The 72,089-nt window shown below is 38.9% G+C and overlaps 1 protein-coding gene across 1 annotated transcript; it reads left to right on the top strand.

The window, feature by feature from the left end:
* Window positions 1–19,032: 19,032 nt before the first annotated feature.
* Window positions 19,033–57,717, top strand: NAMPT (nicotinamide phosphoribosyltransferase). Its single transcript, XM_010380669.2, has 11 exons — window positions 19,033–19,395; window positions 27,003–27,159; window positions 29,146–29,249; window positions 31,519–31,647; window positions 37,040–37,198; window positions 37,938–38,074; window positions 42,642–42,867; window positions 44,518–44,637; window positions 51,305–51,445; window positions 52,959–53,093; window positions 54,782–57,717. Exons 1-11 carry the CDS (start codon window positions 19,339–19,341, stop codon window positions 54,890–54,892), a joined length of 1,476 nt encoding a protein of 491 aa, XP_010378971.1. The 5' UTR covers window positions 19,033–19,338; the 3' UTR covers window positions 54,893–57,717.
* Window positions 57,718–72,089: the final 14,372 nt, after the last annotated feature.

Genomic DNA, 72,089 nt, shown 5'->3' on the forward strand with positions numbered 1-72,089 from the left:
AATACAAGGGTAAGAATGATCTTAATTTTATGCCTCAGGCAATAAATACAAAAGGACTCAAAGAAGGAAAAAAATCAATATGAATACAATTTCTAGTGATATATTTATGAACGTTTTAGGAACTCGACAAGAGGGAGGTTGGGAAAGAATATATAACTCCATGCCATGTCCTCTGCAGCACTGTCAGATTTGCTCTGAAAAGGTAAAACTTCCAATAACAGATTCTACAAGAAAAGTTGTGGGGCGGTGGCGGGGGGGCGGGGGGGTGGTCGTTGAATGGAACAAGAAAAGAATAGCAGTTTATATTAAAATGCTATCTTTTAGACTAAATTGTCATTAGATCTCTTTGTAAAATAGATCTACCACCCTCCTACCCAAAACACATAGAAAAAAATGTATTTAAAAAATAATGGATCACAAAATAAAAAGCATGTGTGATAAAAAACAGAGAGAAAGCTGAAGGTAGGAAACCATGGTCCATACTTTGTACAAGAGAAAACTATCCTGGGAATGCAAACAATTGTGGTGATACTTTAAACCAGGTGCTGGGGAACCATTTCTGTTAAGGATCACGTTGGAAGTATTTTGGGCAGAGTAGGGACTAGGCGTGAGGAAGCTGGTGAGTACATTTTAAGGCAGTGTTCATGCTTGGGGTCACACAAGTGCAGGGCCAGCCTTAAAAAGGAGTGCCTCCATATTGCACCCTGGGCACCTCTCTTTCCTCACCTAGACCCAGCCCTGTGAGTCAGGCAGTCTCTGTAGCAATTAACTCTTCCAGGGCAGGAGAAGTCTGCATGGATGCATGCGTGAACAAACATTGATGTGTTTCAACCAAACATCCTTTACAAAAACCTTTACAAAAATAGGCGGTAGAGTGGGTTTGGCCAAAGGCCATAGTGGCTGACCCCTGCTCCAAGCTCAAGATCCATAAATGCAAGGAAATGCTTGGGCAAGAATATGAAAGACTGCAATAAAAAGAATGGGACCTCAGATGAGACTTCTGCCCTTTTAGCATGGCTTCCTTGACTCTATACTAAGCAGTAGACAGTATTAACATGTTCAAAAATGTCATTTCCACCTCTCATATTTGAATTCAATTGTGACTGACTAAAAATTCTAGTTTAAAATTAATTTTCCTTCAGAACTAGAGATACTGCTTGCTGTCCTCCAGTATTTCGCATTGCTGATGCAAAGTCCATTAGCATTCTGCTTCTTATTCTTCAGTAAGTAACTTACCCTCTTTCCTCTGGCAGCTTTTAGGATTGTCTCTTGATCTCCAGATGAAAGAAAAAAATTAACAAGGGGGAATATTAACTGGGGAGCATAATAGAAAATGTCAGGATGTGCCCCAATAATATGAATGAATTAAGTTCTTCTATTGACAGGAAAAAAACTCTGTATTTTTTTTTTAAATCCAGTCATATGCTTTTTATTAGAGACGTATCTAAAACAAAATGTCCCAGAACAATTGAAATAAAGTTTTGGAAAGAAAATAGCTAAAGCAAATGCCAATAAAAATAAAATACCATGATGTTAATTTTGCTTGCAATAAAATTCAAGATGAAAAATCATTACATAAAAAAGGAATATTTTATAATAATGAAAGAAAAATCTATCAAAAAAGTAGAATAGTAAAAACACTTAATCTGACAATATGACAGCAAAAGCATAAAATTGAAAATGTTATTAATACAAAAACAAATTGGCTGGGTTGCAGGCAAGATGACTGAATAGGAACAGCTCCAGTCTGCAGCTCCCAACGAGATCAACCCAGAAGGTGGGTGATTCCTGCATTTCCAACTGAGGTACCTGGCTCATCTCATTGGGACTGGTTAGACAGTGGATGCAGCCCATGGAGGATGAGCCAAAGCAGAGTGGGGCATCACCATACCCAGGAAATGTGAGGGGTTGAGGAACTGCCTCCCCTAGCCAAGGGAAGCTGTGAGGAACTGTGCCATGGGGAACAGTGCACTCCAGCCCAGATATTATGCTTTTCCCAGGGTCTTCGCAACCTGTAGACTAGGAGATTCCCTCCAGTGCCTATGCCACCAGGGCCCTGGGTTTTAAGCACAAAACTCGACAGCCATTTGGGCAGACACCTAGCTAGCTGCAGGAGTTTGTTTGTTTGTTTGTTTGTTTGTTTGTTTGTTTGTTTTTCATACCCCAGTGGCACCTGGAATGCCAGTGAGATAGAACTGTTCACTCCCCTGGAAAGGGGGCTGAAGCCAGGGAGCCAAGTGGTCTAGCTCAGCGGATCCCACCCCCATGGAGCCCAAGCTAAGATCCACTGGCTTGAAATTCTCACTGCCATTACAGCAGTCTGAAGTCAATCTGGGACACTTGAGCTTGGTTAGGGGAGGCTAGAGTAGGTGGTTTTCCCCTCACAGTATAAACAAAGCTGCTGGGAAGTTCGAACTGGGCAGAGCCCACCACACCTTGGCAAAGCCACTGTAGCCAGACTGCCTCTCTAGATTCCACCTCTCTGGGCAGGGCATCTCTGAAAGAAAGGTAGCAGCCCCAGACAGGGACTTATAGATAAAACTCCCATCTCCCTGGGACAGATCACCTGGGGGAAGGGGCAGCTGTGGGTGCAGCTTCAGCAGACTTAAACTTTCCTGCCTGCCAGCTCTGAAGAGAGCAGCAGATCTCCCAGCACAGTGCTCAAGCTCTGCCAAGGGGCAGACTGCCTCCTGGAGTGGGTCCCTGACCCCTGTGCCTCCTGACTAGGAGACACCTCCCAGCAGGGGTTGACAAATGCCTCATAAAGGAGAGCTCTGCCTGGCATCTGGCGGGTGCCCCTCTGGGACGAAGCTTCAAGAGAAAGGAACAGGCAGCAATCTTTGCTGCTCTGCAGCCTCCCCTAGTGATACCCAGGTAAACAGTGTCTGGAGTGGACCACCAGCAAACTCCAGCAGACCTGCAGCAGAGAGGCCTGACATTAGAAGGAAAACTACCAAACAGAAAGGAATAGCATCAACATCAACAAAAAGGATGTCCACACAGAAACCCCATATGAAGGTCACCAACATCCAAGACCAAAGGTAGATGAATCCACAAAGATGAGGAAAAATCAGTGCAAAAAGGCTGAAAATTCCAAAAACTAGAACTCCTCTTCCCCTCCAAAGGATCACAACTCCTCGCCAGCAAGGGAACAAAACTGGACAGAGAATGAGTTTGACAAATTGACAGAAGTAGACTTCATAAGGTGATTAATAACAAACTCCTCCAAGCTAAAGGAGCATGTTCTAACCCAATGCAAGGAAGCTAAGAACCTTGATAAAAGGTTAGAGGAATTGCTAACTAGAATAACCAGTTTAGAGAAGAACATAAATAACCTGATGGAGCTGAAAAACACAGCATGAGAACTTCATGAAGTATGCACGAGTATCAATAGCTGAATCGATCAAGTATAAGAAAGGATATCAGAGATTGAAGATCAACTTAATGAAATAAGGCGTGAAGAAAAGATTAGAGAAAAAAGAATGAAAATGAATGAACAAAGCCTCCAAGAAATATGGTACTATGTGAAAAGACCAAACCCACATTTGATTTGTGGCCTGAAAGTGACGGGGAGAACGGAACCAAGTTGGAAAACACTGTTCCAGGTATTATCCAGGAGAACTTCCCCAACCTGGCAAGACAGGCCAACATTCAAATTCAGGAAATACAGAGACCACCACAAAGATATTCCTCGAGAAGAGCAACCCCAAGACACATAATTGTCAGGTTCACCAAGGTTGAAATAGAGGAAAAAATGTTAAGGGCAGCCAGAAAGAAAGGTTGGGTTACCCACCAAGGGAACCCCCTCAGACTAACAGATCTCTCTGCAGAAACCACACAAGCCAGAAGAGAGTGGTGGCCAATATTCAACTTGCTTAAAGCAAAGAATTTTCAACCCAGAATTTCATATCCAGCCAAACTAAGCTTCATAAGCAAAGGAGAAATAAAATCCTTTCAAGACAAACAAATGTTGACAGATTTTATCACTACCAGGCCTGCCTTACAAGAGCTCCTGAAGGAAACACTAAATATGGAAATGAACAACTGGTACCAGCCACTGCAAAAACATACCAGATTGTAAAGAACATCGACACTATGAAGAAACTGCATCAACTAATGGGCAAAATAACCAGCTAGCATCATAAGGACAGGAACAAATCCACAATAACAATATTAACCTTAAATTTAAATGGGCTAAATGCCGCAATTAAAAGACACAGACTGGAAATTGGATTAAGAGTCAAGACCCATGAGTGTGCTGTATTCAGGAGACCCATCTCACATGCAAAGACATATATAGGCTCAAAACAAAGAGGTGGAGGAATATTTACCAAAAGCAAATGGAAAGTAAAAAAAAAAAAAAAAAGCAGGGGTTGCAATCCTAGTCTCTGATGAAACAGACTTTAAACCAACACAGATCAAAAAACACAAAGAAGGACATTACATAATGGTAAAGGGATCAATGCAACAAGAAGAGCTAATTATCCTAAATATATATGCACCCAATACAGGAACACCCAGATTCATAATGCAAGTTCTTTTTTTTTGAGACAGAATTTTGCTCTTGTTGCCCAGGCTGGAGTGCAATGGCTTGATCTCTGTTGACCACAACCTCCCTGTCACGAGTTCAAGCGATTCTCCTGCCTCAGCCTCCTGTGTAGCTGCGATTACAGGCATACCTGCCACTACCCCAGCTAATTTTGTATTTTTACTAGAGACGGGGTTTCTCCACGTTGGTCAGGCTGGTCTTGAACTCCCAACCTAAGGTGATCCTCCTGCCTCGGCCTCCCAACGTGCTGGGATTACAGGTGTGAGCCACCACGCCCAGCCAGTAATGCAAGTTCTTAAAGACCTACAAAGAGACTTAGGCTCCCCGACAATAATAGTGGGAGACATTAACATCCCACTGTCAATATTAGACAGATCAACAAGACAGAAAATTAACAAGAATATCCAGGATTTGAACTCAGCTCTGGACCAAGTGGACCTAATAGACATCTACAGAACTCTCCACCCCAAATCTACATAATATACATTCTTCTCAACACCACATTGCATTTATTCTAAAATTGACCTCATAATTTGAAGTAAAACACTCCTCAACAAATACAAAAGAACAGAAATCATAACAAACAGTCTCTCAGGCCACAGTGCAACCAAATTAGAACTCAGGATTAAGAAACTTGCTCAAAATATCACCACTACATGCAAACTGAACAACCTGCTCCTGAATGACTACTGGGGAAATAACAAAATCAAGGCAGAAATAAATAAGTTCTTTGAAACCAATGAGAATAAAGACACAATGTACCAGAATCTCTGAGACACAGCTAAAGCAGTGTTTTAAGGGAAATTTATGGCACTAAATGCCCACAGGAGAAAGGGGGAAACATCTAAAATCAACACCCTAACATCACAATTAAAATAACTAAGGAAGCAAGAGCAAACAAATTAAAAACCTAGAGGAAGACAAGAAATAACTAAGATCAGAGCAGAACTAAGGGAGACAGAGATACGAAAAACCCTTCAAAACATCAATGAATCCAGGACTTGGTTTTTTGAAACGATTAACAAAATAGATACACTGCTGCCCAGACTAATAAGAAAAGAGAGAAGAATCAAATAGGCACAATAAAAAATGATAAAGGGGATATCACCACTGATCCCACAGAAATACAAACTACCATCAGAGAATACTATAAACACCTCTACACAAATAAATTACAAAACCTAGAAGAAATGGATAAATTCCTGGACACATATACCCTCCCAAGTCTAAACCAGGGAGAATTCAAATCCCTGAATAGATGAATAACAAGTTCTGAAATTGATGCAGTAATTAATAGCCTACCAACCAACCAAAGCCCAGGACCAGATGGGATCACAGCTGAATTCTACCAGAGGTACAAAGAGGAGCTGGTACCATTCCTTCCGACACTATTCCAATCAATAGAAAAAGAGGAAATCCTCCCTAACTCATTTTATGAGGCCAACATCATCCTGATACCAAAACCTGGCAGAGACACACACACAAAAAGAAAATTTCAGGCCAATATCCCTGACGAACATAGATGTGAAAATCTTCAATAAAATATGGGCAAACTGAATCCAGTAGCACGTCAAAAAGCTTATCCACAACAATCAAGTTTGCTTCATCCCTGGGATGCAAGGCTGGTTCAACATACACAAATCAATAAATGTAATCCATCACATAAACAACACCAATGACAAAAACCACATGATTATCTCAATAGATGCAGAAAAGGCATTCAACAAAATTCAACAGCCCTTCATGCTAAAAACTCTTAATAAACTGGGTATCAATGAATGTATCTCAAAATAATTGGAGCTATTTAGGACAAACCCACAGCCAATATCATACTGAATGGGCAAAAACTGGAAGCATTCCCTTTGAAAACCAGCACAAGGCAAGGATGCCCTCTCTCACCACTCCTATTCAACATAGTATTAGAAGTTCTGGCCAGAGCAATCAGGCAAGAGAATGAAATAAAGGGTATTCAAATAGGAAGAGAGGAAGTCAAATTGTCTCTGTTTGCAGATGACATGATTGTATATTTAGAAAACCCCATTGTCTCAGCCCAAAATCTCCTTAAGGTGATAAGCAACTTCAGCAAAGTCTCAGGACACAAAATCAATGTGCAAAAATCACAGGCATTCCTATACAGCAATAGTAGACAAACAGCCAAATCGTACTGGACTCCTATTCAAAATTGCTACAAAGAGAATAAAATACCTAGGAATACAACTTACAAGGGATGTGAAGGACCTCTTCAAAGAAAACTACAAACCACTGCTCAACAGTGCTAACCTTGACAGAAATATCCCTGGAATAAAGAAAGCTAGTTTTCCAGACTTACAAGGGTTAATAAACATATCTTTTGAGGACATTTAACACTCTATATTACATCTTATTCTGCACCTATCAAGCAGATTATTGATATGTAAACTGGTTTTCAGAGGATACCTTCAGTACAGATAACAGGATCTCATTGTCGAGTCAGGTTTATTTTACATTACAATTTCTTTTTTTTTTTTTTTTTTCTTTGGAGATAGAGTTTCACTCTTGCCACCAGCTGGAGTGCAATGGCGCAATCTCGGCTCACTGCAATCTCCGCCTCTCGGGTTCAAGTGATTCCCCTGCCTCAGCCTCCCGAGTAACTAGATTACAGGCATGCACCACCATGCCTGGCTAGTTTTTTGTATTTTCGTAGAGACAGGGTTTCACCATGTTGGCCAGGATGGTCTCGCTCTCCTGACCTCATGATCCACTTGCCTCAGCCTCCCAAAGTGCTGGGATTACAGGCGTGAGCCACTGCACCTGGTCTACATTACAATTTCTTAAATTTTCCCTCAAAAAGACCAATCAGTTGCTTGCCAGTTTAGTTAGCATTTCTCAGTCTTGATGAGCTTTGAGCAACCTGATAGAACTATATCTGCATGCTCTAAGGCCATGAAGATGCCCTTAATATATTTTTTTATATAAAGAACACAGTAGCTTCCCTTTTGCCTTCATTTGCAGTAGATATTTATTATCAAAATAGTAAATTATCAATAATAAATACCCAACTTATTAACATTTATTCACTCTTTGGCCATTTTCTAAAAATGTATTTATTTAATTTGCCTATGCCCAATGAATGGACAACACCGAAAAAAGAAAGAAAGAAAATTACACAAGACAAAAATTCCAAGAGCTTCTTTCATTGAAAAATCATTAGTCCCTTCCCAAAAGCTTGACTTGTGTTGACTTGGTCCCAAGGCATCCTATGACCGCAGAAACACAGGGTCAGGAAGAGAGAGGGAAATGGGAAGCCAGCACCATGCAGAATGCAGCTGGGGAAATTGAGAGCTACAGACTCTGGTCTGAAAACATATAGCCAGGAAATTCCAGCAACAAATCTGAAGAATGGAAAGGGGCACAGATTTATTCCTAATTATGGAAGCCTTTGGGATTGAGTACCCATTTAGGCATTAGGACATAGGAAGGAGAAATCCAGATAATAGTCAAAAATTCAGTAGGCAAGCAGGTATTCTCATAATTGCCTACGTTGAACACTTGATTTGATCCCCTAAATCTCTCCTTTCCCACAACTCATTTAATGGAATCACCCAGTAGTTAAAGCCAGAACCTAAAAGTCATCATTGATTGCATTCTTCCCTCTGCACAACCCTCATGAATCTCCCCTCATGGTCCCACACACATCTTATGTCTCAACAAATCCTGTTGGTGCTACTTCCAAATATCTTAGATCTGCCCATTTCTTTCTCTTTCCACATCTATCATCTTAGTCTAAGCCATCATCCTCTCTCACATAGGCTACAATGATGACTTGACTCATTTCCATGCTTTCTCCCTTACCTGGTATATTCTATGCTGCACACAGCAGCCATATTCATGCAAAGTTTGGAGCAGCCAACTTAGACCACAGCATGAAGGCCTGGAGTTCAGAATGGCACAGGAAAAAGACAGAGCATAGATTCCTGAACCGTTATGCCATTCTTGCACTGCTTATTCTCAAAGTAAATTAAATGTTACTGAAGCCACTGTATTTTTGGGTTTTGTGACAGCCAACTAAGTATAACTGCATCTTAATCCATAATTTATGAGGGGGAATGTGATCTAAGGAAGGATATGGCCTTAAAAGAAGCAAAGCCTGTCCCATCTTTCCCTGCCAGAAGGCCCTTGCAAACATAGCATCACGACCTCAAAGGAAAATACAGCCTGTGTATCATAGGCTGCTAGAAGTGACAAAGTGAGCAATGGTTCAAGGTAAGATTTCAGCAGAGCAAGGCTAAAGTATACCTGAGGGGACAGAAACTGTCCTTTAGAAGGAGGAAAACGTATTCTTGGGCAATGTATGTTTCCCTATAAGATTATTTGCCCCTAGAAGACAGAGATTTTTATCACATCAATCTCTATAGGCCCAACAGGGTCTTGAGCATAGTAAGTGCTCAAGAGATATTAATGAAATTGCATAAAGCCCTTTCCGAGATGTGCCACCACTTTGAGACCAGCCTGAGCTTGCCCTCCCTCTTTGTCAGTTGATAATTGTGAGTTTTTAAGTCTATTAATTACTCTGTGTACATTTGATGTTAAACTCCCACGCAAAATTTGTTGCATTGCTTTATTTTATGTACCAGCCAGGATAGTACCACATGGAATTAGATGCCTAATAAATGCTTTCAGATGGTAGTAATGACAAAAAGAGTTCACATTAAGTTTTTTTGTTTGTTTGTTTCTTGAGACACAATCTCGCTCTGTCGCCAGGCTGGAGTGCAGTGGCGCAATCTCGGCTCACTGCAACCTCTGCCTCCCAGGTTCAAGTGATTCTCCTGCCTCAGCCTCCCGAGTAGCTGGGACTACAGGTGCATGCTACCACACCCAGCTAATTTTTTTGGTATTTTTAGTAGAGACAGGGTTTCACCAACATTAAGTTTTGAAAATCTAGTCAGGATATGTTAAAAAGGATTTAGATTGTACCTAACAACAGTTATTGACAATATGAGAGCTGATACTGTTTTAGATTCTGTATAATGATATAATGAGCACATGATGTAAGGTTATAAAGAAATGAGATTAGGTCAATAAGTGTATTTGAGAGTAAGTCGTCTTGTTGTTACTCCTCAGAGATATCAATGATCACCCTGGAAAAAAGTACAAACATTTTTGCTAGCCCATACACATTTTTTCTGAGCCTACGTAAGGAGTAAACATGGCTTTCTGTTGCTTTAAATTAGCAAAAATTGGGTGGGGGGATGGGAGGACAGAAGAATAAAGAAGTAGGATATTAATCTACATATCCTGCTCAGGTTGATTCTGGAGTACCAGGAAAGTCACTAGGAGTTCTATTTGCATTAAGACTGCCTTAGGCTGTGGGAAGAAATTATTAAGAGGTCTTTGCGAATGGTGGAACTGTCTGGAAAGGTGAGATTATTGCTTCCTAACAAAGGAGACATGAGAGGCCAAGTGTTGGGGTAGGTTCCTTTATTTAGACATAGAATTCACTCTGAGACAGGAGACACCCAAGGCACCTGGGATCCTAGTTGGCAGTGATGTGGTAGTCATTGATGTTGCTCACACAATGGCCATTCCTAACTCCCTTCTTCCTTTCTGGCAGAGCTTTCCTCCCATCATAGAGACTAAATATGCCAGCTTTCTCCCTGTTCAGCTGCCCTTGCAGATACAGCATGGGTGTATATCCAATACTGTCCAGTAGGGCCCAAGGGAAATATGCTAGAGGCTTCTGGGAAAGTTTTTCACACCTAATAAAAAGAGAGAGAGATGTACACGAAACAAAACACCACTTTCCCTTCTTGCTTCTGTGTTTTTGTGTGAGCCATGATGCTTAGAGCTATGGTAGGCATCTTGTGACCACACACGGACAAATCTTCAGTACATTGAGGATAACAAAAGGAAAAAAATGGGAAAGAGCCAAGAATCCTGATATTTTTGAGTTACTGACCCCACCCTAGAAAAGCCTACCTCAAGACTTCCTGTCATGGAGGAAATTAAATCCCTATTCCTTCAGCCACTTTTAATGAGCTATTGTGTTACTCACAACCAAAAGTATCATATCAGAAAAGTGAGGAGGGACCTTTTTATTAAAACAGGTTGCTACCATTCAAATATCCTCTAGGTAAATTCTTGGAAAGTTGTCCTAAGTATCTGAGGTGAGAAAAGCATGAAAACCAGAATACTTTTGAAATGTGTTTAAGAGCGACAATCACTGATGGACTAAGAGCCTTACCCAGCACTACAATTTACAAAGCATGAAACTACCAGATGAGCACAGCTGTAGGAACTGTGGCTGCAGAAGGATGGCAGTCAGGCTAGAAGAGGCCACCCTGCATCAGAATAAACAGCATGAGAATGACCCCCAGATCGAAAAGCAATCAATGCATTGAAATGAGTCTCAGAGCAGCAGCCCCCAACCTTTTTGGCACGAGGGACTGGTTTTGTGGAAGGCAATTTTTCCACAGTGGGCAGGATGGGGTGGGGGTGGAGGGTTAGATGGTTTCAGGATGAAACTGTTCCACCTCAGATCATCAGGCATTAGATTCTCATAAGCTGCATGCATCCTAGACCCTCTGCATGCACAGTTCACAATAGGGGTCATGCTCCTAAGTGAATCTAATGCAGCTGATCTGACAGGAGGCGGAGCTCAGGCAGTAGTGCTTGTTTACCTACTGCTTACCTGCTAGGGTACACCTGCCACAGGGTCCCTAATAGGCCACTGATGGGTACCAATCCACAGTTCAGAGATTGGGAACCCCTGTCTTAGAGATAGTGAGAAGGCAGGGTGTATTAGTCCAGTCTCACACTGCTATAAAGAACTACTTGAGACTGATGATTTATAAATAAAAGCTTTAATTGGCTCATGGTTCTGTAGATTGTACAGGAAATACAGCTGTGGAGGCCTCAGGAGACTTAGCATCATGGCAGAAGTCAAAAGGGAAGTAGGCAGGTCTTATGTGACTGGAGCAGGAGGGAGAGAGAAGAGAGGAGGCACTGCACACTTTTAAACAACCAGATCTTGTGAGAATTCACTCACTATCACGAGAACAGCAAGGGGAAAATCCACCCCCATGATCCAATCACCTCCCACCAGGCCCCTCCTCCGACACTGGGGATTACAATTCAACATGAAATTTGGGCAGAGACACAAATCCAAACTGTATCAGAGGGGCTGGGATAATTTGGAAGGGAAAGAGAGGACTTTAAGTCCTAAACCATTGTGTTTGTTAAACAAATTGTTCCACAAAGTTGTTACGACCTGGGGAAACAAAAGAAAATCTAGAGTGATGATTATGTGTCTATAGCATCATAGGTGCAGTTGAGCAGAAGAGAACATTTAAAAACCCTTGGCAAGAGCCAGGGGCTTTAATTACGTTGGGTTGTTTTAATTAAACAGTATGTACACACATGCTGTCAGTTTTTAGGATAGTGCCATGTTCATTCTTACTGAGTTTAAATAAATTTGAAGAGCAGATCAATTTCCTTACATGCAACTTATAGTGTAACGTATCTGTGGAGAATCCAGTCCATGTGTCTAACTCCAAAATTCCGAATTTCAGAGCAGGCCACAGGCATCCTTCTTTGCATGAGGAGCCCCCCGACATTCTATGAATAATAGAGAAAAGTATTTTGGGACTGATACGTGGCCCCAGGACAGTCTAATATGATTAACATCCCAGACAAATATGGGATACACAAAGTCCCCTACCCTCTGATTGACAGATGTTATAGATGAACCATCTGGAAAGAAAGAGGTGCATGGCCTAGGCCTAGGCCTAGGACTCCACATTGTGTGTGTAAATTTTGAGGTAGGTAACAGTGATTTCTCCTGGAACCTACAGCCAAGCTCTATGCTGTACTATCGTGAAGTAATAGTAGGTTCAGCTTTCCTTTGGAGATAATGCTCTCTTACCCTGGTTTCAGAGGAAAAAAATGGGAATAATGGTTAGAAGAGGCAAAGACAACAAGCTATTTTTTTTCCTGGTGTTACTAGTCAATATCTGCAAAATATAACCATTGGGTCTGCTAGCTTGCATTGCAGGACTTTTCCTTAGTTCAGCAAAGACGGCATTCTTTGTCTAGCAGCCATGAAAATTCAGGCTATCAGACCATTTGAATGGTGAGTAAGACAGGGTTTTATTGGGTGAAAAGGAAGAAAAGTGGGAAACCTGGACTCTCGCAAGGTCAGAGTCTCCCCACTGCAAAGGATGTAAACTTCCCAAGGCTCCACCTCAGTGAGTAGGCTGGTTGGAGTTTCTCCAGGGACGCCCCCTCACCTGGCTATTTCACTTGTGTGGCCAAAGTGTCAGTGCCACAGCCACATAGACTAAGAAAATAGGTAAGAAAAGAAAGTACAGATGGGAGGTGGAAACCTCTTTTTTGGAAAAATAAAAGTTGTGATAACTGGAAAAGGAAGTGGTGTCTAAGAAGAGTTTGATTATTCATTTGGCTTTGCTAAGATGGGAGATATTCAAATATGTCTATGTGCTAAGGAGAAGTCAACAGAAAGGGAGTGCTTGAAAGTTCAGAAGAGAGAAGTGACAACTGAGTTAAGGGACCCAACGAGACTGGTGGGGGTTGGGGAGATTAACCTGGGGCAAAAGGAGGAACACTTCACTTCCTAAGTCAGGAGAAGAAAGAAAACAGTGTGTGTGGAGCCCTGTACCTGTCAAGGTTAACCAGGTCATACTGTGGCAACAATCCCACAATCTCTGTGGCTTACAACAGAAAAGATTTCTTTCTCCCTCATACCCATGTCCAGAACTGGTTGGCTCTGACTTGATTCCATGTTGTCCACATTTCAGGATTTAAGTGAGAGTATCGGCTCCTATCCGGAATACTGCAGTCTTGACAGCAGAAGGAAAAGAGAGAATGCCAAACCATGCACAAGCTCTTAAAGCTGCTGCTGGGAAGGGAAACACACCATCTCAGTACACATTTCATGTGGGAGCAACTCCCACGTTCATGTCTGAGTTCACCAGAACAGGGACATAGAGAGGGCCTATGAATATGGAGAACAACCCAGTAGATAGGGGCTTTGATGTGGGCAAACAATATAATCTACTACTGGGCCATCCTGTTTTTGCTGGTGAAAAAGTTGCTCCTTCATTCATTCAATAAATATTGAGTAAGCTCCTACTTTGTGCCTGGTGCTACACTTTTCTCATAGACCTCTAGATAAGACAGACCTTTGGTCTTGTAGATATTACAGTTTAGAGAATTTCCACCTGATGGCCTTGGTTTTTCTTACTGGCATAGGGGACTACATCATCTGCTGAGAGAAAGTTGTTTGAAGGTAAGGAGTTTGAGGAGAGAGGTAAATATTTCAAATCACCACTAAACAAAAAGAGAAGGAAAGCTGAATGGGGGAAATAAATGGATTGCCTGTCAGCATTACATGTGTCACTATGGTTGGCAACCTCATGGCTATGTTCCCTATCAGTGCTCAGTCTCCCGGATACTCTAAGAGCAAAAAAGGTAAGGATGTGGGGGGCCGGAGGGCTAGGAGGCACAGGAGCCAGAGATGATGTTGACAATATGAAGGAATAGGGTCTGGCTAGGCAATAAGAAAGGAAGGAAAGTCATGTGGGCAAATGCTGAGCAAGAGACAAAGGTCTTGGGAGCTAAGTTGAGGTGTATTGGGAGGGGAGTGAATGACCTAGAAAGGCAGGATGAACTGATCAAGAAATGCACTGCTGCAGTTTAAGGTTTCACAGGTGGGGCAGTTCTTGATCTAGAAGAGTCCAGGGTGTGGAAACTGGGTAGGGACTGGTTTATGATTATTCAGGTCTTAATTGCTCCTGAGACACTGTGCCTGTAGTCATGTGTTATGTCCATGTGCAGCTTTATATTGATTGACTCAAATGCTGAGTTTCCTGGGAATAATGAATTAACTACCTATACTGTTGTGTCTCCCCCTCCCCACTCCAGACCCCAGTCATTTCACACTTGCTTGGAAAAAAGAGCTGATGAAAATATAACGTTTCTTTTTAAAGTCCTCCAGTGCTTCTTTGTATGGTACTGTCTGTATACTAGGTGTTCATACATTCGTCTTGAATTGAGTCATATTGAGATTGTTCCCTTTTCTGCTTCCTACTCAATAGCAGGATTTTTCAGACTCCTTTTGGCATCTGAAAACATTCAGCAACTTCAAGAACTATCCTTCCTTGGAGGAGGGCAAAAATGGCGCTCATCCCCTATCATGTAAAGCAACATGGTAACAACAGAAGATGAGAATGGAAACAGAGGAAACAAAATGGGAGAAGAGGGGAAAATATTTAAAATGATTACAAGAAAATCAGTCTCTTTTTAGTTCAGTTTTATTAAGATCTAATGTATATGCTATTCACCAATTTTAAGCTCAGAATTCAATGACTTTTGACAAATGCATACAGTTGTATAACCACATATATCATTCTCATCACCCCAAAAATTTCCTCAGACCTCTTTGCAGTCATTCTGCTTCTCATAATCCCAGTCTCAGACAACCACTGATCTGCTCTCTTTCATTATACCTTTGCCCTTTCCAGAACTTCAGAAAAATGGAATCAGACAATATATAGCCTTTCATGTTCAGCTTCCTCAAGAAAACCAGTCTTATATGGAGGATGTGAAAACAGCATATAGGCTAGGGAAGTGTAAGGAAAAGAAATAGTAAAGTTCACCAGTCTGAGTGCCCACCTCCTTCAGCTTCATCCTAAGTAATAATACCCCTCCCACAAAAAATCAGGTTTTATGTGCTAGTTACATGTTTAAATTCTCATTAGAGGCTAGAGGCAGTGGCTCATGCCTGTAATCCCAGCGTTTTGGGAGGCCAAGGTGAGCGGACCACTTGAGGTCCAGAGTTCAAGACCAGCCTGGTCAACATGCTGAAACCCCTTCTCTACTAAAAGTATAAAAGTTAGCCAAGCATAGTGGTGCGTGCCTGTAGTCCCAGCTACTCAAGAGGCTGAGGCACAAGAATTGCTTGAACCTGGAAAGTAGAGGTTGCTGTGAGCCGAGATCATGCCACAGCACTCCAGCTTGGGTGATAAAGTGAGACTCCATCTCAAAAAGCAAACAAAACAAAACTCATTTAAGATAAATACATAATTATTAAAGACAAAAACATGTATCTTAGTACCACTGATAGGTATTTTATGTACATCAGTGATAAGCAGACCTCATTTAAGAAAACACTGATTTCAAAGCTCTTGACATGTCTATATACTTCAAACGGTCTTATTCTCTCAGTCACTGATTTGGGCTAGCGAATCTTACATAAGTGGCCATTAGCAAAATTTGTAAGTCATGATGACATCTGAATCCCCACATGTAGCATCATAATGTGCACATTTACCTTACTTTTAAAGGTGAATTTAAACCTTTCATTTTTGCTTTTCTTTATTTCCCATTGAATTTGGTTGGAATTAGAAAAATGTATACTTGAATTTAACGGAAAACAAAAACAAAACTAATAGAGACGGGAAAATCGAGACTTGCCATGCAGCAAACATAGATTCCGATAGACGTCCTGTGTGAGATTTGAAGACAGTTTCACATCAGATAGGTGATCGACTCAGCATTGCTGGTTAGGAGAGTGCATGTTGTTTTGAGAGTCGTGTTGTTGTGACCTATGAAAAACAGTTTCTCAGGTCCTTTACATGCTACAACCTCCCCGGGCTCGGGCAATCCTCCCACCTCAGCCTCCTTTCAGAGAAGCTGAGACTAAAGGCACACGCCACCACGCCCAGCTAATTTTTGTATTTTTTGTGGAGACGGGTTTTCACTATGTTGCCCAGGCTGGTCTCGAAATCCTGGGCTCAAGCAATTGGCCTGTCTCAGTCTCCCAAAGTGCTGGGATTACAGGCGTGAGCCACCACATCCAATCTTAAATGCTAGCTGTTAAATTGTCTTTCAGGAGAGGCCATTTCAAAATGAAATCTTGGCTCTGTTTTCAGTGATAATTTCATAGTTCTAAACCCCAATTAATTCTGAATTGGTCCAGCTTAAGCATGTAGTTACATAGAGAATGTGCCTATTTCTATCTCAGGCAAATGATGATTGTCCTATTGGTAACATGACTTCATTGTCATTTTTTTCCTCTGTAGACTACTGTGAGGAATCATATTACTAATACGTGTGCAGGCCTCACTCCTTAATTTAACAAGCAATGTCAATACAATAATATTTTTTATTTCCACAGATATAAGATATTTTATTAGTAGTAGTAGTAGTAGTAGTATTTTTTGAGACAGAGTCTCACTCTGTCACCCCAGGCTGGAATGCAGTCGTGCGATCTTGGCTCACTTAAAGCTGCACCTCCCGAGTTCACGCCATTCTCTGGCCTCAGCCTCCCGAGTAGCTGGGACTACAGGCGCCCACCACCACACCCAGCTGATTTTTTGTATTTTTAGTAGATACTGGGTTTCACCATGTTAGCCAGGATGGTCTCAATCTCCTGACCTCGTGATCCACCCGCCTCCGCCTCCCAAAGTGCTGGGATTACAGGCGTGAGCCACCGTGCCCAGCCAAGACCTTTTTATTTTAAAACTGCAAATTCAACTCAAAGATTGCAAGATCAAATTTTGCATCTTGAAAAAAATACTACTATAAACAAAGCCCACATTATAATCAAAAATCCTACTTTCTTTTCTCTATAAAGCAGCATAGAACAGTGGTCATTTATAGATACATGAATTCCAGGAAGCTAAACAAATAAGAATTTGTACTATAAGTAAAGTAGGTTATATAAATTTTAAATGAAGGAAGAAACACCAAATTAAGGACGAAAATGATCTTTTTCCTTCTTTGAATTGTACTCCTTCAAGTAATATAAAAAGACCTCCCAAAATCATATATTAAAAAATAATTTGTTTAGGCTGGGCGCGGTGGCTCAAATCTGTAATCTCAGCACTTTGGGAGGCTGAGGCAGGAGGATCATGAGGTCAGGAAATCAAGACCATCCTGGCTAACAGGGTGAAATCCCATCTCTACCAAAAATACAAAACATTGATCGGGTGTGGTGGCGGGCGCCTGTAAACCTAGCTACTCGGGAAGCTGAAGCAGGAGCATGGTGTGAACCCGGGAGGCAGAGCTTGCAGTGAGCTGAGATCGCGCCACTGCACTCCAGCCTGAGCGAGAGAGCGAGACTCTGTCTCAAAATAATAATTTGTTTAAATGCGTGTACAAATAATTTTCCCCAGTAAAACACAGGGAAGATCAACCAATAAATAAATAAGCCCTCTTGTTTCAAACCTCGTTGCTGAAAATAATTCTAAGTGTATTCGTATTTACTACATTGGTGAGTGCCTGGGGATACCTTCCACTTCCATGATCTTTGCCCTGCATTGTATCTACGTGTAGATGGACGTGATTGTCAAAAATAGATACTGACTTCAAGACACAGTGTAGACTGAAGTGTCTTTATTAGAAGCCTCAGCGGTGCCTCCCGTTCCGAGATGAATTTCAATTCACAAGTTCCACTACCACAATCACCATCACTGCCCCCAGATAGAATGAGACTTCTAATAACTTGAAAGACAAGTCTACAAAGATCCTGTAATCGTTTTCACTGTATCACTTTTTCCTGGCTACTTGTATCCGATAAAAACCTCATTTTATTTTTAAGCTATTAAACATGCGGACAAAGGGAATCTTCGTTTTATGCAAAAACGCAACCATGCATGAGAACTGCGCAAGTCTTTCTTGGAATGGTCTGTATTTGGGTGAAGTCATCCGACGTCATTACACTTCTTTATTTGGGGGTTGCCAACTCGTTTTCCAGGATTTAAAGACTATAACGATGATAAAAGTCAGTTTCGCACCCTGTCAAAGGCTTGGCCGGTTGCCTTTTCCTTCCCGGCAATACTCGGTTCAATTAGGTCTTGTCCCCTCATTGTCTGTGAGGACTGAATTCCATCCCCGCTATTCAACGCAGGCTCTTTGCTCGGGGAAAGTCAAACCATCCCTCAAAGGATCAAAGAGCTCAGCCATAGACAGAGCCGCCGGAGGAAAGCGGAGTCGCTGCGTCAGATGAAAGGGGCCCCTCAGCCTCACTCCTCACCGCAGCTCCTAGGATCTTAAAGACAGGGTCAGGAGGATCAGGAGGGACAAGAGGGATGGAGGCGAAAGGCTGGATCCTTAATCCAGGCTGGAGACAAAGGTGAGTAACTGCGCGTGGTGGACGGGGAGATGGGGAGTAGGAGGCTCCTGGCTCTCCAGCCGGGTGGTGTGACTTCAGGAGGACTCAGAAAACCTGCCAGGACTGGGTAAGACCGAAGGTCCCAGGAGGGGCGGGCGAACCGGCTCCTCTGGGAGGGCCGAGGCTGGGAACGCCCCCTCCAGGCCCCGCCCTCCCGCGCCCGGGCCGGGAACTCGAACTCAGGCGAGCGCCCGGGTCACGCGCCGGGTCGGCCCCGCTACCTCCAGCTTCCCGGGGCTGGCGTCTCGGAGGAAGAGCGCGTGCCTCACGTCCTCCTCCCCGCCCCGCCCCCTGCGCACTGCGCACGCGCGGCCGCGCCCCGCCCTTTCTCGGCCCCGCGAGGGTGATGGGGTGAGGGCGGGGGAACCGAGGTGGCGAGGCCTCCAGAGCTCCCAGACTGTGAGCACGCGAGCAGCTGCCGCCGTCACCCGCGCCGCGTCACGGCTCCCGGGCCCGCCCTCCACTGACCCCTCCCCTCTCTCCGTTTCCCCCTCCTCTCCCCCTCCTCCTCCGACCGAGCGGTGACTTAAGCAACGGAGCGCGGTGAAGCCCATTTTTCTCCTTCCTCGCAGCCGCGCCGGGGAGTTCGCGGCGCGCGGCCCCTGCCCTCCGGCCCGAGATGAATGCTGCGGCAGAAGCCGAGTTCAACATCCTCCTGGCCACCGACTCCTACAAGGTAAAGCTCGGGGCGGGGGCAGGTGACGAGGAGCGGGGCGCGCTGGAGGCGAGCGCGCGGCTCGGGGGCGGGGGCGGCTGGGACTGGGGCTAGGGTCGCGGCGCGGGGAGGCCCGGGTGAGGCGCGGGCGGCGGCGGCTGGGGCAGGTGAGGAGGCGCTGCAGTGGGCAGGAGGTGGCTGGAGGAGGATGCAGGGCTGGGCGGTGGAGGCGGGGCCTGGGGACGCGCGGCGGCGGGGGCGCGGCGGGGGGCTGAGGCGGGCCCCAGCGGACTCCCGAGCTCCGGTGCTCCGGGCTTGGGCGTCGCCGGCGAGTGCACGCCCTCCCCTGAAGCGCGGCCTCTTGGCCTGGAGCTGGGACCAGTTAGGTAACGGCCCCGGGGACCCGCAGTGGAGAGTGAGCGGGGCTTTCCCCGCCGAGCCGGCCCGGCGCCCTCGCCCCTGGCTGGGCAGGTAAGTCTTCCAGGGGGCGAGGTGGGAGAAGTCCTGGCACGGGCGCCGGAGCAGCTGCGGTCCTCTGTCTGCTGCTCCGGCGCGACGGACGCTCGCCTGGCCCCAGTAGCGGTGCTGGATTCCCCTATCCCACTCCGCCGGGCTCGGTTTCAAACTCCTTCGCACCTAGTGATTGCTCGTGCTCCTTATCCCTGGGTGTAGAGGCCGATCTTCTCTTAACTGCTTTAGAGTCACTTCTCTTAACTGCTTTAGGGTCACTAGGATTTCTGTGAAAAGGAAAGTGAAACACGAGGATTTAAAGGAACTGTAGTTTTAACCCTAGACAACTTGTGGAGAGGGAATGGCACAACGTTGCGTTCACATGCCCCTTGAACACTTTGCGTGGGTAGCTGCCACATTCAGTAGATAGGAAGCACGCGGTAGTAAAGGGAAGAGGTAAAGTAAATTTTACTTGAGCAACAGTGGTTTTGGAATACAGTGGTGAAACATAGTACTCTCATGTTTTTGTTTTGATTCTTTTTTTTTCCCTTTGTTTTTAGCCCTCCTTCGATATTCCGAGAAAGTATTTTAGAGAATTCCATTTTACTTAAATTTTGTCTGTTTCTTTCCAATCAGCTTAAAATGCTGTTTATATATTTAGATTGTTGAAATAGAGCCAAGATCCATCAACAAGTTGTCTTTTAGATGCAAGTTTAAAGTATTGCAAAATCCGAACACTATCAAGTATGATCCTTGATAACATTGTCAAGTATACGTGATAATACCCTAACTATGGTCCTTTACTTGGTCCTAAAACCTCTTGTTGTGTTGTCTTGGTTCAATCATAGTGTTTTCAAAATTTTAAATAGTGATTTTAGAATAGCCTCATTCGTAGTTTTGTAGAATTTTTTTCTTAACTAAATCTAAAATAATTGTCAGATTTTTTTTTTACATGTTAGCCAAATGTAAAGGGAGGGAGGTTAATTAGTCTAAATTTTAAAAACAAAGAGTGCAACTTCCTTTCGTTTGCAGTTCCTCTAACCATTATACATAAGGAATGTAAAATTAACATCAGTTTTCTGGGGTGCTTTTAGTTAGAATAGTGAATTACCTTAAAGGTTTCTAATCTAGTGAGCCATACTTAATTGTACTATTAGAATTTGCACCTATTTAATAAAGTTTACTTTTGAAGTAAACTTTCACGTTAGGCTGGTATGTTTTATCTCCTTTATTATATGAAACTTCAGAATATTTTCATCTTAGGTTTTTCATTTTTTTCCCCAAAAATCACCTCTAGAGGATTCAATCAAGTTGATACGTTTTATACCAGTGGCTTACCGCAGTATGCTGAAATAGATTGTGTATTCCACAGTCACATTTAAGTCTTAAGTTGCATTTCCCTTATGTTTTTAGGGGTCCTTATAACCTGTTTTACATGTTTGTCTTTTTATCTAGCAAAAAGAACAAAAATGATAATCTTGAGGTTAGGAGTAATGAAACTTACTTAGAAATTACATGAGAATGTTACATATCCTTATCAGTGTTTACAAACTATTGGCCAAAGTTGGGAGCTCTAGTAGTTTTAAATGTGTTGATGAAGAGAGTGAAATATTGTTGATTTCTTCTAAAACTGAAGGAAGAATAATTGATTGCCTAAGCACTACAAAAGTTATTTTGCAAGTAGATGGTATGGTAGCCAAGCACACAACAATGGAATTTTGTTTTGTCTTGTATCCTGTCAAGAGAGTCCAGAACAATTTGGACCGAAGGAGCATTTGAAGTATATACATTCACTTCTGTAACCTCGTACTTTATTGTATATAGGAAGAAATTAAAGACACAGACAAATGTGGTTCCTCTGTTTTCATCCTGGTTCTTGTTAGAAATAAGGAGGACACAGTTTAAACCACATTACCCATTAGTTATGAAATGTGCTGTCCTGTGTAGGTTGCTTCTCAAAGGGTCATCTGTAAGCTGGTTATCTAGAATTCAGCATAGTTTTAACCATTCATTTAAAAAATATTGGTCACCTACTGGGTGTTATAAAAGAAGACAAAAATAAGTAGTATTTTGAAATCCAGGATTGGAGGGAAGTTGATTTCATAGAAGTTTCAAAGAGATGTGCGATTTATATTTGGTGATTAGGAATTCAAGGCACCTTTTTTTCAAAAAAAGAAAATTTTGCTTCCTCCAACGGCCGAATAACAAATTTTTGTTGCTTGTCCTTCACTGCTTCTGAGCGGTATTGTCACGGTGGCTCCCGAGGCAACCTGAGCCTCATGAGTGGGGTACTGTTGCAGCCTGTACTTCAGAGACTATGCTTTCATAAAGATATATGTGACATTGTCCATTTATTTCAATTTTTCCATTGTTTTATGTTATAAATTATAGGAAAAACTTGAGCAACATAAATAAAATATATATAAATCATGAATATACTTCATAGGGAGATTAATTTAGGTCATTAATAATTAAGCGGTGTTCTCATTGTGAGGTAATCAAATCTGGTTTAAAGGTGTGGCAAAAGAGATACAAGTCATTAGAAACTCAATGCAAGAGGTTTTAAGGGAAGAGGCAATATGATTATAGGTGGTTTTGCAATTTCTCTCCTTCCCCAAAATAATGTAACCCAAAATCCTTAAGTCATATTTATGAGTGAGTATTGCTTCAAAGCCAAATAGCAGTGAATTATTTTTGGGGGCAACAGATTTCCAGGGCTTAAGAAATCTTAAATAATACTGAAAAGAAGACTCGGTTGCAGTTTTTGCTGTTTGTAGCACATTGGCTTTGAAGCAGCAGTAAGTCTTAGCCAGTGTTGGGCAGTGTATCCTCTTCTGATTGCCCTTAGATATTATATACCTAACATAACTTGCCCTGTGACCTTGGGTATGTTATCCCATGTGATCTTACATATACAGCTCATTTTTTAAATATTGGCTTGTCATTTTTTTGGCAGTTAAAAGTATAACTGAAAAAGTAAGGTAGTAGTATTTGCATTTGATCATGTGATCCCATTGTGGGAGGAAAGATCTTCAAATCAACCCTAAGACATCAAATCAGCCCTATGGAACATCTAGAGAAGCATCTAGAGAAAACTAGGCTTTCTTCTCCCAAAAGGATTCTGTTCAACTAAAATATATGTGTCATATTTCATACTTTTTTTTTTTTAAACTGTCATACTTGGAACAAGGATATTTAGCCTTGGGAATACAATTTTTTGATACACTTGGTTAGCCAGCACTCCTTAATGGAAAAAGCTGTCTATTATTTGACTTAGGGCTAGACCCTTTTTGTTCTAGACATTAAAATAATACCAGTTACTGTTATTTAGTATGTAATAATTTTTAGAAGTTTATCCTTTCATGAAGTAAATTAATCACACAACTAGAGAGTTATGTTAAAATAACTACATTTTTCTGTGTGTGCCTGTTCTTTTTTTTTTTTTTTTTTTTTTTTTGAGATGGAGTCTCACTCTGTTGCCCAGGCTGGAGTGCAGTGGTGCAATCTCAGCTGACTACAACCTCCACCTCCCGGGTTCAAGCAATTCTCCTGCCTCAGCCTCCTGAGTAGCTGGGACTACAAGCACGTGCCACCACACCTGGCTAGTTTTTGTATTTTTAGTAGAGATGGGGTTTCACCGTGTTAGCCAGGATGGTCTCGATCTCCCGACCTCGTGATCCACCTGTCTTGGCCTCCCAAAGTGCTGGGATTACAGGCATGAGCCACCGTGCCCGGCCAGTTCTTTACCACATATGTATTGATGTTCAGGTGGTCTTTTAGCAGCAGGAGGGCCATGCCAGTTTAGGAAGCATTTTCACTGGTAAGGTTTGCTGGGATCTTATTAGGTATTTTGTTTTGTTTACATCTACTGAATAATTTTGTATTTATAGCAGAACCATTTTCTTTAGTAATAGAAGTCAAGTCAGTGCTAAAAAGTTAACATGATTTAAGAGCTTTCTTTTTGTGTTTACTTTAGAATACTATGAAACTTTTTGTTGGTATTACTTAACATTTAAAATTCAGCACTTCATTTCCCTACCATTTGACAGCCTTCTCCATCTCCATAAATGGCACTATTATTAATGCAATTGCTCAAACCAAAAATGTAGGAGGTATTAATTCTTCCCCCTCATTATCTTCCACATCCAATTTACCAGCCTAGTTCCCCTTTACCTCCAAAAACACTGGGCGAATTCTCCTGTCTAACCTAATAGCCCCTAACTCCTGCACTCTTTAGTCACCCTCTAATCCATTCTTATCCACCCCACCACCAGGCTGATCCTTTTAAAAGGTGAATCATGTCATATTCACCCCAGCTTAAAGCATAATGGCTTGCCATTGCACTTGGCATAAAATCCAGGCTCCTTGGGGTAGCCTGTAAGCCTTACATGATCTCTTTTCTGCCTAACTCTGACCTTATTGGGTACTTACTGTCCCCACCCCGCCACCATACTTTTAAGTACCTACCACACTGGCCTGCCTTCTGTTCTGTCCCTTATGCCAAAGCATTTCCTGTACCCTTGTCATTTAGGTCTTGCTCATATGTCACCTTCTCAAAGAAGTCTTCTTGGTCCCCTCTAGCCCATCATTCTCTTACATTTTCATAGTATCTATCTTGATCTGAAATTACTTAGTTTATGTATTTTTTTCTTCCTTCTTCAGCACTTATTAGTCCTGTGAAAATAGAGACCATGTCAGTCTATTTTCTTTCTCATCCTCAGTGTCTGAAGTAGGTACAGAGTATGTATTTGTGAATGAAGTATTTATAAAATAACAGTTGATTTGAATTTATGCTATATTATTCCATGTTCTGGTGAAGATTCAAAATGGCCTGTGTAGGAGAAAGTGCAATGAAGAGGACAGTAAACTAGCAAAACTAGAATCATTATAAATCCTTTTGAGTATATTGTTAGAAATATTTTCTTAAAAAGCTCTGCTTTAAAAACTTTCCCATTAAACAACATGTACATATGCCTCTATAAGTAGACCTAAACATGCTCTGTATTCTTTTGTAAACTTGTTGGGTGTTAGTAGATGGTTAATAAATGGTGTTTCTTGGCTAATTATCTGCAAGTTTGCCTAGATAACAGATTTGTTGGCTGTATTCTAAAACAATACTCTTAAGGTTCTCCAAAGATTTTTAGAGTTCATACTTTGTTTCTAATGAAGCAGTTTAGACAGTTTTGTATTTTGAATATTTGTTTTCAGAGAAAGCATTCTAAGTAAAGGTAGGTTGTAAAGTACTATAATTAGAGAACATAGCGGAAGCTTTAAAATTGTAAATATTTAATTATTGTCCAGAATTGGAGCTGTATTTGTATAAAGGAAAATTTTTAGTATACTTTTAGACCGAGATATGGAGTTAAATAGCTTAGAGACATTTCCATTTAGATTTGACTCTTCGTCTTCTCAGAAAAAGAAAATAACTTGCCTTCTAGTAATTTTAAATCTGATATAGAATGCACCATTAAGTATCTGAACAGTAAAGGTCAAACTATTGAGAAATAAAACTATGAATCAGACTTAGAAACTTGTGCTATAAGATCCACACCTTTTTTCAAGTTTTACTTCATCATGTGTGCTTTTCTTCTACCTCACTACTTAAAGTAGTCCCACTAAAGAAGTTGGAGTTATTTACATTGTAAACTGGATATTTTAATTTTTAGATAACATGTTGGGTGTGTTTTTAGGTAGAGGTGTCTTTTTCTTCAGTTTCATAAGTAGTTGAAGTAGTGGTCCTATTTATTACTACAGAGTCATTCGTAAATATTTGTTTTTGCATTTTAGTGAATTGACATTAATTTCATTGCTGTAGATTCTGTATTAGCTATCTTGCTTAGCTACTTCTTAAATTTTATTAAAGTGGGATCAGCCCCTGGATTCTAACCTTAATAAGCCCTGACATATACTTCTAGGTTTTGATGAGACTTCCCTATACCTTTAAGTATATCGCTATCTGTTGTACCTGAGGAAAACAGAAAGCTCCAGGTCTCCTGCTTGTCTTAAACTCTCAGATCACCTGTTACTATAAAGATTTACCTCCAAGGTTGTCTTGTGTGCTGCATTAGGGGCTATTTTTGTAGAGTTGCAAGTGTGCTACCATTCGCAAGGAAACAGCACATTCATTCAGAAACATCAATGGGAGTATATTCATCTTAGGATTCTTGTACTAAGCTATGAAGATTCTTGAGGATAGAGCCAACTTTTACTGAGATTGAGGCTGTGCACCCAAAGACAGCATTGACTTTCCTAAACTTGAGATCAAAGCTAAACAGGAAAAATGGTTTATGTTCACAGTGATCACTCATGAAAAATGGTCTGCAAAGATTTATTCCACCATTGCCATGATTCACCCTGTACCTTAAGGCACTATTATTCCTAGTCTTGAAACTGGGAAAATACACATTATTCTTCCACTTTATTTTTTATTGGTAAAATGTTTTAATATGGTTAAAACATGGAAATAAATTCAAAGTATAATGAACACTCACTTTTTGCTTTTTCTTAAAACAAAAGCAGATAAATTTTTTACATAGTGGCTCTTACCCAAGTTCGTGGAAAAGAATTTTGTGCTTAAGGAAGACCTCTTCATATTTTAAACTGATAAGGATTTGATGTTTCATTGTATAAGAATTTATTTTCCAATTAGGTGGGTGATTTGAGAAAAAGAGATTACAAAACAGGATTTTTTTTCCTTTGCTGCCGCTGCTGTTGCTGTCATCCAGGTTTTCATAGTGTCACTATGTACAAGTGAGGTAGTCATGATAAGTCATTGACTTTTGGAACATTTCAGCATTGAGATATTAATAGTACCAAATTCTGCTGTCTTTCAGTTCATTGTTTGGCCCTTTAGGCAGCTGCTTCTCTCTCTCTTCGCCTGGATGAAGGGACTATTCCCCAAAACCAAATGAAATACTTTTCCAACCTAGAGGTCTTGTAGTAGGTTTAATGTGCTTGTATGTAAAATTTAATGCTCTCCTGTGGTTTTAAGATACTGAACTATGAAAATATCTTAGTAAGATACTTGTTTTTTGTTTGGTATAGCCAGGAAAAGAAACTGGTTAATAGCAAACAAGAAGTATAGTTTCTCTGGTTTTGGAGTAACTTCAAGCCTTTTCTGTTGTGATTTATAGTCTGCTCATCAGTGTTTTCTAACAGAAGTGTTTTTCTTTACATAGGTTACTCACTATAAACAATATCCACCCAACACAAGCAAAGTTTATTCCTACTTTGAATGCCGTGAAAAGAAGACAGAAAACTCCAAATTAAGGAAGGTGAAATACGAGGAAACAGTATTTTATGGGTTGCAGTACATTCTTAATAAGTACTTAAAAGGTACTACTTTTCCTAGTATATTTTAAACACTGCTTATTACTCTAACAAATCTGTTAATTTGGATGCATTAAATCTTATAATTTGGTGTGTTTGTGTTTGATGTTCTAAGTATGAGAAAAGTTTTCTGAAATAAAAGGTTTTTTGTTTTTTTGGAAACTGAGTTTTGCCCTTGTTGCCCAGGCTGGAGTGCAGTGGCACAGTCTCAGCTCACTGCAACCTCTGCCTCCTGGATTCAAGCAATTCTCCTGCCTCAGCCTCCCGAGTAGCTGGGATTACAGGCATGCCCCACCACACCCAGCTACTTTTGTATTTTTAGTAGAGATGGGGTTTCTCCATGTTGGTTAGGCTGGTCTTGATCTCCCGACCTCAGGTGATCCACCCGCCTCCACCTCCCAAAGTGCTGTGATTACAGGCGTGAGCCACGGCGCCTAGCCGAAATAAAAGTTTTGAAATTAGTTTAGAAAAGTCAGTAATTTTTGGAGGCTAATCTGGTTTCTTATACTTTAGTCATTAATTCAAAGTAGAGGATTTGTTACTGAACTGGAAACTCCTTTTGAATTATGGTAGCAATCATAATTAGAATGTTTTTATATTACCCAGTTTTTTTTAAAGACCTATTTTTAAAAACTACCTGTGTCTCTGGACTTAGTTGCAAATGCATATTAAAACAAAAATCCCCCAAACAATTTCTGTGCTTTCTTATTTGAAAGGCCATTTCTAATCCATTTTTGTAATGGTGTTTCTAGGGGGAAAACAGTTCCCAAACGCATTATACATGTTGGAAAAGTTTATCTTTAACCTTTTGAATTAAACATAATTTCAGAATTGAATACAGAGTAAGCTGAATTTTAGGCAAATAACTCTTTTCTGTAATCTTGACTCTTTTAAGGTTAGGCAGTTCAGATAGTCTTATACTACTGAAAACCTAGCTAGATATCAGAAGTAATCATTAGCGGCAAGAATACCAAAGTTAATACCAAAGTTTTTTTGTTTTGTTTTTTTTAGACAGGGTCTCACTCAGTCACCCAGGCTGGAGTGCGGTGGCGCAGTCTTGGCTGTCTACAGCCTCCATCTCCCAGGCTCCAGCGATCCTCCCTGCTCAGCCTCTCAAGTAACTGGGACCACAGGCTTACACCACCATGCCTGGCTACTTTTTGTATTTTTTGTAGAGACAGGGTTTCGCCATGTGGGCCAGGCTTGTCTCAAACTTTTGAGCTCTCAAGTGATCTGCCTGCCTTGGCCTCCCAAAATGCTGGGATTACAGACATGAACCACCACGCCTGGCCCCAAGATGTTTTAAATGAATTTACTAGTTATCTTGTATTAAGTTACCAGAGACTGATAGCACACTTTAATTTAGCCATACAACTTAAGAACTTTGTAAAATATTATTCATTATTAATTATAACTAAAATGTATTGATTACCTATTCTAGGCCAGCATTATTGTAAGTGGTTCATATGTCTTAACTCATTTTGTTCTCGCAACCATCATATAAGTGGGTACTCGACTTTTATCCTCATTTACAGATAAGAAAAGTTAATTAAAAGTGTGTTGTTTGTGGGGGCAGACCTTTAGTAATTGTGGAAATTACTGGCTTATCAACCCTGAAGGTGTCACATTCTTTATGAACGAAGTGAGGAGGTTCATTTGGATGTAAGAAGCTTTTGAGTCATCTCAGAGTTGAAAAGTAACAAAATTAATCGAGAGAAAAAATTAATATAATTTTTAAAAGCTAATGCAAGTAATAGTTTTTTCTATTACACATCTGCTTTTACAATAAATTAACATTTATACTTTGAGTGATTAGAAGTACAAACTCCTTTTCTGACTCTGCTATTGACTCTGAGTGAGTCATTTAACCTCTTAGTTATATTTTTAATCCATAGAATGGGTGAAATAGCCAAAGTTATTAATTCTATGACAGTTCAGCAACTCACAGAATGCACCTTTAGAAATGTAAACAGGACATGTATATTCTTTTAGGTAAAGTAGTAACCAAAGAGAAAATCCAAGAAGCCAAAGAGGTCTACAAAGAACATTTCCAAGATGATGTCTTTAATGAAAAGGGATGGAACTACATTCTTGAGGTAAAAGATGGTTTCATGTTTTGGTCTGTTTTGGTTTTTCTTTTAGTTCAAAACTTCTTGCAAAAGAATTTGTTTTTGTAAAAAAAAAAAAAAAAAGAATTTGTTTTTGTTTTGTTTTGAGACAAAGTCTCACTCTGTCACCCAGGCTGGAGTGCAGCGTGGCACAATCTTGGCTCACTGCAACCTCTGCTTCCTAGGTTCAAGCTATTCTCCTGCCGTAGCCTCCTGAGTAGCTGGGACTACAGGCACACACCACCACGCCCGGCTAATTTTTGTATTTTAATAGAGATGGGGTTTTACCATGTTGGCCAGGCTGGTCTCGAACTCCTGACTTCAAGTAATCTGCCCACCTTGGCCTCCCAAAGTGCTGGGATTACAGGTGTGAGCCACTATCCCCAGCCAGAATTTGCATAGGAGATTAGAGTATCATTACAGTTCTTTTTTTGTTTGTGATCTGAATATAATGACTATTTTAGACATCATCCTTTTGAAAAGTTAAGGTTGACATGTTATCCCTCTCCCCACATCCCCCATGTTACATCATTAGCATATAGAATCTACAGCAAGTCTAATTAATAAAAATGAATTATAACTTAAATAACATTTTTGAGAAAGAATTCATTCTTGAAAATACACTATAGGTAGGAAAGGGCATGGTTATTTGGCAATTTCAAAATGTAGGTCTGTTTTCTTGACTGAAAATAGATGCTGTGAGTCTATCACTACACACAGTTCTGGGAAGTTTCTCACTGAATAGTGAGAATGGCTTGGTGCTGATCCACAAAGTTGATTTTTAGTAGTCTTGACTGTATTATATTTATATCTAGTATGTTTGAATTCATTGCTTAGATATCAAGGCACTCAAAGACATGGTAATATAAGAGCTGAATATCCCGTGGTGGTTTCCTTTTATTACAGTGATCAGTTGGGAATGGAATCTATTGGTGTATCTTGATGTTGAGTGTTACTTTAAGTCTCACAAACGAAAGTTTCTTACATTGAACAGACTGTCAAACACGGAATAATTAGAAATACTTTAACTTTCATGCCTATATGACAATACTGAGCTATACTATTTGGTACTTATGGGTCTTGAAAAAGTCAGGTAAGCATTCTGCGCTGCACTTTTCCCGAATCTTAAATAAGGTCAGTAGAATCTGTGAGCTATCACCTGCACTTGCTCCATTTCTCTTCTGTGAGGTTTGTTGTAAGCATAAGTACAGTAATAAGTTTACGTGCTGTGCTTATTACTATACTGTCCAGTGGCCAGGGCAGTAAGTCGTTTGATTATATGATCAGAAAATCTTGGGGAACTAAAAGTTCTGTAGAGATAATCTGGTCTAACCCATTTTACAAACAGAATCTGAGACCTAGAGATGGCAAGTGACTTGCCCAAGGTCTCCCCAGTGCTTTTGAGTCCAAACTAGGACCTGTAGGGCAATGTTCTTTTTGCTATACACGTGCCTCCAGTGCTTCTTTTAAACAGATTTTTCTTTTATTTAATTACCTTGTCCCAAATCACATAAATAAATTATCAGGATTTCTGAAGCAGCTTGCCTTCCTAGTGAATAGTTAGGCATAGCTTTTAGCTTTAAAAGGGAGGTACAGTGTCACATAACAAATAATCTTCAGCCTAATTTTTAATTTTGGAGGCAGTTATTGCATTAAGGGGAAGTCAGTTAAGTCAGACTTGAGTGTTAATTGCCAAGATTCTGCGTTTGGTCTGTCTCATAGTTTCATATCCACCACCAGAATAAAGAGGGAACCTATTTTGTTTCTTCTGCAGGGATTTCCCTAGCTCTCCTCTCTTGTTTTGTTTTCTTTTGTTCTTTAATAGTCGTCCTTTATCTTTCAGTCTGCAGCCTTTATTTTGTGAAAATGATGAATGTAAAATAAAGATAGTGTTCTTGGAATACTTTTAGAATATGTTGGAATAAACTCATCCTTTTTCGTTTTCTGAAAGAGCAGGGAAAAAGCAACAGTTTGTTTTGATCAGTTTGGAATTTTCTGCCACTTATAGTGATAAATGTTCTTAGCAGAAACACATGGCATCATTAAACTTAAAAAATTAATATCAGTACCTATGTTAATAATTTTAACTAGTTTTTAGAAGGTTAAGGACATTCTGACTAGATTACGGTAACATCTACAATTGCAATTTCAATGACAGTAAATTTAGATTCTATAAAATGTAAAGAACCTTTAGTAAAACAGCAGGTAATTGAGTGTCATCTGTTGAATAAATAAATTTATCATTTTCTCCTGCCAGAAATATGATGGGCATCTTCCAATAGAAGTAAAAGCTGTTCCTGAGGGCTCTGTCATTCCCAGAGGAAATGTTCTCTTTACAGTGGAAAACACAGATCCAGAGTGTTACTGGCTTACAAATTGGATTGAGGTAAATTGCTTTTTTGTTTTTTTAATTCTTATTTAACATTAATTGAATAAAGACCATTGAACTGAGATTACAGTTTAGAATTTGTTACTAATAAAGCTATATATATAATCTCCTATAATTTACTTAACCTTTCCAGGCTTCAATTTCCTCATCTGTAAAATGACAGACTAATCTTTAAGGTTTCTTCTAGTAGAATAGAATGTTCTGAGATTTTGTTTAAATCAAATTATTGAGAGTGATTGTTTTCAAAACTTAGTTGGCTTAAAACTTATCCTTTCATCTAATTCATTGCCATTTTAAATGTGTATTATCTTAGAGCAAACTTATAACAACATTTCTAGTAACTTACAACATTCAATGAATGATAAATGTTCAAGTTAGACTAAAGGAAGTTTGTTCCAACTTTTAGTAACTACTTTCTTCATTTTTCTCTAATCAGTTTAGGTCCTGGGATCTACCATCTGTTACTTTTCAGTTTCTCATCTAAATATAATCAAGAGTTGCTATTCATATTGTTTAATTTCTCAGGAAGGGTACATTTTGGGCTTTGGGTTTATACTGCAAGCCTTTTTTTGTTTTTCTTGTATGTATACCTAAGTAGTCATATGTTTTCACATGGTCAGAGTTTTGATAATACTCTACTTAACTTCTGAACAGTTTAATAATAGATTTAATCTGTGAGAGGAAATATACCCTGGAAAGTAACTATAGAAATAACACCTTACTATCTGGTGGCATTTACTTAGTTCTTAGAACTGACTAATTAGTTTATTGGTTAAAGTAATTTGCTATTTGCTATTATATTGTAAAATAGTACATTTGAGGCTCACTTAAAAAATTGAAAAAACATTGAAATATAAGAGGTCCAAGAATATGTTTGAAACACATTTTGCTAAGTTGACAGAAAATTAATAGACTTTTGATGGGCCATTAACTAATAATAGACTAAAAAAAATAGGTACAGTTAAATAAAGGTTTTAAATAGTCTATACCATATACTAAAACTATTAACTGTGAACTGTAAAAGAGAATGTATCTTACTGGTTTCTGTACAGCTGTAAATAGTGTTTGTACTGGCAAATATTTGATTTTGAGGGGATGGTATTACAAAAACACAAGAGTAGGAGAGTTGTTCATGTCATCTAGGCTAGCCTTTTACCTTAAATGCCAAAGATCCCAACCAGGTAAACCTAACTTAGAACATTTGTCATCTATGGATTAACCTTTTTCATATTGTTCTTTTTAGTTGTCTGACTGGGGATTTAGTCAGTAAGTACTCTTCCTTATGTCTAATTAAACTTTCCTAAAGCAGATATTTATGGAAGTAGAGAATTAGATATCATTTCACCTTGCTTCCTTGTGCAGTTTTCTTTGGCCTTAAAAGTAAATTTTTTAAAATAAAATTTTTAAAACATTTAAATAAATTTTTAATAAAAAACTTATTTTTGGTGTATCCGACTAGGAAACCATAAAGTAAAAAAAAAAAAAAAAAAAAATCAATTATTTTAAAGCAGTTTACCAAATATATAAATATTTTTAAAAGTTATTAAACATAAATCTAATATAGGACTGTTTGATACTGTTTTTTTAGAAGTACATAGACCCTTGCTTTTATTTGCTTATAACCTGAAACAATTTATATTGAGTTTACCTTTTTTATACTAATATATATTAAGTTATTTCCATCCTAAATAGGCATTTATAGCTGAAGCATAAAAACTTACAGTCTGATACTGTCTATCCCTTATTGTAGTTTCTGACAGATCCTATTTTTTTAAATGTGTTTATTCTGCATATCAGATCTCCAGAATAGACTTCTTCATATTTTGCATCTCTTGTGGGGACAGAGGAAATTCATCCTACTCTTATCAATCCCCAACCTTAAGTTTACCACCTTGTATTTGAAATCTGTTCCTATCCCCAACAAACTTGTTATTTACAAATTTGAAAATCTTGATTTAAAACATTTTCAGTAAAAGGACTAAATAGTATTTCTTTCAGTTTTCTTTCCCACTGTATTTTCAGTTATTAATAACTATTGATTGTTATTCACCTGTTAGCACACAGAATTCTAAAATACTGAAATTGAGTTGCTTTATTTCAATATTGGTGCCAGAAGAAACCTTAGTCCTCTCACATTTCATAACAATTTTAAGAGCATCTAGGAGTTCTGCAGAGGTGTCTCAGGCTTACAAGGGGTCTGAGGAACCAGCATAGTGAGCTAAACTTATCCGTTTCTTCCACCAAAAAGCAAAACAAGACCTTTCTACTATTAAGAAAAGGAAAGTTGATTTTAAAAACGATTATACTGACCAAATGTCATTTCACAGATGGGGAAATTGAGTCCTGAGAGATGGACTGGTGAATAGAGTAGGTGCAGTGTCCTTTCTGCTGTACCATCCCATTTCTCATTCTTTAAAGCCTTTATCCTGCATCCTGCATGGTAGCATTGTAATAAACACTTCTGGAAGGAAATTTACAGGTTTACTTCCTTTAGTCTTAGTTTCAACTAATAATTTTGATTTGTGTGGGCAAATTGCTATTTTGGAAGTTTCCAACAAGGCCTACTTTATTAGACCTTGGATTAACCCAAACTAACTTGCCTTTTTTTCCCTTGCTTACACCTACAGTGATCTTTTTAAAAGGGGAGTGATTTTATTAAGAGTATAATTTAAGCTGATTTTGTTGGACTATGGAAAGGAAACGGTGATGTGAAGGATCACTGTGTCTCATAGTTATTTCTCTCCTTCCCTGGCATTTTTCGAGGGGTAAGGTCAATCTTCTACCTTTATAACTCAACTAGAGTTTTTCACATTATGTTTTATATCTTTCTCATACTCCTAGATAATATCAGTATTTGAGTTGAATTAAATGTAAGAGCTGATTGACTTAAATTCAACAAGTAAATATTGATTAAGTACCAGCTGTGTACCCAAAAAAATGCTGGGCACAGAAGTTAGAGTAAGATGTCTCACTTAAAGGGCCTTTGAGGGAGAGGTGACGATTCATTCTGAACTAACCACTAATATCATTAAGAATTAGTGCAAGTTGGCAGCAGAAAATAGGTAATTCTGTCTAAAGGAATCATGAAATGGAAAATAAGCTTTTAATAAGGAGAAGGCACAGTGTTCTTAGAATGACAAATAGTCCTATGGGGACTGCAGCATAAAAGTGAAAAATGTAGGAGATAAACCTTTAGATGGTAAACAAGGCAAGATTCTGGAAGATTCTCAAATTCTGTATGAATCAACTCCACCCCCGCCCCATGGACAGTAGATGACTGTTAAAGACTTTTAAGGAAAGATGCAACCTGAAGAAAAAAAAACAAAAAACTTGTTTTAGAATGATAACCAGTGGCAATATGAGGAATAATTAGAGAGGCTAAAGATTAAAGGTAGGATAATCATGGGCCTTGGCAGTGGAATTGAAAGAGTAGTTTCAGAAGCAGAATGGTCAGATGTTGGAGGTGATTGGTTATAGAGTTTAAGAATTATACCAATTTTCTATTGTGTAACAAACTACCCCAAAACTTAATGGCTTAAAACAACTGTTATTTCTCCTGATTCTGTGGTTGACTGGATGGTCGTCTGTTGGTCTTGCTTAGACTTACGCGTGTGCATTTAGCTAAGGGTTCAGCCAGGGCTGGACAGTCTAATGGCCTCATTCCCGTGTCTGGGGCCTCAGCTCAGATAGCTGGGACTACCAGGTCTCACTCCATAAGAGGCTTCTTCAGAGCATGGTAGTCTTGGGGTTCTAAGAGAATGAGAGTAGAAGCTGCAAAACATCTTGAAACTGGGACTTGGGAGTCACACATGACTTTCTCCACATTCTGTTCGTCAAAAGCCAATCATAAGGGCAGCACAGAATCAAGAGATAAGAAAGTAGATTCCATCTCTTGATGAGAAGAGCTGCAAAGGCCATTATTTAATCAGTCGCAGGAGTCTAATGCTACAGGGTTTTTTAAAAAGGTGACTAGATTGGCAAGTTCAAGGTTAATCTTTTTGTTTTTTTTTTTTTTTGAGACGGAGTCTTGCTCTGTCACCAGGGCTGGAGTGCAGTGGCCGGATCTCAGCTCACCTGCAAGCTCCGCCTCCCGGGTTTATGCCATTCTCCTGCCTCAGCCTCCCGAGTAGCTGGGACTACAAGCGCCCGCCACCTCGCCCAGCTAGTTTTTTGTATTTTTAGTAGAGACGGGGTTTCACCGTGTTAGCCAGGATGGTCTCGATCTCCTGACCTCGTGATCCGCCCGTCTCGGCCTCCCAAAGTGCTTGAGCCACCGCGCCTGGCCTCTTTTTGTTTTATTTATGTATCACTTAGCTGGTATTCAGTAAAAACTTGCTTTGTAAAATTTAATTAATAAATATCTTTTTGGTTCAGCACAGACATCTTAGCAGCTCTTTTTCAAACAGATTTGAAGCTGCTTCTAATGACATACTATCTGGTTTATAAAATGAAAATGGAAAATTATGATCTTAGAATGAAGAAGTGAATTTCTAACCCATGATAATTATTATGGTTGCTGCTATTAGACAGACTTTTCTGTGGAGCTTCCTGACAACCAAGAAAAAAGGGGAAATCAAGAAACTGTTCTTATCGGAAAGTAGGAACCCAGCAATTCTTTCATTTTTCTCATTTGGGAACTTAATAGTCACTGAATTACAAAGTAGACAGTGACCTTGATTATACAACATATGCAGAAGTGTTTCCTGTAACTTACATAAGTATTTTATCAAATACTTATAAAAGCTAAGCACATAAAGCATAACTCAGTAAACAGAATTTTCCAGTAGTAAGCTAAAGTGCCTCAAGTATATGATTTAGTTGTCATATTGAATCCAAGGGAAAAATTAGATCTGAGACTACCTCGAGGAGTAAATGAACAACTTCTTTAGACTAATACTAATCAAAATGCAGTCCACGGACCAATGCTGGTCCATGCCCTGTTTGATCCAAGTCCGCATTAAGTACAGAAATGAAGAGTAAGCATTTAGAAACTTGGGGCAATTTGACATTGCCTCAACATCCAAGTTTCAGTGTACTTTATAAACTGTTGATCCATGACAGAACTGAAACTTTTAAAAAATTTTTCCTTTTATCACAGTCTTTCAAAATATTATTTGCTTCTTTGGAGCTTTGTATAGAAACTTGGTAATGTGAAGTTCTCTGCTATGTGGGCCTGGTGTGCTTATCTTCTTTGTTGCTGATTTGAGAGCTGAGCTATGTACTATATCTGGAATGCACACAGCAGGCATCCTACTGTGCAGTTGTGTGTCTAGTTAATAGTATGGAAGTTCAGGACATACCTCCAAAAAAAAAAAAAAAGCTAGGATTTTCCTCAGAAAGAATGCAATATTTTATGTCTTAATATTTGTGGTTAATTTTGTTACTACAGACTATTCTTGTTCAGTCCTGGTATCCAATCACAGTGGCCACAAATTCTAGAGAGCAGAAGAAAATATTGGCCAAATATTTGTTAGAAACTTCTGGTAACTTAGATGGTCTGGAATACAAGTTACATGATTTTGGCTACAGAGGAGTCTCTTCCCAAGAGGTAAGTAACTGAAACCAACCTCATTTAATGTAGTGTGGATTGTTGGTTAGAGTACCACTATAAACTTTTGGGGATGTTACTGAGATTGATCTTGGTTCTAAGTAGGCCACATTTTGAAATTCCAAAGGTGCAACCAACAGATACTGTATTTAGTACCTACTACTATGTTCAGGGTACATGGGATATGTCCGTCAACAGATGTCCCTGTCCTTTATATATTAGATGGATGGACAGATGGATAGACAGAAACAGACATAATAAATATATCAGATGTGAAATAATGCCATAAAGAAGCTCAAGGCAGGGTGAGGGAAGAGAGAGTGATGAAAAGTGGGGGTGGGACACTGTTAACTAGGTCTCTTTGAGGAGATTTATATATTAGATGGATGGACAGATGGATAGACAGAAACAGACATAATAAATATATCAGATGTGAAATAATGCCATAAAGAAGCTCAAGGCAGGGTGAGGGAAGAGAGAGTGATGAAAAGTGGGGGTGGGACACTGTTAACTAGGTCTCTTTGAGGAGATAATAGTTGATTTTTTAAATATTTAGGAAAAACTGAATCTTTGTCATTAGGAACTGTTATCCTCTGATAAATACTTTCCTAAGAATAAAGACGACTCTCATGGGAGCTATGCTATATACCTTAAATGTGGTTGACTGCATCCTGGTCTTATTATTAATGTGGGTTTTTCTTTTTCTTTTTTGGATTTTGGTTTATGATTGATTCTCCAGACTGCTGGCATAGGAGCATCTGCTCATTTGGTTAACTTCAAAGGAACAGATACAGTAGCAGGAATTGCTCTAATTAAAAAATATTATGGAACGAAAGATCCTGTTCCAGGCTATTCTGTTCCAGCAGCAGAACACAGGTAAAAAATTGTTTGTTTTCTAAAACTACTAATGTTTTCACTCTTGTATGTGTAACTCAGTGACATTTTACTTAACTGCAGAGCCAGGTACCTACAATAAATCTTCATGAACTTGAGCAACCCAAACTCAGTATTTATACAGAAGTGTAAACAGTCTTAGAGAGGTAGAGAAATTTTATCCATCCTAGAAGAAGCAGTATAAGAGCTTTTTTCCAACACTTATATTGCCATAGAAGTTTTAAGGAATTTTTTTCAATGACTGTATTGTTATATGTAGATAGATTTTATTCGTTAAATTTAGAAGCACTCACTGTAAGTACCAGCCACTTTTTGCTTTTTCCATGTCCTCCTACATGACCTTATCTATATTTGCCCTAGAAATTGTCATCTGTACAGTATCTTCAGTTGTAGATGAGAAAGCAGGACCTATTGAGGAAAGGAAGGGTGTTTAGATTCTTTTTACGCTTCCTTGTCTGCTCTCACTAAACCATCTCCAGTTACCCAAGAAAGAAATTATAATCTAAACTGCAGCTGCTCTGGTCCTACAGCTAACTTTATTAAAAGTAAATCAGGTTTTTAAAATGTTTGTCAAACCTTATCACTGGTTTTTATAACAAAATTATTTACTATAATCATTAGGGAGTATTTAAGTTCTGCTAATACTTAAAATTGCAGAGTGCTAAAACCAACAGTGAGTTTAGAATCAGGCTAAGCTTTATTGGTACTACTATTTGAGGCGTATTAGTTGGCTGGTGTTCATGCAAGGCAGTCTACTGGATGCAACAAGGGATAGAAGGATATTTTTTAAAAACTGACCCTATCCTCAGGATGAAAATAATACACTAGTAATAGTCTGCTCAGTTGGTTAACTCCTTGGAAGAAGGTACAATTAAAATGCTGTAGTGTTGCAAGGCAGGGAGACGAAGAATCATATTCCTATAGGAAAGGAAGGATTATATTTCACTAGCAGGATGAAGAAAGCTTTTATAGAAATATGCAAAATCTTCACTTCTTGAAGGATTGGTAAAATTTAATAGCCAACATTGGGCACTTACTCATTCTCTGAGTAAATATTTATTGCATGCTTATCTTGTGTCAAGCATTGTGGTGAAAGGGCAAGAATAAGAAGAGAGTGAATGTGTTTAGAGAATAAGGGCTGAAACACAGATTTTGTAGGGAGCATAGGGGAGACCGAGAAGACAGGTTCAGGTTAGAAAGGGCCCTCATATTTTGGCATGGAATGTTAACTATGTGCATGTCGTGCTAGGTTATTCTAAATTAGGCATTTTCAAATGGAAGCAGACACTGATATTTGAGCAAAGACGTGATGTTATGAGATAAATATCTTTGGGACTTTTTTATAGCAGGAATCTATCCTATGGATTGAAAAAAGGAAAAACCAGAAGGTAGTCTTTATAGGAAGCTATTCCAACAGTCTTAAGGTGATGAAGCCCAGACTAAGGTACTAAATAAATGGAAAGAAATAGGTAAACATGAGCGATGGCTTGGGAGATAAAATTGCTCAAAGTTAGTGATTTAGTTGGTGATTTGAGTTGGGACTCAGTAGAAAATAGATTCAGCTGACGTTTATGAGCATTGTGTTAGTAAGGCCTTATTGAACCTTTTACAAACAACTTTCAAGACTAGGAAACTGGGAAAATAAGAGTGTCAAAAAGTTCTAAGAGTTATTTTTAGTTTGACCTTAGATGTATATACATCTTTTAAAAAATCTAATGTAGTACACACATATTAGACTCTTCATTGATGGTTATTTCAAAGTAGTAACATCATGATAAGGAGAACAAAGATAGTATCTTCTTTAGGGCTATCTTCTTCAAGACTTTCTTGTCAAAATGAAAAGGATACTGTATGTGGGCATGGGATAAAAATCCATTTTATTTTTATGGTCTCATATTCATTGCATTTGTAAAATTTGACTCCTTAATGTATACATATACAAATGCTTCACATGTTCTTAATAGAATGTCTTTTAAACAACAGCATAGTACAGCAAAAAGAGGACTGGACTGAAAGTTGGGAAATCTGGGTTACCTTCCGGCTGACATAGTGGGTGGCCTTGGGCAAGTCACTTATCTCTCTCAAGTCATTTATCTCTCTGTTCTTCATTTCCTCCATCCAACCAAACAAAAGGAGGAGCTAAAGTTTTACATCTCCAGCATGACAAGGTCGTTGATGATAAATGAGCTAACATCTAAAATAACTTTAAAATAGAGAACTCTATAAATTTAGAGGTGTACCATTATCATATGTATCTTAATAGACGAATCTGCACCTAGAAATATTTAATTACAGAAGCTTTTTTTCTGAAACTTTGGAAAGTTATCGAATTTAATTTGGTGCTTGAAATTAGGATTTATGGCATTGGTAGAATTCATTGATGATTATTTATGATCTTCATATATCAAATACTGTAGTAGACTACTAGAGGTTATGATTGGACTAGACAGAGGGTGCCAGAGCAAGTGTCTGTGGGACACTGAGATGAAGATATTCAACTTTCCATCTAACAAAGTAGATCCCATCTAACAAAGTAGATCCAAAGCCCGGAAGAAAAACAGAGGCTAAGATACACATACTGGAAACCCTCATGCAGGGACTTTTTTTTTTTTTTTTTTTAAGCTTTTGAGCGTTCCACACAAGATGTTACAGAAGACAAGTGCCTAAGTCAGAACATGAGAAATATTGCCATTTGACATGTTAGATTGAAGAAGGAGAGCACAGCATCTGGGGAAGACTGAAAAGGGAACCATAGAAATAGGAGAGCACAGCATCTGGGGAAGACTGAAAAGGGAACCATAGAAATAGGGGGAAAAAAGGTGAAACATGGGAGATGTCATTGAAGTCAAGAGAAAGAAAGCATCAGGAAAATTGCTAGACATGATACAACTAGATTGTTAGATGACTTATTGATACAACATTATAAGCAATGACCCTTTAACTGTAGGAGTTACTTCATACGTTGTAAAGTTCTCCAGTATTGGTATTCATTGATCCTAATTCTCTCCTTTTTAAAGAGGAAGGTTGCAGATCTGAAAATGAAGAGGAGCTTCTCTTCAGTCATATCTTAATTTTCATTTAGCCTACAGATGCATGAAGTAGAGAATCAACATAGCTACTGGCAGCCTCTGTAGCTGTTAAGAAAAGTGTTCACTAATGAGTTTTATATAAACAGGTTCTTTCTCAATTTTGGATTCTGGGTAGTAGTCTTTACAATCTTGAAATGTACATGCTGCACTACCCCAGGTATACCACTGACAGTATGGGAAAAGGTTATAACTCTAGTCCTTTAAAAAAAAAAAACACACGTTGTATAAAGTGATAATTTCAGACATAAAGTCTGACTCTTCAAACAGTTATAAGTTAAACTTATACCTACTTGGGCTTTATAATAAATGAATGTGCTATATTTTTATTATTTCCTGAGGAGAACAGATTAGACAGACTAGAAAATTAGGGAGAATGACCAATTGCTTGGCATAATGCAGTGGTAATTTTCAAAATTATTAAGTTGTTGGAGATCTTTTAAAATTATTTACATTGTATATTAACAAATATTTACACAGGTTGAGCATCCCGAATCCAAAATGCCCCAAAATCTGAAACTTTTTGCTCAAAGGAAATGCTCATTGGAGCATTTCAGATTTCAGAACTGGGGATGCTTAACTGATAAGTATAATGCACATATTCCAAAATCTGAAAAAATTTGAAATTCAGAATACTTCCAGTCGCAAGCATTTCAAATAAGCGAAACCCATCTATGGTTACATATTAAATATGAATCTATCCTGTAAAAAGAACTGATATTAAGGACATTGCAAAAATCACTATAACCATTCTTATCCAATAGAAACTCTCATACTTTATTTTCCATCTTAATTATGTTTCACTTAAACTAAGTATTTGAATTCTTATTCCCTGGGCATATATTAATTCATAGTAGATAATCTATGAACAAAATGTATGACCCCCTATTACTAGCCATTTGAAGATATAACAGGTAGTTGACTATATGTATGTATGGTATAGTATAAATAATTGCCTCTAAGTATAAGATTTTGAAAGAAAAAAAAATAAATGTATGTACTATTATTGGTATACAGTTTCAAAAATTCACAGAAGGGAGCCAGGTGCTTTCATTGCCTAACAAAATAATGGGAGTATGTAGTCATTCTGACATCTGGACATATAGTATAAAGGGCACTCAGCAAGTGCTTTTTAGTTAGACTGATTTTAAATGAGTAGATTCAGGAATACAAAAAACACACACACACACACATACACACAGATAATTGGTTGAAAATAAGAGGTTAGAAACTTAACTGTTGCAGAGGAGTAAGGCTACTTACAGTGTTAAAAACTAACTGGGTAAGGTGTGGTTGACCCAGATATTCATTTGCCTTACGATGTATATTCGTTAAACTAAGTCACTCACCTTCTCTGTGATGTTGATGGTTTGGTATAGCACACATGAGATGTGATTAAAGGTGATTCAGGGATAGATCATGTGTCTGCCTAAGTAAATCTGTATTTTCATTTTGTTTTCTAGTACCATAACAGCTTGGGGGAAAGACCATGAAAAAGATGCTTTTGAACATATTGTAACACAGTTTTCGTCAGTGCCTGTATCTGTGGTCAGCGATAGCTATGACATTTATAATGCGTGTGAGAAAATATGGGGTGAGGATCTAAGACATTTAATTGTATCGAGAAGTACAGAGGCACCACTAATAATCAGACCTGATTCTGGAAACCCTCTTGACACTGTGTTAAAGGTAAATTTTCATATGTAACTTGATTATTAGAATGCCTGTGTAGCCCAGTTGCATCAACACTACTTTTCATTTACACACAATTTCAGAGGTGTCTGGACCATCCCCTTTGTTTTAGAGTTGCAGCCCAGACAGAGTAATAAATTTGCCTGAGGTCACACAGTAATAGCACAGAAGGATACCAAGAGTTATGGATTATTTTACTGTCAGTTCGACAGTTGAATAGATATTTTCTTTTCTGCTTACCTGCAAAATTAACAGCATTGCCATTTTAATCCTATGATTTGGGCACCAAACTTATTTGCAGTTTCTTTCTTTTTCAGCATAAGTCACTGCTAGACCATTGAAGTTGTTAGCACAAAAGAAATAGGAACAGGGTGATGTGGAATAAAAATAATTCAAAAATATTCTTCAAGTGGAGGTTCTTTAGAAATACTGTTGATTCATAATGTAGCAATGTTGTTTTTTGTTGTTAATGTTCAAGGACTTAGTTTATCTTCTTCAAAAAGTAATAGGCTTATTTGATGCCTACTAGAAAAATATTTTAGGTGCTTTACCTAAGATGTGCCATTTAATCTCTACAAAAAAACACAATGATAAATATTACTGTCTCTGTTATAGAAGAAAAAACAGAGGCTTAGAAAGGTTAAAGTAACTTGCTCAAGGTCACACAACATGGAAGATAAGGAGCCAGATATCCAGCATAGGTCTTTCGGCTGCAGCCTTGCTACTTGACCACACTGTTTGATACTTAATGATAGAGTACTTACCCCTTAAGAAAGGGAGACACAGAATTAAGGAGGTCTTTTCTTACTCTATTAAATGATAGGCCAATCTGAAAGTCTTGTCTTAGCCTGCAATATTTGGTTTTAGCAAACTTGACAGGTTTCATATTTTTACTGTTACCTCATTAAAAATGTACACAGCTAGTTATAAGAAACTGATTTCATCAATCTGGAATTTTCTCATTGTTAGAATCTTTAATCAGTTTATTTAGGAAAAGGAAATGATTGTTGTGGGAAGAGAATGTCAGTATTTACTCTTTTGTTTATCTGACCAAGCTTTCTGAGAAATTTTAAATTGGTGTACAAAACTTTTAGTAGTTAGTAAGATGGTTTGCGTATTGTGCAATTTGGCTTTCAGAGCAAAGGAGAACTTAAGAGACTATGGGTTCTAGATGCTGTGTCTGCCTATCACAGTTTCTCTGAACTTTGTGATCGAACTGGATTCATGTTGGAGTTACATTAGACAAAAACCAAAGTCATTGGGCACAAGCAGAATAAATCCAAATCAAAAGTATAATCATGAGTTTGTTAAATAATGCTTTATATATTTCTTTAAAATGTACTTAATCTAATATTAAGGATTTTTTTTTTCTTGAATCCGTATAATTTGAAAGGTCTAAGGGGAAAAACTTGTTTTGAGCCACTTTATGATGTGAATTCACTTCATAGGAAATAACATGCTTGTTTTTAATGTACTTTAAAGGGTTTGGACAAAATTTTAGAAGGCATATACATAGTGTTATAAAATTTTTTAAATAGTTACTTTTTATATTCTCAATTATCAAAGCAAAATCATTTAACTTTGAAAAGCTCTTATACTTGTTTTCAGCTTTAGTTATTTATGTTGCATGTATATTTTTCCATACAGGTTTTAGAGATTTTAGGTAAGAAGTTTCCTGTTACTGAGAACTCAAAGGGCTACAAGTTGCTGCCACCTTATCTTAGAGTTATTCAAGGGGATGGAGTAGATATTAATACCTTACAAGAGGTATGTGTTTTGTATTAAAAGTTTCAATAAGGCAATTCTTATAATTAAGCTTGTTTATATTTGTTGGATAAAGAGCACAATATAAATACAATTTTAAGTCTTTGTGTTTATGTTGGTATAAATCTCTGTGCATTGCTTAAAGTTTAGAAATAATAGTTTAAAATACAGAAGTGCCAGCCAAGCCATACTTACTCTTCCAGTTGTCATTGGCCACCCTGAATGATGAATCTAAAGAAGTATCACTGTGAAACAAGAAAATGTCAGTCAAGAAATATTCCTTGGAATATAAAACCAAACCTTGACTCTGCTGGCATAGGTGTGAGTTTTCATAGACCGGAGCTTCACAAATCTGTAAAACTCATACTAATGGGTGCTTTTTCAGAAATTATAGAATAGCTGTCACCTCTTCGAAATTAAGTATTGACTGTCATCACTATTAGTTTTAGCCAAATAGTGTAAGTGTTATGCAGGCATACCTCATTTTATTGTGCTTTGCAAACGTTGCATTTTTTACGAATTGAAGGTTGTGGCAACCCTGTGTTGAGCAAGTCTGTTGGTGCTATTTTTCCAACATGTGTTCACTTCGTGTCTGTGTGACACTTACTGGTAAATTCTCACAATATTTCAGACTTTGTCATTATATCTGTTATGGTGATCTGTGATTAGTGATCTTCGATGTTACTACTGTAATTGTTCTAGGGCACCACAGAGCACACCCAGAAAAGACAGTGAACTTAATTGATAAATACGGTGTGTGTTGTGACTCCTTCACCAGTTACCATCCCTGTCTCTCTCTGCTCACTTCAAGTCTGCCTATGCCCTGAGACACAACAGTATTTACATTAGGTCAATTAATAACCCCACAATGGCCTCTGAGTGTTCAAGTGAATGGAAAAGTTACATCCCTCTCATTTTAAATCAAAACCTAGAAATGATTAAGTTTAGTGAGGAAGGCATGTTGAAAGCTAGAATAGGCCTCTTAAGGCAAACGGTAAGCCAAGTTTTGTATGCAAAGGAAAAGTTCTTGAAGAAAAATGGAAGTGCTACTCCACTAAACATATGAATAAGAAAGTGAAACAGCTTTATTGCTGACAGGGAGAAAGTTTGAGTGGTCTGAATAGAAGATCAAACCAGCCACAACATTTCCTTAGGCCAAAGCCTAATGCAGAGCAAGGCCCTCGTTTCAATTCTGTGAAGGCTAAGAGAGGTGATGAAGCTGCAGAAGAAAAATTGGAAGCTAGCAGAGGTTGGTTCCTGTGATTTAGGGAAAGAAGCCATCTCTGTAACATGAGTGCAGAATGAAGCAGCAAGTGCTGATGTAGAAGCTGCTGCAAGTTACCCAGAAGATCTAGCTAAAATCATTGATGCAGGTGGCTACACTAAACAATAGATTGTCAATGTAGAGGAAACAGCCTTCCATTGGAAGAAGGTGCCATCTAGGACTTTCATAACTAGAGAGGAAGAGTCAACGCCTGCTTTGAAAGGACACGCTAACTCTCATTAGTGGATAATGCAGCTGGTCACTTTAAGTGGAAGACAGTGCTCATTTATCATTCTGAAAATCCTAGGACCCTTAGAATTTGCTGAATCTACCCTGCCTGTGCTTTATAAATGGAACAACAAAGCCTGGATGACAGCATGTCTGTTTACATCATAGTGTACTGAATATTTTAAGCCCACTGTTTGGACCCACTGCTCAGGAAAAAAAAAAAAAAAAAAAATTGCTTTCAAAATATTATTGCAGATGACATCTAAGATCTGATGGAGATGTACAAAGAGGTTAATGTTGTTTTTCATGCCTGCTAACACAACATCCATTCGACAGCCTATCCATCAAAGAGTAATTTCAAATGTTATTATTTAGGACATATATTCTTGGCCGGGTGTGGTGGCTCACGCCTGTAATCCCAACACTTTGGGAGGCCGAGGCGGGCAGATCACGAGGTCTGGAGATCAAAACCATTCCTGGCCAATACAGTGAAACCCCGTCTCTACTAAAAATACAAAAATTAGCCGGGCGGGGCGATGCGTGCCTGTAATTCCAGCTACTCAGGAGGCTGAGGCAAGAGAATTGCCTGAACCCGGGAGGCGAAGGCTGCAGTGTACCAAGATCATGCCACTGCACTCCAGCCTGGGCAACAGAGCGAAACTCCATCTCAGAAAAAAAGGAAAAAAGAAGAAATATATTCTTAAGTGTATAGCTGAAAAGGATTCACCATTCTAGATGCCATTTAAGAACATTATGCTTCATGGGAGGATGTTAAAATGTCAGCATTAACAGGAATTTGGAAGAAATTGATTCTAACCCTCACGGATAACTGAGTCTTGATTTGACTTCAAGACTTCAGTGGAGGAAGTAACTACAAATGTGGTAGAAATAGCTAGATAACTAGAATTAGAAGTGGACCCTGAAGGTATGACTGAATTGCTGCAGTCTTATGATTAAATTTGAGCAGATAAGGATTTGCTTCATATGGATGGAGAAAGAAAGTGATTTCTCGAGATGAAATCTACTTCTAGCAGAGATGCTATAACATCGTTGAAATGACAACAAAGGACTTCGAATATCAATAAAATTGGTTGATAAAACCAAAGCAAGATTTGAGAGGATGCACTCCAATTTTGAAAGAAGTTCTTGTGTGGGTGAATGCTATTATACCAAACAGCATTGCATGCTACAGATAAATCTTTTGTGATCGGAAGAGTCAATTGATGCGACAGACTTCATTGTTGTCATTTTAAGACATTGCCACAGCCACCCCACCCTTCAGCAACCCTGATCAGTCAGCAGCCATCAACAGTGCAAGGGCCTCCACCAACAAAAAGATGACTCAGGCTCAAGTGACCATTAGCATTATTTAGCAATAAAGTATTTTTAAGACATAATGCTATTGCACACTTAATAGACTACAATGTAGTGTAAACATAAATTTTATATGCAGGAGGAAACCAAAAAATTCCCCTGACTTGCTTTATTGCAGTGGTCTGGAAGCAAGCCCACAGTATTTTCAAAGTATGTCTGTATTGTCTTAAAATTTTTGCCTCGTTTACTAAATAAGGTTTTTAAGAGCCATAATTTCATCATAACATCTAAAATACTCTGTAGAATATCACTAACATAATGTAGGCCGTCTACATTCAGAAACCACTGACATTTTGATGTATACCAATCTCAGATGGTATCTACAGCTATGAAACACAGGTTTTTTTCTGTTTGAAAGAGTTTGGTGGTGGTAGAGTAAGGTCAGTACGTAATTATAGTTTTCCAAAGATTGATTTGGGAGTGAGAAGTATTATGTTTTGTAGAGATGGGGGTCTCGCTGTTTCCCAGGCTGGCCTCAAAATCTCCTTGACTCAAGCCTCCGAAAGTGCTGAGATTACAGGCGTGAGCCACCATTCCCAGCCTGTATGTGCATCTTTGTAGTTGAGAATCAGCCCAAAACTGTACATGAATAAAAACTACATAAACAAGAATTAAATATTGAGATAAATACTCTTTGGCATTAGTGAAACTTAAACAGAACAAATAGGGCATTGAATCGTTTTGTGTTAATGCAGATGTACTCAGGAAGGAAAAATGTCTTTTTTTTTTTTTTTTTTTTTTGAGACGGAGTCTCGCTCTGTCGCCCAGGCTGGAGTGCAGTGGCCGGATCTCAGCTCACTGCAAGCTCTGCCTCCCGGGTTTATGCCATTCTCCTGCCTCAGCCTCGAGACGTAGTTCACTCTTGTTGCCCAAGCTGGAGTGCAATGGCACGATCTCAGCTCACTGCAACCTCTGCTTCTCGGGTGGCTAGGATTACAGGCGTGTGCCACCACGCCCATAATTTTTTGTATTTTTAGTAGAAAAGGGGTTTCACCATGTTAGCCAGGCTGGTCTCGAACTGCTGACCTCAGGTGATCTGCCCGTCTCAGTCTCCCAAAGTGCTGGGATTACAGGCATGAGCCACCGCGCCTGGCCAGAAAAATGTCTTTAAAAGAAAAAAAAAGCTGGGCCTATAGGTGTACCTAAAGGATAATACAGATGTTCCTCTCAAGTTAGCATGGGGTTGCATCTCAATAAACCCATTTTTAGGTTGAAAATTTTAAGTGGAAAATGCATTTATTATTCCTAACCTACCAGACCTTGTAGTTAAGCCTCGCTTACCCTACAGGTGCTCAGAACACTTACTAGCTTACAGTTGAGCAGTCATCTAACACAAAACCTATTTTATAGTAAAGTGTTGAATATCTCAAGTAATTTATTGATGTTCCACTGAATGCAAATCACTTTTCCACCATTGTTAAGTTGAACCATTGTATGTTTGGGAACATCTGCACTTGTAATTTCTTTACATTGGTATGAAAAATATGCTCTTAGAAGCAGGAAAAAGAACTCAGTTTTGCTCTATACATACACTAAATTAGATGCTGTAGTTTTGATAAAATGAAAAATCTGGCCGGGCGCGGTGGCTCAAGCCTGTAATCCCAGCACTTTGGGAGGCCGAGACGGGCGGATCACCAGGTCAGGAGATCGAGACCATCCTGGCTAACACGGTGAAACCCCGTCTCTACTAAAAATACAAAAACTAGCCGGGCGAAGTGGCGGGCGCCTGTAGTCCCAGCTACTCGGGAGGCTGAGGCAGGAGAATGGCGTAAACTCGGGAGGCGGAGCTTGCAGTGAGCTGAGATCTGGCCACTGCACTCCAGTCCGGGCGACAGAGCGAGACTCCGCCTCAAAAAAAAAAAAAAAAAAAAAAAAAAAAAAAAAAAAAAAAGAAAAAAAAAGAAAAATCTGCTTTATTTGGAACAATTACTTTCTTCTTTGACTTTCAGCCTCACTCTTGGACTTTGCTACCCAGCCTGTCACCCCTGTGACATCCCATGAGGTTTACAGTGTAACCCTGCTCTAGGTTTTCACTTTGTACTGTGTACCAAAATGAAACTGCTTATTTAGGAAAATAAAAATCTCTCGTGTTGGACAAAATACAGAGTGTCTATCTTCTTTTTCTATTGTGTTTCAGTTATGGATTCAGTCTTCTTGGGTATCATTGAAACCTCTATTCCAGTGATTTATTAAAACGTTAACATAGTATTGCATTCTCAGAGTTGGCAAGAGGAAGCTTTCTTGCAAGTCTCACATGTATTAAATGTTTTTCTTCCCAGACTCAGAATTCACTTTAACTCCAAATTGTCTAAATTTTAAAACTTTTGGTAAAGAAACTTAGCCTGAAATACAGTGATATGGTATTAGACGATACTTTTCTTTGTTATTTCCTCATTTTGTTTTTGCCTCTGAAGCATATCTAAAATGAGGTGACAGGTCAGAAACTATTTTCTCTATATTTTACCTTACCCTCCATCTACCTGTTTCCCTTTCTTCCCCTTTTCTGTTCTACTCTTTGCATTTATTCTGTATTGAAATTCACTTTGTTCACAAATTTAAAGGAAAACCTAAATTCAGGGGCCTTGGGTACCTTTAGGTTCAGGTACAATAAAGACATGAGACTGGATTTGTGTACATCCTAAAGGAATCACTTTTAAATAAGTTTTATATGTTTTCATCTTGATTCTTCTAGATTCATCTTGATTCAAATTAGATGGTTGGCATTTAAAAAGAAAGTTGTATTTCTAAATGTAGATTTGTTTAAAAAATGAAGTTGCTTGGGATTTGTTGGGTTTTTTCCTTTGCAGTGTTGAAAAAAAAAAGTCAAATTGAGACTATTTGGTGAGAATGTGGTAACTGATACACATGAGGCTGTTAAGATTTTCTAATAACTTCTGAAAGTTCTGTTTAGCTAAAACAGTGCCAGCCTTTCCAGTTACTTCCTGTTCGACTATTCTCATGAAATAAATGGTTACCAAACTTCACTTGCCACATTCTATCATCAAACTGATTGAATATGTTAAATAAGAAGGCAAGTGCTAGGTAAATAAACTCGACTTTGGTGAAAGAAATACAAATGACATTGGTAATAAACACATCTTTAAAGTTGTATGTCCCTTGAAAGAACTCTTTTAGAACTGTTCATACAGGTCTGTCTAGCTGGTTGATAACTAATCATTCTCCCAAAAATGATACAGTAATAAATCTTAACACCCAGAGCATCTGTCCATAATTTTGTTTCTGGCACTGGTACACCAGCCATAATGACTCTACCAGTATATCAACTGTTATATAGGAGAAGTATTTTATACTCTGCTGCCACCAATATCTTTTGATTCTTACGTGTTCCATTATATATGACGTGTAATCATCTGGTGTATTGTGACTTATTTGTGATGATTACAGTCATTCCTAGAGTCTAGTAAATTGGCTCCCATTGCTTTTGTTGCTGACATCTGGACAATAACTTAAAGAGGTGAATGAGAGAAGTTGGCTCAAGTAGTCTTAGATATTTATAGCTATTTTCTTCTCACTTTCTCTCATTTCCTTCACTCCCTGAATCCTACCAGAACCACAGTGACAGCAATACAGATTCAGAAACTATCAATGAAATCCTCTTCTTCCACACATATCCATCTTTTGGGGGTGGGTGGGTCTTTAAAAACAAAATGCAGGCTATAATTATCTGTTTATTAACTGTGTTATAAAACAGCTCTTGGATGCTTCATCAGTATTGTCCTTTGAAAATAATCTCCATTCTCTTCCAAATTAAGGTTTTGTTTTTGTTTTGTTTTAATCTTCTAGATTGTAGAAGGCATGAAACAAAAAAAGTGGAGTATTGAAAATGTTTCCTTCGGTTCTGGTGGAGCTTTGCTACAGAAGTTAACAAGAGATCTCTTGAATTGTTCCTTCAAGTGTAGTTATGTTGTAACTAATGGCCTTGGGGTATGTCACCTTTTAATTACTTCTGTGTTAGTACCTTCCTTATATATCTAGGTAGAATGTGGTTATTGAGTGCAATTGTCAAAGATTGATGTGGCCCTGGACTGTTAATATGTTGTTGGGTGTTGCTGACTTTAACTCAGAAACAAGGAGAAGGGAGATACTAGGTAATAACAGACCTAAGGAGACAGATTCGGAAAAAGGAAGACCAATAAGGAAAAACATTTACGAGAGATAATACAGGTCAGTCATTTCTCACTGCCTCCGTTTATACCTTTGGATCAAAAAGTAATATTTGGGAACATCAGCTTACCTAGCCATCATATATTAAAGACAAGGAAGTATATAATCACTGACCAAACGGTTTTAGGAAGGTAGAAGATGAGGTTTGGATTGTTACACCACAGTCATATTCTAGTAGCCATAGAACAGCTAGGCAACTGAACAACCACCCCCTCGCTTCTTTGTAACGTGTTGAGAGCTGGAGATTCTATAGAGCAAGGGACAGAGGCAGGAGGATGCTAAGAATTGAGAACACCTGAGTTGATTCCCTGCTTTACTCTTTCATCTTTCTTTGGAGAGTGCTGGGATTGACTCATTTGTTGCTGCTTGTTCCATTGCCTCGTTTCTGTTGCTTTGCTGCCTGCCTTTCTGATGCAGAAACACTCTGCTCTCCTCAGGTTCTCTAAGTCTTTTGCTTCTGACAATAACAAGGCAAAAGTAAAAAGTACCAAAAGAGGGATACATCATGAAATAGGAAAGCCTTTACCTTAGTAATATTCTTGTTCCCTCTCCAAAGATTGTGTGTGTGGTTTTGGCATAGTTGGTATAGTTGGGCTTTTTTTCAACATCATGTACGTGCTTTGCTTACTATCAGTTTAAAGGCAGCTTGTAATATAAAAAGAGATACCTTAAGGGTCGCGTGTTAGAATGCTCACAGACTTCCTACAAATGGAGTATTAGGTGTTCTTCAGTGGCAAAAAGGATATCCAAGATGTTATACTTTTTCTTTTTTTTTTTTGTTGAGACGGAGTCTCGCTCTGTCGCCTGGGCTGGAGTGCAGTGGCCGGATCTCAGCTCACTGCAAGCTCCGCCTCCCGGGTTTATGCCATTCTCCTGCCTCAGCCTCCCGAGTAGCTGGGACTACAGGCGCCCACCACCTCGCCTGGCTAGTTTTTTGTATTTTTTTAGTAGAGACGGGGTTTCACCATGTTAGCCAGGATGGTCTCGATCTCCTGACCTCGTGATCCGCCCATCTCGGCCTCCCAAAGTGCTGGGATTACAGGCTTGAGCCACCACGCCCAGCCCATACTTTTTTTTATTACAAATGACTGTCCTTCAAAACAGGTTAAAGTGTTAAACGTTTCTAAAAGCCAGATGTGGATTGGTTCAGTTACACCTATTAAGTTCTTAAAACTTAAATGTAAATTATGTATATGCTTTCTTGTAAGGGAGTGTTTAGATATTTCTGATGATTAGTCTTCTATTTCTCTAACTTTCTTATTTTGGATTTCAGATTAATGTCTTCAAGGACCCAGTTGCTGATCCCAACAAAAGGTCCAAAAAGGGCCGATTATCTTTACACAGGACGCCAGCAGGGAATTTTGTTACACTGGAGGAAGGAAAAGGAGACCTTGAGGAATATGGTCATGTATGTATCTATGCTGTTTTTTTTCAACAGTAGTAGGTTGGCTCACCAATTAATAAGAAAGGAGGTTTTTATGTTACTGTTTTTTTGGAAGACAAAGTATTATATTTTATTATAAAATGTCCAATTGCTGACCTGACCTACCAAAATAAGATACAAAACAAGTTTCTACATCATAAACATGGGGCCTGTGTATACACAGGGAGAAATATTTCATAAGTATAGTGATTGACAGCAAGTTTGTATATACTTTATCCAAAAGCAAACTGTGTTATCTTAATACTAAATGTGAAAAAAAGGTGACTTGATTTGAATTACATAATAAATGGTGAAACCTTGATTTAACCAAGTTTTCTGATTCAAATGATCTAATGGTCTTTAGCATACAAAAGTACCTTTATATTTGTGAACTCGAGTTAAAAAAATTTTGGTTTTTAAGCCACTTGATCAAAAAAACTTTAGATAGAACTATTTATGAATATTCATATTATCAGAAAAAATACTAAACATGAATGTACTATTACTTCCTATTTTGATTCTTTATACATCACAATTACTGCTTATAACATGTTACTTTTATATTTTTTAATGTTTTGAGCCAGAATTGAAATAACTTTGTTATCGTTAATGAAAAAATAACTCATACCTACTAAGATTTTGGCAGATTTAGTTTATCCCAGATGAGCTAAACTCACTTCAAACTAAAAGTAAAAATCTTAAGTGTGATTTTTAAAAGACACTGATTTAAGAGTATGTGAATGATACTAGAATAAACTAGAAAATCGATTTATAATCATCTAGGCAATTTGATTTAAGAGTAGCAACTAGTATTCCCTTATATTTAAATTTATGAAAGAAAATGCTACAGCTAAAGCACTGTGATTTGAAGCAACACGATGACAAAAATACTAGATAATGTCATATGCACCTCAATCTTCAGACTAGATGGAAAATTGAGATTACTTCTGTGGACTTTTCAGAGAGAAACCAGAAGCAGATAAGCTTTACCAGACCCAAAGGGAATTTAATTTCTTCAGTCTGTCTTTGCTACCCTGTGTAGATGAAGTGGATTACCTTTATCATCAACTTTTGTAGTATAAACAGAAACTTTAACCCAGTCACTGTGTGTTAGTCAAGAACGCAATACCTGTTTTTCTTTGTTTCTGTTTTGGGATTGGTTTTGGGCTTTTTGTGGGTTTTTTAGACCAAATTTAGTGACTAGCAAATTTATTAAACTTCCAGTTGATAAGTTTAATCACTGTTGAGTTTGTTGGCCAGGAGCAAGGCAAGGTTTACCGGGCTTTTTTCCTGCACCATCAGAGTGATTGTCAGTGACAGCCACAGTTCTCCTTGGCACCCAGGCATCTTCCTTCAACTTGAAGGAAAAAAAGAAAAAAAGATTGATCAGCTAGGTTTCTTGATTTTCCTTTAAGAAAACTGGTCTAAGAATGCAGTATTGAGGTCATTCCTTTTCATAAAAGTTAAATATTTCTACATACCAGGCAACTCAGTGATTGGCCATTTTAGATACTACCTTGGTCCACTAGCATTTTCTATGCATCAAATCATCTCACAATTTGAACACCATTGGCATCTCTTGTGTATTTGATTGGTTGGTCTAATTCATCAAACCAGGATTCGGGTATTTTGCTTCATAATGTAATCTAATCATGAAATTTCCATTTATGCAGGATCTTCTTCATACTGTCTTCAAGAATGGCAAGGTGACAAAAAGCTATTCATTTGATGAAGTAAGAAAAAATGCACAGCTGAATATTGAACTGGAAGCAGCACCTCATTAGGCTTTGTTTTATGACTGGGTGTTTTTGTGTGTGTGTGTGTATGTGCATGCACACACACATACACCTGTATGAAATACATAATGTTTATTGTACAGATGTGTGGGGTTTCTTTGTGTTTTATGATACATTACAGCCAAATTATTTGTTGGTTTATGGACATACTGCCCTTTTTTTTTTTTCCAGTGTTTAGGTGATATCAAGATAGGAAATGCACTTAACCACGTAAAAGATCAGTGCTAAAGTAAGCTTTTTAGGGCCCTTTGCCAATAGGTAGTCACTCAATCTGGTATTGATCTTTTCACAAATAACAGAACTGAGAAACTTTTATATATAACTGATCACATAAAACAGATTTGCATAAAATTACCATGATTGCTTTATGTTTATATTTAACTTGTATTTTTGTACAAACAAGATTGTGTAAGATATATTTAAAGTTTCCGTGATTTAACAGTCTTTCCAACTTTTCATGATTTTTATGAGCACAGACTTTCAAGAAAATACTTGAAAATAAATTACATTGCCTTTTGTCCATTAATCAGCAAATAAAACATGGCCTTAACAAAGTTGTTTGTGTTATTGTACAATTTGAAAATTATGTCAGGACATACCCTGTAGAATTACTAACCTCACTGCCCCTTGTAGAATACGTATTAATCATTCTACATTAAAGAAAATAATGGTTCTTACTGGAATGTCTAGGCACTGTACAGTTATTATATATCTTGGTCGTTGTATTGTACCAGTGAAATGCCAAATTTGAAAGGCCTGTACTGCAGTTTTATATGTCAGAGATTGCCTGTGGCTCTAATATGCACCTCAAGATTTTAAGGAGATAATGTTTTTAGAGAGAATTTCTGCTTCCACTATAGAATATATACATAAATGTAAAATACTGACAAAAGTGGAAGTAGTGTATTTTAAAGTAATTACACTTCTGAATTTATTTTTCATATTCTATAGTTGGTATGACTTAAATGAATTACTGGAGTGGGTAGTGAGTGTACTTACCTTAAATGTTTTGATTCTGTTATATTTTTTATTAAGTTTTTTAAAAATTAAATTGGATATTAAATTGTATGGACATCATTTGTTAATTTTAAACTGAATCCCCTCAATAAGTAATACTGAAGCACATTCTTAAATGAAGATAAATTATCTCCAGTGAAAAGCATGACGTGTTTCAATAGAAGAATCTTAAGTTGGCTAAATTCAAAGTGCTTGACATCAAAATGTTATAGAGTGATTAGCTACTAGATTCTGAATCAGACATCACATCTAGAGACCAGTTTCTTTCTAATGATTCTTTTATATATTTAACTCTGTTCTTCTGAGGCAGCGGTTGGCCAACTATGGCCCAAAGGCCAAATTCGGACTCCTTTTTATAAATGCGGATTGTCTATGGCTGCTTTCCCACTACTCCAGCCAAAGGTAAACAGATGCAGTAGAAGCCAAATGAGAATCATAAAGCCCAAAATGTTTATTTACCTGCCCTTTACACAAAATCACACAAAAAGTTTCCTGATCTCTGTTCTAAGAAAAGGAGTGTGCCTTGCATTTAAAGGGAAATATTGGTTTCTAGGGAAGGGAGGAGGCTAAATAGTTGATAAGGAATTTTCCTCTTCTGTCCTCTTTTTCTCATTTAAGAATCTGATACTGGAAGACGGATTTAGAAAAGTTTTAACATGACATTAAATGTGAAATTTTAAAAATTGAAAAGCCATAAATCATGTTTTAAATAGTTACCTGAGAAAATGTTTTATCACTAGAATAACCTAATTAGAAGTGAGTTATCGTCATTAAATGTTTTTTGTAAGTGGTATTAGAAAGAATATGTTTTTCAGATGATTCTTTAAACATTTAGTGAGAACAATAAGCATTATTCACTTTTAATAAGAGTCTTCTGTAATCTATGATAGAAAATAATTTTAAAATGATTTTTTAATGTATTTGAGTAATGATGAGTATTAAAAAGAACACACATTTCTTCACAAAATGTGCTAAGGGGCGTGTGAAGAATCAAAAGAAACTATTACCAGTAATAGTTTTGATAATCACCCATAATTTTGTATTTAAACCATTTAAACATTGAAATTATACTACAGAAAGTATTCTCTGTGTTCTGTGAATTTCAGCAGCTTCAGAATAGAGTTTAACTTTGAAACTTGCAGTGAAAAAAGCTATCCATTTGTTCACAACCATAAATCAGGAGATGGAGATTAATTCTATTGGCTCTTAGTCACTTGGAACTGATTAATTCTGAGTTTCTGTCACTAAGCACTTGGTTTTTGGCCATCTCCATTCTGAGCACCAAACGGTTAACATGAATGTCAAGTAGAACTCTGCTGTGTGTCACCCTTAAATCGGCCTAACTCTTCCAGACAAAAGCAAATGGCATTTACAGATTTAAGTCATTAGATTTTCAACTGGCATTAATTAATCCCCCTTGATTCATTATATCAAGTATTTATATTTTAAATAGGAGGTAGGATTTCTGTGTTAAGACTCTTATTTGTACCCTATAATTAAAGTAAAATGGTTTTTATGAGTATCCCTTATTTTCCCTTCTTAAATTGTTATCAAACAATTTTTATAATGAAATCTATCTTGGAAAATTAGAAAGAAAAATGGCAGGGTATTTATTGTTCTGTTTGCCATAATTTAGAACTCACACTTAAGTATTTGTAGTTTTACATTCCTTTTTAACCCATTCAGTGGAGAATGTCAGCTTTTCTCCCAAGTTGTATGTTAAGTCTATTCTAATATGTACTCAACATCAAGTTATAAACATGTAATAAACATGGAAATAAAGTTTAGCTCTATTAGTGAAGTGTTAAATTTGTGTGCTTCAAGTAATGCCATTTTTAGGCCTACTTGTTTTAAGTATTCCTCCAGTTCAAAGAATTAGAAGATGAGAGAAGGGCAAGTGTCAAAGCTGACTCCTCTTTTCTGCTTTGTGCAACTGTGTAGATGACAGTGCCTCTTACTAAGGAAGAACACTGGAGGGACACCAGATTTGAGAGAAAAGAGCATGATTCCTGTGGTAAGGCTTGAGATGCCTTTGACACATCTGAATGCAGGTATTAAGTAGGCAACTGATGATACAGGTTTGTGGATAGAAGGGCCTCAAGGTATGACTGATGTATACCTTGGAAGGTATACATCTTTGGAAGCACAAGGTCATTGAAAGCACACAGTAAAGGATACTTTTGTAGGGAGAGTATAGAGCAGGAGTTGGCAAACCCCAGGCCATGGGCCAAATCCAGCCCACCGTCTGTTTTTGTAAATAATTTTATTGGAACATAGCCACACCCATTTATTTAGTTATTGCCTTTGGCTATTTTCATGCCACAGTGGCGACACTGATTAGTTGCAACAGAGAAATTATGGCTGCAAAAACTAAAATAATTTACTGTGAGGCCCTTCACAGGAAAAGTGCTGATCTCTGCTATAGAGTATAAAGAGAATCTAGGGCTAACCCGTGAGTAACTCTTGAAGGTTAAGTGGCAGAACATGAGCAGACCAAATGATAAGCATAGCTAAAGAGATGAATGTTCCAACCAGGAGTAAAGTCTCAAAAGCCAGAGGAAACATTTTTCAGCCCAGGTGTTGAATGCTGCTGAGAGATCAAATAGGGTGAAGAATTTAAAACAGCTACTGGATTTAGCCACCTGGAAATAATTGGTGCCTTAGACACGTTCCTTTCCAGATAGTAGAAGAGGCTCATTTCTGAAAGAAGCTTCCTTATATACCTCTTTGAATGTGGGGTGTGAAAAGGGAGGAGAGAATGAGGCAATAGTATCTTTGTCTTTCTAGCTGTAGCCTTACCTCTGAAAAAGGTCCAGGAAAGAGGAAGGAGTTAGAAAATAAAAGCAAAAAGAGATCAGTGATGATTTGGTGTTCCAGAGAAGGTGGAGAAAGGTAAGATCCAAAGCACTTGGTAGGGTATTGGCCTTAAATGATAGGGGTCCTTCTATTCTAGAAGAAAGGAGACGATGGGAGCAGGTGTGTACTTGGGTGTTCTGTGAAGTCAGAGGCCAGATCCCACTTGTACATGGTTTATTACTCATTCATTTATGTTCACCCCAGGGAAGTGCCATTCTTCATGGTTAGCAACAGAATTCAGTTAGAAACACAGTTATCCTGACCTGCTTTATTTATTAATTCTGTAATTGGATACTGAGCTGTTATTTCTTTGACATGAACTAGGGAATGCATGTTCCTAGTTAACGATCTCGCTTACAAACTCTCTTGAATTGGCTACATATTTAATTCTGATTAGGTCTTCCTGACTCGCCAGAGGAGTTCTACCAGATTTCTGAGCTTCTCACTTTCTATCCCTTCCTCTTCAGCTAACAAACATGTTCCTTTTTCTCACACCCCTTTTAAAGAACTCCCTTGATAACACCAGCTGTAGCCTCCCTTCTCCCATTTACATCAGACTTCTCTCCATGTACTGCCTCAACTCCCATTCAGTCATCTTCCATCTGGTTCTCACCCCTTATTGGGCAAAGCAGTGACCTTCTAATTGCCAAATGAATAAATTTAGTTATTATATTATCTGAGGGCTCTCCTGCATTTGCCACTACTACTAATTCATTTCTTTACTACTTTCTTCTATGATGTTTTTGTGTCTTCTAATCCCTATGGACTGTCCCTTCTCTCTTGGTCTCTTCTTCACACACTTTTAAATGTTGGCACATCCCATTTATCTCCATGTTCATCTTGGCTGATGTCAGCCATTCACATGGTATCAGCTATGAGCTATCTACTACAGCCTCCATGGATTTATGTCTCCAGCCTAGACTTCTAAATCATTCTACCTGTTAGTGATAATGTTTCTACTCAGATGCAACAAATCCAAGCTTACCATATTCCCCCAGAACTTACTGTATTTATTTTGATTCTCTCATTTGGCAGCTCAGCCAGCCCCCAACATGAAACTTCCCTCTCCATTACCCTATACATTTAATCGGCCACATATCCTATTGATTTACCTACTAAGTAACGTATAATCTGTGTCCTCTCCAACTCTTATTTCAGGCTCTCAAATTTCTTCCTGAAGTACAGGCTGAGCATCCCAGATCCAAAATCTGAAAAACTCCAAAACATGCAATTAAGTTTTGAATGCCTACATAACACTCAAAGGAAATGTCCTTTGAAGCATTTTGGATTTCAGATTTTCAAATTAGAGATGCTCGACCAGTAAGTAAATGCAAATATTCCAAAATCTGAAATCTAAAACACTTCTGGTCCCAAGCATTTCAGAAAGTAATTTCTGTATTACTTCAACTTGTAATACAGAAATTATCTAATTAGTTTTCCTAACTCCAGTCCAGCCTCCCTCCACTCTGCTACCAGAGTATTCTAACAAAATCAGTGTCAGTGCCCTGCTGAAAGCACCTCAGTGTTCCTTTAGCCTGCAGGATGCTGCTCAGAATCCAGCCTGACCCGTCCCAATCTGGCCTGTGCTGCGTGTATAGCCTCATGTCCACTCATTTCCTGTCCAGCATCACTGATTTGCTGTACCTTAGACTCACACATGCACACATTCTCTACACCATTTTCTGTATTTCTCTGCCTTTGGGTATTCTAACTCCTCGGCCAAGAATGCCTTACCTGTAGGTGGTACTTATTTTAGGTGACAGTGCCTTAAGGTGGACGCAGTTTAGGTGATTACACCTCCAAGAGGCCTTCAACAACTCACCTGCCATCCCCACCTCACATGCCCTTCCTCTGGCCTCTGTAGGTGTTGAATGTATCTCTAGCATTTACAATCCAAAGGTCTGTGTCCTATATGAGACATTCATCTATATTTCCTTCATCAGCACATAGTAGACATTGAAATGTCTGCTGAGTAAATGAATGTCATTAAAATAAACACTTTTAAGGTGTTTTGATAAATTCTCTGTAATACAAGTACCCTGAACATGTTAGTGTTTTTAAAAAGTGAAACTTTAACATTTTTAAAGTACTTTAAAAAAGGTGGATAATTTTTTTAAGGATACTCACATATTACTGTCTTTTTTAATTCTTAAATTCATGAAGTACAGGTGTTTCATCAAAACACAGATTAGAAAGCTATGGTATAGAGAAAGTATTTGCCTGAGGTTACCCTGTATGTAGTTCAGTAGTTCCTAATTTTTCTTGGGTCTTAGGCTTCTGAGAATTTGATGAGAGCTATGGACTCTCCTCTCAGAAAAATTCTCACTTGTGAATAAACAACAAATTTGCCTAAAATTTGAGGAGGTTCATTTCACAGGCACCTAATTGAGAACTCTTAAGTTAATGACAGAGCAGAGAGTAGATGTCAGGGCTGTTTCTAGCAAATGTTCCTCTCTGTTTGAACTTCTAGTAGTATTCTTAGTAATTTTAAGGTTTTAATTTAAATTGTTTTTGGAACAAGTCAACATAAATATAATTTTAATTTCACTCTCAAAGATTCTACAGACTTCACTGATGCAGATTTCAAAATTAGTGGCTATTTTAAATGCCTTTTTTTTGTAGGTGGAGAAACAAGCTTAGGAAGTGAAATTAAGAAATCTGGCCATATGATGAAAGAAGATTAAGAATAAACCCAGGAATCTTCTGTACAAACCAGCAGCACCAAGCTTTTGACAAAAACTTTCTCTGTATTTTTATAACTAGAAGGTTCTCTTCCTTATAACTAGAAAATTCTGTTTCCAGAAATATAAACAGGCTAGGTCAAATCCAAGTGAAAATGGGACCCCAAGAGGTAACCAGGCATTGACGATGCTTTTGCCCTAGAGTATTTACCAAACCCGGGGACTATGAGCTTCACTTTTTAGGGCCTGAAAGGACATGATGAACAGAAATCAAAGACTCTCCTGCCATAAAGCAGGTCTCCCAAAAGGCTCCACTTCAGGATGAGGATGAACCAGTGGTACTCTATCCTCACACCTCTGAGGAACTGCAAGAAAAGTTGCTTTAGCTTGAGCAAATCAAGAAAAATCTAAGAAATTGACATTGCAAGCTGGCCCTTGCAGTTCAAATTTACCTCCCCTACATATTACAGAAACCTTAAACTATAAACTTAGATTAAACTGGACTGGCAGAGTCCAGAGTTCCCTAAATGCCCGACAGAAGTAAATGCAAATTCTCCCCAAAGGGATACTTTCATCCTACACCTCAAAGAATTCCCAAAATAATTTCTTACAGAAAATGAACAGCTCACAGAATAATCACGTAGGCAACAAGACACCATGAATGAGAGCAGCAGAAAAGTGATTCACAAAGGGTTCAGATACTGAAATTATGAAACATAAAATCATTGTGCTTTTTTTTTTTTTAAATGAGGCCAGCTGCCGTTGCCTACGTCTGTAATCCCAGCACTCTGGGGGGTCGAGGCAGGAGGATCACTTGAGGTCAGGAGTTTGAGGCCAACATGGTGAGACCCTGTCTCTACTAAAAATACAAAAATTAGCCGGATGTGGTGGCGCACACCTGTAATTCCAGCTACTGGAGAGACTGAGGCAGGAGAATCACTTGAACTGGGGAGGCAGAGGTTGCAGTGAGCTGAGATTGTGCCACTGCACTCCAGCCTGGGCAACAGAGTGAGACTCTGCTTAAAAAAAAAAAAAAAAGAAAAAAAGAAAAATGAAGCGTACACTTAAATATCTATCTGCAGCTAATAGGAAAATTTTTAAAAGGCCTTACAAATTTGCTACAGGGATTAATAGAATTTGTGAAAACAGTAAATTCCGTAATTGAAATTAACAACCAGATTAGACAGCTATAAAGGGCACCAATGACTTTGAAGGCAGATCAGAAGAAATTCAGAATGCAACACAAAGCAAATGGAATGAAAGTTAAGCAACATAAAACAGAAGGCCTCACATATGTCTTATCAGAGCAATGGAAGAAGAGAAAAGAGAAAGTGGAGTAGAGGCTATATTTTAAGAGAGAAGTGTTCAGGATTTACCTGAACTGATAAGAAGCAACAATCTAAAGATTAAAGCTCAATGAATCCCAAGCAAGATAATTTAAATCCAGACACATTATGGTGAAACTGCAAATCACAAGTAACAAAGTATCCTAAAAGCAGCCAGAGGGAAAAAAAAAAAGACTGTAATCTGAGGAAGGAGACTGACCAACTCTCAGCAGCAACACTGGGAACCAGAAGACAGTGCAATGTCCTGAAAGGAAATAACTGCCAAGAGAGAATGCTGTTCCCCTAAAATTCAGAGAGAAGGTGAAATAAAGGCACTTTCAGACCACCACAACCTGAAAGTTCGACACTAGCATGCTGTCACTAAAGGGAATTCTAAAGGATGAAGGAATAAAGAGCCATCAAGGTAGTAAGTATGTATGAGCAAACTAAAACATTGTAAACCAATGTCTTATGGATTCAAATTAAACAATATTGAAAATATACAAGGACAGCATATATTAGGAGAAGGGTAAATTGAATTAAAAGTGTTCTGAGACATTTCAATTGTCAGGAGGAAGTTAAAGTGATTAATTTTACTCTATTGCACTAGTAGAGGTAGAAATGAAGTATGTTACTTTCAAACTAACAGGAAAAGGTGGTGGAATGGTTAAAACATTTCAAAAAAAATGACAGGCAAAAAAACAACAGGTGGGACAAATATCAAAAAAATATGCGAATACATCAATTCTGTATATCTAATGTGAATGATCCATATATCCCCACACACACACACATTAAATCAGTTGAGGCCAGGCGCAGTGGCTCACACCTATAACCCCAGCACTTTCGGTGGCTGAGGCGGGTGGAACACCTGAGGTTGGGAGTTCGAGACCAGCCTGACCAACATGGAGAAACCCCATTTCTACGAAAAATACAAAATTAGCCAGGCCTGGTGGCGTATGCCTGTAATCCCAGCTACTCGGGAGGCTGAGGCAAGAAAATTGCTTGAACCCAGGAGGCAGAGGTTGCAGTGAGCTGAGATCATGCCATTGTAGTCCAGCCTGGGTGTCAAGAGCAAAACTCCATCTCAAAAAAAAAAAAAAAAAAAATCAGTTAAAAGAAATTTTACAATCTATTTGCTACTTACAAGAGACACATCTAAAACAAGATGCAAAAAGATTGGAAATATTTTTAAATGAGCAATTTACTGGAAATAATTGCTGCCATTTTCCTTTCAGTCAGATGACTTGTTTGCTCAGGGTTTCTGACCGGGGCTGGCTGAAACAATGCATTGTATCACTGGGCTCCAGAACAGTGTGCCAACAACGTGCGGCACTCTAAAAAGACAGAGCATTCCAGCACGATGCTGTGGCTTTATTTACCAAGCTTTTGGGATAATATGTGCCTCGGGCAAAGAGTTCTCTGTCTGCCCTCAGATCACAATGCTGCACAGGATGCCACATTTAGAACTGTCAGAGGACTGTTCAGTGCAGGGAAAGATGCATTCTGAGAAATAGTACCTGCTGTGCAGTGTTCCAGTTTTTATATTTTTCACACCCATTCTCTGTATCTTTTATCAGGGTTTAGGTGCTTTATCTTTTGAGTAGGTAGAGGAGGGAGGGGGAGGATCAGAATTAGCTGTGGGGCTTTTCTCAACAACATACACGTACTCCTGAAAATCTGATAGATGCCAGAATATATGACCATGGAAAGGGCCTGTGTAGTTCAGATAAACCACCAGAGACTTTTTAAACACATATCATCTCCAGTAGAGAACCGCTGCTCTATATAAACCACTATCCAAATATGGATGCAAGACTTCATCCCTAAGTGCCTTCTAAACCATATGACCTCCATTCTAAACTTCATTAGTAGTGTTCTCCCTTCTGCTTAGCAAGGCACAACGGATGGCCAAGAATGGTTCTGTGAGGTTTATACAACTTGTCATCACCCTAGCCTGCCTGGGGAAAGAAAGGTCTCTGTATTTTTCCTACAGGAGCAAAAAGGAGAATGATTTAGCTCTGGGAAAAGGAGACAGTTGCATATCATTTTCAGGCTCTGCAAATTGATTAACCTGTCCAAATACTTCATAATGTGCACGTATTTTATTATCAAGAAATGACAACAAGCATTTTCTATAAACAAAATCACAAATGCTGGTCTTGTAAGTCAGAGAGTGGGGTGTCCAGGACTCCTGGGAATCAGGGGGTTTTCTCAGTCCTGAAGTGGACAAAGAGAGCTTTCTGCTATTAAGGAATACTGGCCCATTGAAAAAACAGGGCCAACAGAACCAAAAAGCAATTGAATTTAGCATTTTGTGTGTGAATATGTGTATGTATATGTATGATTGTGTATGTATGGGTGTATTCCTAAGTATGTATGTAGAAGAGAGAAATACCTCGTTCTTTCTCAACTAGTTTTTAAAGTAGGAGCAGAGAATAAAACAATGATATATAGCACAAATAGTTTAAAAGCATATTGCAGTCCCATATTATGCCCAGGGACACTTAAAATCTTTTTTTTCACTCTGTCACCCAGACTGGAGTGCAGTGGTGCCATCTCGGCTCACTGCAGCCTCCACCTCCCGGGTTTCAGTGATTCTCCTGCCTCTCAGTCTCCTGAGTAGCTGGGATTACAGGCACGTGCCACCACGCCTGGCTAATTTTTGTGTTTTTAGTAGAGATGGTGTTTCACCATGTTGGCCAGGCTGTTCTCAAACTCCTGACCTCAAGTGATCGGCTCGCCTTGGTCTCCCAATATGCTAGATAGATTAGAAGGGAAATAAGTTAATTTATATGCACCAACCCTGTGCTAGGTGGGCATGCGAGGTCTTTATATGAATGGCCTCCCTTAATCCCCTTAACAACCACCTATGGTAAGCATCATCCGCACTCTACAGATGAAAAAATGGATGAGTACAGATGTAAAAGAGCATGCCTAAAGCCACACAGCTAGTAAGGAACAAAGTAGATTTCCAGCAGGGCTGTTCAACTCCATAGAGCCCACCACTCTCATCTTCCTGACTATTGTACCAACTATGTAGGAAAGAGTGCTTTCCTCTTTACTCTCCTGTGTCTGTCCACATTCAGCATTTCACTCCAGATCTGGTTTTCTAGTCACTTCCTTCAGGAAGGTCCCTCCAAGCCATGCTTGTCAACCTCTAGACTTGCACGTAGCACTGTATTTTCTCCACTGAGGTTTTGCAGTGCTTGGTCATTGTGTGTGCAGCTTGTGCACAGTATCAAGTGCACATGAGTATGTGTGTGAATGTATATTCTATTGCTCTTCTGCTGCCAAAATCACACGCCGGCTTTCAGTAAATAGGCACCTGCAGTTCTTGGGGCTATACATCAGGTTCCACGATTCCCTTTTCCGGTGCCTCATCTGACCCAGCCACTAAAGAATGACTAGCTAGAGCATGTTCAGCTATTTTTAGTTCCCTCAGTCACTGACCTAGACTGTTGGCTGAGGAGACAGAAGGAACTGGGAAGGAAGACATGTATCAGCCTCATCCAAACCGCTTCTCAGGCAGCTGACTGCCAGGAGCTTTGGGGCAAGGGCTGAAAATTAGAAATCACGTAGGCAGAGCTTTCCAGATGGGGAAATCAAGAGCAAACGGCTACCCCAGCCAGCAGTGGAGCTTGCTACCTTGCTTGCCTCAGCTTTCCACCTTGCTCATCAAAGAAGAGAGCAGAGAACATAAAGAAGGAGGTAGGGGACACCTGGACAAGTCTGCAGCCAACTCTTAAGAGCAAAACCACTTATAAGGCACAAAAAGAACCAGAGACTGCCTCCTGTCCTTGACCTTCCTTTTTGAACTTTGCTCAAAGGTTTTCTGGTGTACGTACATAGTACCACGGGAAACTGGGAGGAAATTACTTAGGCCATGCACTAGAAGTATTCCATACTCACAGCCTGGGAAAGGAGGCAGCCTAATAGACATAAGACAAATTCCTTTAGCTGGAAAGTGTTGGAAGACTCTAAGTCATAACTGCCCAGGTGCCAATTCAGCATTTATCCTGACCCAATCTAACTTTTAAAGATTTTCTTGTATTGATTGACTTAAAGATATATAGAAAAATTATAGTTATGTAAAGATAAATGGAATATATATATGGATATGTGGAATATCTAGAGAGATGTATGAAGAGATTACTTAACAGTTTCCCTCTGAGACTCACAGCAGAAAAAACTATCTTTCAGTTCCTCTGTTTGTAGGAATTCACACCTTTGCTTGAAGCAACTCTAGCCAAAAAGAACAAATCATGAGTTTTCAAACAATACTTTGTTTCAATTTAAGAAGACTAAAAGGAACTAGTTTCTCTGGCTTTCTCTGTTTTTCAGAGTAATGTTTGCAGGTAGTTAGTTGGTCATGAGTGGGGCAGGAGAGGGCCCTTCCCCACCCACTAGGAATGATGGGTGATGGTTCAGAAGTTATCACATTGCCTCTCTAAAAGTAATAAATTGGCAGCCAGACCAAGGAGAGGCCATTTCCTGATGGTCCACACCTGTTGCACTAAGATGTTAATTGAATGCAGATGCCAGGGAGACACAACTTCCCGGGCATATGCCTGAAGAGACAAAATGGCAGAGTATGACCTTCTGGGTACACTCCATCTGAAAAGGGAAGAAAGTCTCAGATGGACGTGACTACAGCTTCCTAAACACACTGCGCATGCTCACCTCCCAAGGGTAAGGAGGGCACTGCACATGCGGGAAGCCCACCCTAAGGGAAGAATCATGGGGAAAGGGGCCAGCCTATAAAGTCCTAGGATCAAGGTTAAACACTGCACTTGACCTTCATGTGCCCACTTGCATTTCTTCCTCTCTTTCCTGTTCTAAAGCCTGTTTAAATAAACTTCCACTCCTGCTCTGAAACTTGCCTTGGTCTCTTTTTCTGCCTTATACCCCTCAGTTTAATTCTTTCTTCTGAGGAGGCAAGAATTGGGGTTGCTGCAGACCCATATGGATTCGCTGCCAGTAACTCAGATATCTTCCACTGGTAACATATTTGGTGCTGTGAGACTCAGATATTTGCTACCCCTAACAAGATGAGAGAAAATCTTTTCCCCTTTCATTGCATCTATTTTGCTAAGTAAACTGTTTCTTTTGTCCTGGAGACCTTCCTGCAATCTAGAGTGTGTTGATTGTCTCCCTGTTTTTTAATATGTTCCTTGGACCTCTTATATTTTCTGTAAATGGTAGTTAAATTTAGGAGCTTGGTCAAATTCACCAAAAATTCAGTATTTTTGGTGATGCCTTTTTAATGGAGCATTTGTGTACTTCCACAAAGAGGTGCATGACATCTGGCTATTTTTGTAATGGTAGCAGACATTTATGATCTTTGCCTAGATCATTAATAGTGTTGAGGTTTTAAAATGGTGATATTTGAATTCCATTATTCCTCTATATTATCAGGGATACATCCATAAAAGAATCATTCTTTCATCAATGATATGATTTCCTCTAGGTATATATGATATAGGAAAAGCACAATAAATATCTGACTCTTTGCATTTACTGGTTTTCAGAACAATGAGCTGGTGTGTTTCTTCTTCTTTCTTTGTTTTAGTATCATCATAATGAACTCAAAGATATTTAGCAGATGCTGTTGATGTCCAACCCCATATCCCCTGGCCTCACCTCAGATTTCACCTGCATTTGTGCTGGACAGTAACAATGCAAACTGACAGCTTCTCATATCACCCTCCTTTTGCTTCTTTCAGAGCTTTCTCCAAAGCTACAGGAACTTGCTGAGCCCACCTATAGGCAGCCCAGAAATGACAGAGATTCAGTGCCTCAAAAGACAACCTTCAACCGTGAGGGGTGGCTTCATCTTCCCTTGGCAGGACAATTTTTAGAGACATGCTACATCATCTAGGAGAGGGCTCTCAAGTCACATGCACATTGTGATGTTCTTCCTTCCCTGTCTCACTTTCCTCGCTAACTTGTGTTGTTTCTTGGGATCGCCTTTTAAGCAAACCACTGGCATTCAGTTCATTGTCTCATGGTCTTCTTTTGGGATGCACCTGAATTAAGATAAATTTAACTATATTTGATGACTTTTGATCTACTGCAATTATTACCCTTATCGACTCAAATCATCCCATCTTTGGTCAGTTAGAGTGTATTCAACTGGCTTCTGAGTCCTTTTAACCATGACAGTGCTTGGTTTTGATACTTTTCTTTTTTCTGGTATTACAAGAAGTTTCACTCTCATTTTGTATATTTCCTTCCTCAAACCTGCAATCAACCATTTCTCCAAAAAACCCTTTGTTTTTGTTTCTGTTTTGAGACAGAGTCTTGCTGTGTAGCCAAGACTGGAGTGCAGTGGCACAATCTCAGCTCACTGCAATCTCCGCCTCCCGGGTTCAAACGATTCTCCTGCCTCAGCCTTTCGAGCAGCTAGGACTGCAGTTGCGCACCACCATGCCTGGCTAATTTTTGTATTTTTAGTAGAGACGGGGTTTCACAATATTGGCCAGGCTGGTCTCCAACTCCTGACCTCATGATCCGCCCCGCCTTGGCCTCCCAAAGTGCTGGGATTACAAGCGTGAGCCACTGCACCCAGCCTGTTTTTATTTCTTGATGTAGGAAATACTATTTAGAGACCACAATCTTGGCAGTAGGGATGCTTATTGCTACTGGATTGATCAATGTTTCTATGTCTTTTCAGTAGACAAATTAAGAAAACTTTCCTGTTTCTTTGCATGTCTTACAACTTTTTGTTGAAAAAATAGGCATTGTAAAAAATATAATGTGGCAAATCTGAAAAGCAGATTCCCTACATCAACCATTTCTCCTTCCGTTTTTTTTTTTTTTTTTTTTTTTTGAGACGGAGTCTCACTCTGTCGCTAGACTGGAGTACAGTGGTGCGATCTGGGATCACTGCAACCTCTGCCTCCGGGGTTCAAATGATTCTCCTGCCTCAGCCTCCCTAGTAGCTGGGACCACAGGTGTGTGCCACCACGTCCAGCTAATTTTTTTTTTTTTCTTTTTTTTGTATTTTTAGTAGAGATGGGGTTTCACTATGTTGGCCAAGATGGTCTCTATCTCCCAACCTCATGATCTGCCTGTCTCGGCCTCCCAAAGTGCTGGAATTACAGGCGTGAGCCACCAAGCCCAACCCAAGCATTTTTCTTTTATTGCTGTTTATTGTTATTGCTGCTGCTGTGTGCTTATTTAGTGACTTTTCTGGACTAATTCTGTAAAATCTGTATTCTTTGTCATGTGTGGACCCTGAAGTCTCTGCTTGTTTCACTTAGTGGTCAACTAATGACTGGACAGAGATTTATTCATACCTGAGCCAATTAACCCCTTAACCTCTGCTGAGAACTCTGTGTGTCTGAGCACACCTTCAGTGCTCCAGGGGACATTTTGCAACACTGCCTTTGCCTTCATTCCTGCCCGTGCAAAGCCTCAGGGTCACCCAGAGCCTTCTCTTTCTTTCCTGGATTTATGCACAGCCCTGCACAAGCATGTGGGCTTCTAGATTCCATGGAATATGTTGAAGTTTTTCAAAGCTCTATTCCGTTTTCAAAGCCACATTCCCTCGTTTTTCCTTTTTTTAGTCAGCCTGTTCTTAGTTCCAACTGGTACTGCTGCCTCAGGCAGCTGCATTGTTCAACAATTGTTGTCGATCATTTTTTAACAAATTTCCTGAGGGCAAGGTTGTTCACACAGCATGAGCTCTGTGTCAGGTCACAGAAGGAATGCTCTGAGAGTGAATCTGTCCAGAGAGTTTTCAGATGGGTCAAATAGTGGCAACTCTCCAGGAATGAGTTTTTTGGGAGCCCCAAACATGTTCTGCCTCCTCCAGTGCCTACCAAGCTGCTAGTTTTCATAGCTATTATAGTTGTGAGGCTGTTACATGGTAACCGTGGGGTAGGTGTTAGAGGAATGAGATTATGGCAAATCAAAACATAAAGCTTAGGACCAGGCATGGTGGTTCGTGCCTGTAATCCCAACACTTTGGGAGGCTAAGGTGGGAAACTCACTTGAGCTCAGGAGTTCAAGACTAGCCTGGGCAACATAGCAAGACCTCATCTCTATTAAAAATAAAATTAAAATTAAAAATAATTTAACTAGCCATAGTGGCACTTGCCTGTAAGTCCCAGCTACTCTGGAGGCTGAGGTGGGATGACCACTTGAGCCTGGGAGATTGAGGCTGCAGTATGCTGTGAACACAACTCTGTCCAGCCTAGGGGACAGAATGAGACCCTCTCTCAAAAAAAAAAAAAAAATAAAACAAAGCTTGCTGTTCAGACATATTTATTGTTGCATGCTTTCAATTTCCAGAATTCTGAAAACATTTCTTTTTGGCAATTTTTGCCGTTGTTCTCACTCCTTTTATAGAGGTGAAGAATCTTGAAGGGCCCTACTTCACCATTCCAGAAATTGGGATTCTGAACATTTTTTAAATGAAAAAATATATCAAATTAATATTAATACCCAAAATGTTGGATTTTTACTTAAGCTCATTGATAGCTACCTCATTGATTTCACTTAATCTCCTTTCTCCCTTGTCAAAAATCCTGTTCTCAGTAATACCATCAAAATTATTATTTAGCGACCAGGCACAGTGGCTCATGCCTGTAATCCCAGCAATTTGGGAGGCCGAGGCAGGAGGATGCTTGAGCTCATGAGTTTGAGACCAGCCTGGGCAACATGGTGAGATCCTCTCTCTACAAAAAAGTACAAAAATTAGCCCAGTGTGGTAGTGTGTGCCTGTAGTCCCAGGTACTTGGGAGGCTCAGGTGGGAGGATCACTTGAGCCTGGGAAGCAGAGGCTGTAGTGAGCAAAGATGGCACCACTGCACTCCAATCTGGGCAACAGAGAGAGACCCTGTCTCAAAAAAACAAAACAAAATGTATATATATATATATATATATATATATATATATATACACACACACACATAAATTTTGTTTTATTCTTCCATACATACAAAACAGACTTAGAATAACAATACCAATATTACTGCCAATGATATAATCATTGAAAATACAATATTTTACACTTCCTTTCATCCTTAGAGTTTATCTCACTGGGAATATACAGTCAAAGTACTGTGGTATGAAAAACCATTCAAAAGGTCAACGAATCCAGGAGTTTTTTTTTTTTAATTAATAAGATAGGCCACTAGCTGGACTAACAGAAGAAAAGAGAGAAAATCCAAATAAACACAATTAGAAGTGATGATGGGAATGTTACTACTGACCGCACAGAAATAAAACAACCATCAGAAACTACTATGAACAACTCTATGCAGAAGAGATGGATACATTCCTAAACACATACACCTT

This window comes from Rhinopithecus roxellana, chromosome 6, assembly GCF_007565055.1.
Source record: "Rhinopithecus roxellana isolate Shanxi Qingling chromosome 6, ASM756505v1, whole genome shotgun sequence".
Taxonomy (NCBI): Eukaryota; Metazoa; Chordata; class Mammalia; order Primates; family Cercopithecidae; genus Rhinopithecus; species Rhinopithecus roxellana.

Coding starts and splice junctions, on each gene's coding strand:
- NAMPT (XM_010380669.2), top strand. CDS start 19,339: ATGAATGCTGCGGCAGAAGCCGAGTTCAACATCCTCCTGGCCACCGAC. Junction 37,199..37,937: donor GAGGAGTCTCTTCCCAAGAG/GTAAGTAACTGA, acceptor TTGATTCTCCAG/ACTGCTGGCATAGGAGCATC. Junction 51,446..52,958: donor TTGTAACTAATGGCCTTGGG/GTATGTCACCTT, acceptor TTTGGATTTCAG/ATTAATGTCTTCAAGGACCC.